Source organism: Rhea pennata, chromosome 5, assembly GCF_028389875.1.
Source record: "Rhea pennata isolate bPtePen1 chromosome 5, bPtePen1.pri, whole genome shotgun sequence".
Classification (NCBI taxonomy): Eukaryota; Metazoa; Chordata; class Aves; order Rheiformes; family Rheidae; genus Rhea; species Rhea pennata.
The window spans coordinates 41,810,326-41,882,414 of record NC_084667.1 but is presented as its reverse complement, the minus strand read 5'-3'; the positions used below and the strand labels follow the sequence as shown (position 1 = coordinate 41,882,414).

The 72,089-nt window shown below is 40.2% G+C and overlaps 1 protein-coding gene across 7 annotated transcripts; it reads left to right on the top strand.

Moving 5' to 3' along the window:
• Positions 1-40,162: 40,162 nt before the first annotated feature.
• KMT5B (lysine methyltransferase 5B) lies at positions 40,163-70,063 on the top strand. Of its 7 annotated transcripts, none has more exons than XM_062577198.1 (10): positions 40,163-40,882; positions 48,419-48,661; positions 49,474-49,621; positions 59,798-59,837; positions 61,264-61,373; positions 62,854-63,020; positions 63,715-63,734; positions 63,905-64,041; positions 66,687-66,883; positions 67,393-70,063. In XM_062577198.1, exons 2-10 carry the CDS (start codon positions 48,502-48,504, stop codon positions 68,859-68,861), a joined length of 2,448 nt encoding a protein of 815 aa, XP_062433182.1. In that variant the 5' UTR covers positions 40,163-40,882; positions 48,419-48,501; the 3' UTR covers positions 68,862-70,063. The 7 variants fall into 7 exon arrangements, with proteins under 7 accessions (XP_062433182.1, XP_062433180.1, XP_062433181.1 ...); XM_062577196.1 differs by having other exon boundaries at positions 59,798-59,963; XM_062577197.1 differs by having other exon boundaries at positions 48,416-48,661; positions 59,798-59,963.
• The last annotated feature ends 2,026 nt before the right edge of the window (positions 70,064-72,089 follow it).

Here is a 72,089-nt window from a genome sequence, read left to right as displayed (position 1 = left end):
TGTGTGCCCAGGAGTCTGCCCCACCCAGCTGCCACACAGCGGAGATTTGCCATCACGGAGGCCTCCCGTGAGATGTGGCCACTCTCTTGCAAAGTCGGAGAGGGAGAGGTGGGCTACACCGTTGATGGCACTGTTGGCCAACAAGTTTCATCTGCTCGGTTTTGTGAATCGGCACCTCTAACACTGGTAGTGCGTTTACAAAATCTAGTACCTATCTCGTTCCAGACGTGTTTGAAAGCCAGATCACATGATAAAGTGATTTCCAATGTTTCTGAAATTATGTCATAAAATTATTGTAGTTTTCAGAGTTAAAAAAAAGGAGCTTTCAGAGGAGCTTCTGCTCCTTGGCAGATTTGCATTTACCTGTGTGTGACTATATTTCAGCTGCTAGTTTCTTCCTGTTCCAGAAACTGCGTGGAAGATTTGCCTCCACAAAGCCTAATGCCAATAGTATTTTCATTCTCCATTAAAATAATCCTCAAGCTATTGCTATCAGCCTGTAGCAATGGGTGGCGCATTTCTCCTCCAGAATGACACCTCTTCAGTGCCACAAAGAGTCAGGACAGCACTTTCTTCAAATACCAGTTTGTTCAGCACTGACTAAAATGAGACATAAAAACAGAAGACACGATTTGGGCTCACAGTTCTCACAGTTCTCACAGTTCTCACAGTTCTCACAGGCAAAGCCATCATACCCTTTTTGTACAGTCACATGTTTCATTTAGATTAGTGAGAGAGAAATGCTGTGCTCAAAAAGGTTGCTTCTGTAGCTCATAAAATGTACATTGCTTGTGATATGGCTGAGCAAATGTGATATGGAGATTGCACGAAAGCTCATCCTGTCTCCTCCTCTCCCCTTTGTTTTATGCCACAGCAGTTTAGTAAGGCCAGAAATGGCTCTGCACCTCAGCAAGCTCAAGGAAGGCCTGTGGGACTTGCATATAAATGGAGAGTCTGGCACAATACAAGAAGAGAAAAACTAGATTTAAAAAGTTTCTTGATTCAAGAAATCATTACAAATGTCAGCCTGGGATGTGATATTGTAGAACTATAAGTAAGTGAATGTAAACTGCTTCAATGCATGTATCTGCTGGAAATGTTTTGGGGCATGTGCTCTCTGTCCTCAGGGGAGGACAAGTAATGTTTTTATTGTATGCCTTGGAAAGAAACAGCTAGGGCATTTATTCAAAAACCCATTGCCCAGCAGCTGAGGCATCCCTGGAACAGCTAGAAGCCTCCTAATTTTTGCTCAAATTTATATACTTCTATATACTCCCAATTAATCTTGTTAGTTTTTATGCCAATATCATCTGTTAGTTTAACTTTCTCTTCTGCCTGTCTGTGTTTACACACCTGCTGTATTTAAAGACAGAAATCATCTCTCCTCCTCCATTCCAGACTACCTGGCAAAACAAGCACAGCCCTTCTGATTTCTTCAGTTAACATAGGATCTTCATTTCTTGGTCATCTTAGTAACCTTTTCTTGCATGTAGTCATTCCTGACTGAACTGATTTTTCTTGGAAGTGAGGAGCCTGGACAATACATAGTACTGCTGATGCAACTTCAGCAGTGTTTCTATAGCAGTATTAACTCTGCCTTCACTTGTCTTGCAGGACAGATGCCCTCAAAACCATAACACCTGGGTGTGTCACAGTCACATCCCATAATCAATCACTTGTCCTTCCCCTCTTCGGTGGCTTCTGACAGGCCTCTGAGCTTTTTAGGTATGAACAGATTTCACTGACATACCCAGAGATGTCCTGAAGGGCATACTAATATTAGCCCAGCCCTTGCTGCTGTTAAACTGGAAATTTTCTCTGAGGGCACCACAAGCAATACTCTCCAGTGAGAGTATGTCCTGACCCATCCATTTTTGTCTGCTGTTCACTGTGTGCTACCAAATTTGCAAGTGCAAGCTCAGATCATTGGTTTGGAGCACAGTTACCCAACTTGTAGTCAGAGATCAATGTCCGTGCAATCTTGCAAGAAGAGTTGAGAATAATTATTGGTAACACTTATGCCATACACACACATACACATGGCAACAAGTGCGTTGGGGGAGTGGAGTGATGGCTGCCTGCCATAGTTCTGGCAAATACAGAGAGCTGTGTATAGCTCTTTGCTGCCTGCATCATTAGAACGTCCTGGAATCACTAATCCCTCCTCTCACCTTACTCTAGGGGCTGAGGTGTTCCCATCTAAAAGGAAAATGAGTCACAGCACTTCCTTCAGATGCAATTTCTTTATCCTCTCTTAGTCCTCCAAAAGGCGAATGCCAGGGACAATTACTAGGCACAGATGAGCTGTCATAATCATTTGGGTGACAGAGAATGGCAAAGGTGTAGGAGAACCTGGCTGGATGAGAAGACAGACAGACAGTTCCTTTATTATTTCTGTCTCAGAACTGCAATGATTCATTCAGAGCGAAAAATGGAGTTGCCTGATTTAAGCAGGAACCTGTCTGACTGCAGCAGAGAGAGAAATGGGTTTGAAATGAAGCTATAAGTTGTAGGGTTTTCTTTCTCCTCCCTCTTCCCCCTCTCCCTCGTACTCTTGACCTATGAAGTCACACAGTGCAAGCTCATTTATTGCTTGATCTCATTTGCTGTCAAGTCTGCTTGGCTTTTAGGTGGTGCACAAGATAGATAATGGCACAGCAATTTCTAGAGCATCTGTATTAAAACTGGAGTAGAGGGGTTGTCAACTCAAGGGCATAAGCATGTAGCAGCTACCTTACCCCTGACCTGGCAGGCTTCAGTCTGGCTACCCATAGAGGCCACTCCAGCTGCTCCAGAGGAAGGTGCAAGGAACCCTGACGACAGACACGCACAAGGTAATTTTGTTCCCTGACACAGCACCCAATAACTGCATCTGTCCTGGCAGATGCAAACTGCATGCTCCAGTTTGCTACATCTGCACAAAGGAGCCCTCAAACACCTAGCAAAGCCAAGCATGGGGGTCTCCTTTTCGGGGAAACTCCCCCCAGGCGCAACCCTGCAGAGGAACTCTCTGCTCCAGTGACAGCCCCCATGTCCCCATGCTGCCTGGCAGAAGGGAAAGAAGGAAGGGTGTGTTGGGGATGTAACCAGATGCTGTTTTCCAACCCAGGAAAAACTTGCAGCCCCACCCATCCATCCCTCAGGCCAGTTTTATTCTGTAACAAAACACTGAACAAAATGCCCCATGCATCCATTACAGTTGCCTGCTCCCCAAATCTTTCTTGACCTCTTCTTATAGCTTCTTCCTGTCCTTACACAGACAACTGAGCCCCCACTGGAGCTGCTAACAGAACAGAAGTGGACCATTTTGTCACAGAGGCATATATGGATTTACAGTGCAGACAGAGGAAAACACTGTAAATTTTTTTTTCCTGAACTCTGCAACAGTGCAAAACACTTACTACTCTGCCATTGCTTCTGCAATTCTTTTTATGCAAAGATCTCATAAAGTTTTACCAATATTAATGAATTGAATCGAGCCTCACAACCTGTCTCCTCTGAGAACTAGAAAGCATGCTAATCTCATTCTGCAGTTATTTTACCTTGCTAACCAGATATAGCCAAAAATCACTAGACAACTCAGAGTCTCTATTTACAGGACCCTTGATTCAGCTCCTTCTAATGGACAACTAACATCCTCTTTCTAGAGTGAAATCAACTGTGCCACTGGTCTTTATGTAACTATTTTCTCTGCCATGGCCACAGTGAACAAGTATATGAAGAATACAAGCTTTGTTATCTTTACAGTAATAATTCCCACCAAAAGGTAAATTCCCAGACAGGAAATTTGACTTCATACAAATGCTCAGCTTACCAGGCAGAGAACAAAACAGCGCAGACAGCTTCAATACAGGGAGCCTTCTAAAGGCCAAATGAATCCTGCCAATCTCACTATAAGCCATTAGTGATGGATTTTCGTAGCACACAGACCACATCATTATGATGTTGAATGTGTGATGTTGAAATGTGGCAAACAGTATCTGCTTGACAAGCAAGATTGGTATCCAGAAGAACCTTTTAACTAAAAATGGAAACTATGTGCAAAATAAACTAACAAAACTTCCTCCTATTCAGTAGCTAAAACCTGGAACCTTGATGTCTCCAATCTTCCCCTGCTAGCAAGTAGGTTTACTAGTGCCCAAATCCCACACTGCCCTGTCAGTACGTAAAACTTCTGCTTTTGAATCAGATTCCCACCACCTCTTACACGCATGAAACAATACTTGAGGTACATGGGACAAGCACTTGCCAATTTTTCATATGTGTCATTGTTTTTTATCATTGTGTCAGGTCATATCAAAACAAAGTCATTTTAAGAGCAGTGGGTGTAATTGTTACAAAAATAGTCGAATGGGCTTTTAGAGGCGTAATACCTTCCTTTGAAATAAACATGCCCTTGAGATATATTGTAGGATGCTACTAAATTTTAGGTAATTTCCACTAGTTGAATGTGTGGAAATATATGCGCGTGGGTTTTAAAAAATTAAATTTAAATTGCTTTGCAGCCCACCTCTTGATGTCTCATAGACCACAGATTAAGAAATGCTGTTCTACATCAAACCATACCACTTTTCAGAAACCATTTCAAGTTTCCTATCTTATATAAAATCCTGTTAAGATAGCAAATCTTAACAGACAAAATAACATAAGTCTTCAGGTTGCATGAAAACAATGGTACATATGTCATAGTCAAGCTCCCAGGGATTTTTAGCCAGTCTTACCGGTCTGATGTGTTTCACAACATCCTTCTGGAAGTCCATACTAGCCACAGGTTGTTCAGCCTCAGAACTGATAACATAATGATTTTGTGAAATTTTTCCAACTCCTGAATCTGTTCTCATTTTTCTCAGCCTGGTTGGGCACTCATGTATCTGGGGTAGATACTTTTGATGATTCTGCATTTTTTTGCCTTCTTCTATGATCTTTGACCATGAGCAAGAGATAAGGTGCGATGCCAGCCAGTTGATATCCATTTAAGTCTGCCAATGGCTTCTATCATTTTCAAAGTGGGATGTGTCTGACAGGAACTGGCCAGGCACAGAGACATATGGCAATTCAAGATTGCTTAGGTATGCAGGTTATCTCAAATCTCCTTTATTTGGCCAGTACTCATTTAGGCTCATCCTTGCACGTCCAATTTTTGAGCAAATTGTTTACAGTATGAATTCCGTACTCATCGAAAATCAGTTTTGATGGTTTCTGACAGTAGATGGCTCATCATGAATATATTTTCAGCACAGTTGAGGACTTCCTTATTCTTGAACTGTAGTCCTTTTTTGACTGCAGTAGTTCTTGGAATCCTACCAGCAAACACTTACTTGGGCACTTAGTAACATTTGCAGCTCTTGTACTCGGGAGCGTGGCTACTTCTGAGAAACTTGCAGTACATTCCATTATAACCAGATGATCCCATCACCCCACATTGAACATTGTAACAAATGGAAAAAGGCTAAAGGAGAGCATGCAAGATGATACCAGCTGGGCCCCTGCCCCAAATCAGGACCAGTTTTCTGTGGTTGCCAAACCCTGCAACCTGCAGATCAATCATCTTCATAGGACCGACAGTCACAAGATATAGTCCACGTATCTTGGATGGTATGTGCAAGAGGAGTTTTAGGAGATAACAGCATCTCCCCAGGAGTCTCACTCTCCACTAGAGGTTGGCCTGGCATGGGCTACATAGCTGGATTCCTGGCTGACCTGAAGACGATAGCCTCAGCAGGTCCTGCTGCCTCATTTCCTCTGGCAGTCAAGTATTCAGATAACCCAGTATCATCCACCTCAGCCCATTCTCATGGCCTCTCACAGGATATAACTGCAAGTTGGTCACACAGAATCATAGAATCAGTAACATCCTCACAAAACACTTCAGTTCTGACCATGAAACTGAAAATTGCTCAGAGAGCTTTCTTAGCCCTTTCCCCTAACAATCACTGTTCTTCTGCCCTGGTCCACGCTTGCTTGCTTTTCTTGCATATATATTGTGCCTTTATTGATCTACTCTTCCTTTAGGATTCAGTCATTGCTTTTCTCCTGTTCAGTTTAATATTTTCCCTTTATGCAATCAAAGGAACCAGGGCTGTCACAAGAGATTTTGGCTGCCAATTTAGTGTTGTACTCTAACCCAACAATTAGCCACGGACCAATCTGTTAAAATCAATGGGGAATGCATGGTCGTGCCTCCTTGCCCCAGATGGGTTGCAGCCTTGGTGACAATGAAGTTTTCTGCACCAGTCAAAAGCATTTCTGCAAGAGCTCACTTTTACAGTGGAAAAATGGAGGATGATGTGAAGTTTTGTCTCCTTCCTTAACCTATGGCCTGCTTACAGCCTTGTTTTTTCTACCGGTTCACGCTTTAGCCCCATATGCTTGGAGATACAGAGATACAGATGGTGTTACCATGCATATGAAATGCCTGATCCAGACCATCAGACTGTGTATTGACAGATGGAGCTTATGCTGTCAAGTGTATTTATCATTACTAAGTAGAACCTGTGTTGCAACTCAGGGATCTCAAAATACTTGTTGATTTTGGATGAGCTGCTGTATCTTTGGGCATACTTCCCCAAGTCCTTTTTTGTGTCCTGTAGTCCATTGTTTTGTTTTGTTTCACTTTGTTTAATCTATCTCTGTTTTGAAAACAAGGTCATACAGAAAAGTTGTGAAGCCTTGTACCTCCATACATCAGACTTTGCATCTCTTTCGATTTGTTTGCTCATCTTGTCTGCAACTATTATAGTGTTCTGTGCATATGTGACTGACAAGCTGTTCCATGACACTATAATTGCACTTTTCTTTGTCGTCCTTTTGACAGTTGGACAGTCTCCATGGACAGTTTGATGTCGGTGGGTCAAAAAAAAAAATACAGCAGTGATGTTCTGATATGAACATCACTTGAAATCTTTCAGTTCCTTCATTTTCTGGCCTACCCACTGGGAGACCATGTGAGGGAGAAATCCTGTTGAACTGTATGATCATCATCAGTGTATGAACTTGCTGACATAACTGAACATGACTAACAGCTTTTGAATTTCTTTTCCCAGGTTGTGCTATGTTCAATATTGCTCGAGTCTATATATCCTCAAGCAAATTTCCCTTTGAGAACAGTCTCACCTTCATAAGCAAGTGATTTCCTTGCTTGAAATTGATGCTTAGCTTTGTTTGGTTTAAGATTATTAGCTCTCACAATTTCCAGTATTCCCCTTTATTGTTCTTGATGTTAGGATTTTCTGCTGCCAGTCAGTTATGCCATCAGCATAGACTTTCTTCTGTGATAGATGTAACACCTGGGCCTGTTTTTCGGCCTCAAGAAGTACTTCATTGAATACAGTCAAAAAGGCCATTTCAGAATGCAGTATGTGACAAATGGTGCTCTCAAAGTCTGGGTCTGAGTACTCTGTGTCCAAGAAGATCTGTTAAAATCCTGCCATTGCATTCAATTTACCTAAGAATTTGATGCTGGATTTTATTTCATGTAGAAAAGTGAAAACATGCCCTTTTGTTTGTTTTCATTTAGCTCCTTTGAGTTCACATGGAGTCCTCTGTGTGTTCTTTCCTTGATCCTTAAGGAGAAAATCCAATCTATTGCTTCTTTCTTGCTTCATCCTGTTGCACAACTATCCTTCTAGCCTCTTTCTTAAAACTTGAGGAAATTTTTCCGCAGCGTACCCCACAATCTCTGGATGTGCTCTCGTACGCTGCTGGGAACTTCCTGCTTTCTGTGAATCCAGGGAGCTTATTAACACCCACAGGTGTGGTTCTGTATTGTCCTTCTGAACAGCAGCATGTAGCCTCTTGATTGGGCTGAAGGACATACGTATTAACTCCAAACCAGATGACCTACACCTCTAACATTCCAGTACTTTCCCTGTCTATTTGCATGTCTGTGTGCACTTCCCCAGCTCTGGCACTATTCTTCCAAACAGCAGGTCTTTGCAAATGCTTCTGACTATTCTGTTTTGACACGCACCTAATATTTCTCCTTTGGTTTCTGTTATTTCATCAGCCAGTGTCGCACTGTCTCTGCTGTTGTAGATGGGCTGTTTGCCACAATTAATTGGAAAATCCTTTGGAGTTTGCTGCTTTGTGTTACTGTGCTTAAGAACATCTCCTCCTCATCACATGAGGCATCCCTTTCCTCACTCAGTGTGCACATTTTCCTGCATTCTGTGAATGTTTTAACAGAATGGGCTGGATTTATTACAGTTTCTGCATATTTCTTCCAACATTTGTGCCGATTGCCACATCACTGGCATTGTTCTCTGCTTTCCATTTTCCTACCACTGACCAATTTTCTGTTAACCTTTTCCTAACTGATACAACTATGAGCACCGAGTAGTCCCTTCAGCTCTCCTCTCTTGGGCTTGTATTTGCATTTGATCTTTTGAATCAGTGTATTCATATTGGACTTTTTTAGTGTTAGAATCACCAGAGTAGCTGTTTATGAAGTTTTTTATTGCTGTGTTTTGTGACCACCTGCTTGGTAATCATTTTAATGTCCCTTATTGATAGAAATGACTTCTTAGCCTCTGAGAAATCTCTGTGCTGCTTTTCCTTTGCTCCATGCTGTCACCTGAAGCCCTTTCTGGGTACATAACATTTTTTCCAAGGATACATGGTCCTCTAGCACCTTTACTCCTTGTGCAAAATGCCTGGCCTTACCCCCTGCCATCTTCCCAGAGTATAGTGACCTTATCTTGCTCTTTTGGGTCTGCACTGTTGAGCAATCTTCTTTCCTCCTCCAGTTAATTGTCCCAGTGGCTTTTAATTGCTCTTTGACACTTTTCCAGATGGCTTTAGTGTGACCCCTGTTTCTCAAGGCTGCACAGGCTCAGTATTAGCTTTTAATACTACCTTTCTTTCCAGGTCTTTCACATTCTGTACTGCTGTTTTCTTGATGAGCAAGACAGGTTTCAAGATAAATCCTTCATTACACATGAAAACTATGCATGAAATAAGATTTTTAAAAATCCTGCTCTTCCCTAAATGTAGGCTGTCACCATTCACTGTCCCTGTGCTCTTTTGTTTGACATTTACCAGCCTGGAGTGCTGAAGAGAGACACTGCAAGGAACTCTTCTGCAAGCCTGCCCATATGCTACAATTGGATCTCTGCAGAGCATTTATATCAAACATCTGCATTTCATTAAGTTTCAGGTTTCACTGCAAACCCTGAGCTTTGCTGCTTTTTCAGGAACATGCCAACTTTCAGACGCTCTCGGATGAGGCTTGACCAGGGTAACTTCAGGTGGAAATCATGACAAATTTGGAAGTTTTGCTTGTATTTACCCACAATTTGACCCCCAAAACTCAATTGTAAGCTGAGACTGAAAGACTTAAAAAAGATTTCTTTTTTACTCAGTCCTGAATGAATTATTTAAAATGCAGTAATCCAAATTAATGTGACATTCAGGATTTCCAGTAATGCAATAATGTTTGAAAGTTCATAATATATATGTCACCTTAATTCTGCTCTCTTCATGTGGATTCAGATTGCTATACAACCAAATATAACCTTATGCATTTTTCAGCAATATTTGATAACTCCAAGTTCTAAGCTGACATATTCACAGTGTAAAACACTCACTATTAAACGACTGCGATATTACATTTTACACTATGTAGGCTGGCCTTTGCAATATAAATATTGTGCTTGACCAGTTCATCTTCTTGAAACAAACCTGTATTTACTCAGTAACACATTCACGTATTAGGGACATCTTATATACATGCAAGAGGGAGGAAGAAATGCATTCAGCTTTGGGTCTTTTCTCTACTTTTTTTTTTTTTTTTTTTTTTTTTTTTTTGTATAAATTACGCATAGGGGAGAGGATCTCATGAATAAAACCTTCATCCAGTGCCATCCTGTCTTCTGCTTCAAGTCTATATCCACATGCACAGATAAGGGCTTCTGGAAGGATTGCTGCCATTCTGAACACAGTTCACAACATTAAAAGGTTTCCACATGGCTGAAAATTTTCACTGCTCCAGGAACATAATTGTAACACAAGTGTGGATCTGTCAGAGCAGCTCCTCCTCTCCTTCAGCTTACTAGCATCCAGACTCCAATCATGGAAAAATACAAGCCAGTGTCAACAAAACTCAGACCTGAAGAACTAGCCTTTCTTCCTTCATTCCTGACCCACAGCCGTGCTACCACTGGCTGTGATCTTCTCAGACATCCTGTAACCTCAGGAAGGTCAGATGTGAGCTAGGCTGTATGAAACTCATCTGCCAAGGGGCCAGAGGGGATTTGTGGCAACTGGTTATTTTTTGGTCTCAGAGCATGTTTCCATTCCCTGTGAACTTCATGGTATGGTTTCAACCCTAATACCACAAAGCTAAACAATCCTGAAGGGCAATCTTTTAGCTGAGCTGAGCTGGACCATGTTGGATTACTAGAGATCCCACATCGCTCTTCCTAGTAGAGGAGGTTAGCTCTGGGACTGTGATTGGTTCCACTCCAGATCACCACTTCTCCTTCCTGCTGTCTCAACTACTCTGACAGTTTCTGTTCTCCATTTACAGACCATCATATAACACTCACATTCAAAAGAATGCTGGTGCACAAGCATGTGTAAAAATGCATTTAGGAGAAAGGGGTGGGGGGGCGCTTACAGTTTGCAACAAGCTTCTAGATTAGTCTGCGGCAAATAAGATGTAAATGTAACCCTTGCATCTGTACATACACATATATGTGAGTACATATACAAATGCAAAGTCGGTGAGCCCTGCCCTTGCATTTACATAGTAATTTTCATCTTCAGACTAACTCATAATAATAAGAACTTCTTTCTGAGGTAAGATAAAGGAGCATCTTTCCTTTCTAACATGCAGCAGAAAATAGAAACATGAGCTGTATCTACAAAACAGAGTATCACCTAACTAATTGGTAGGAATTCACTGAAACTGATTTAGCTAAACCACTGCAGCACTCTAAGAGACAAGTTTTATGGGCTAGATGGAAAAATTTCACAGATTCTTCCTGGGGCAGCGTAAGACACCCCTGTGCCTAAGTTTCTGCTAATCCCTCTGTGGCACCGATACTTCTTGCAGCACACTTGGCAGAACGGGAGGAGCTATGGGTGCTCCAGTTCACATACTAATACCTTAGTTCACCCCTCTCTTCACTGGCAATGGAAGCTGAAACACTGCCTATGAACGAAGTGCAGAGGTATGTTCCTTTTTGTGTACTTTGGGCTGTGGGCAGTCCCGTCCAACAGAAAGATGAACAGACAGTCAGGGCTAGTGACATCTTAAAACTTCGCAGGCAAAAATGAGTCAGAACCTCACATGGGACATCCATAATGGCCCAAGTCAGACATTGGAGCTGCTCTGATATCAGGGTGTATTTGGATACTAGATCTCACTGCACTCCATAAGCACCCCCAAACAGATCTCCTTCACTACTTTGGTATCAGAATAGCATCACCCTGGGGAACTAGACAGCTTGGCTTTTGCACTGACCCATGGTGTGGCTTAAGACAAGTTGCTATGCAACCCCTCTACCTCAGTTTCCTTACTTCTAACCTGGGAGTATGTTGTCAGGCATACAGGTGCATGCCACTTTTCATTTATAGCTCAAAGCAAAGAATTAACCATGCTGTGGTGATCATGTCCAAGTGAAGACACAACAAAAGCGACACAGCAGCTCCTCTGCTTTCATTCTCTGCTTTCCCCCATGTTCCTATGCTCAGCAGTAAACTTTACAGTTTTAATATTAGGAACTGCCCCAAATGCTTTTGCCTTAGATACCATGTGCAAATTGAATTAGGTCTTAGTTTAAGAATGTTGTTAAGAAATTTAACAGCTCTGCCGTAACATGTGCAAAACACCCAGTCCCCAACGTCCTTTCCCCAGCCAGCCAGACAATCATAAAAGTGCAATGAGGCTGTTATAGAATTAAATATGCTGTAATCCTTCTAGAATGAATTTAATTTTGAAGACAAAATGTAAAGGCTTCATTAACCAAGGAAGACTCCACCACCACCAAAACTTCAGAAGGAAGGAGGGGGGACAACACGCACCTATGTAATTACAAGCTTTGTGTTATTGGTGGAGATTATTTTTGTGAAGGGAATCCAAAGCATATCCTAGGTTGTTCTTGTTAGTGCTACACTCCCCTCCGTTGAGAGCAAAAAGAGGTCCAGCCATGCTGACTTCCTTTTTCACTTTGGCTTCCCACTTGCCTCGTGGAAATGCAGATTCTGTGGCCAAGAAATGTTACGATTTAGGTTGTCCCTGTTCCCTGAAAGATTGTTTTGGCAGCCTTCTGGGCTAGGGGAAATGAATTTGTGACTCCTCTCTTTCTGTTACTGCTCGGAAAGGGCAGAGCCAACCCACAGCTGCAAGTCCAAATTTTTGTTCAGGCTAAGGGAAGGGCTTGAGCAGAAACCCAAGCCTGCCTGAGACTGCCAGGCAAACCAACTACTTGTCAGCTCAGCAAGGATCACTGCTGCTGCGATACTGTAATCCGTTTAGCAATCACACAGGAAGACCTGTTCAGTGGGAAAGTTCATGCTGCCTCCCCTGAACCTGAGCCAAAGTCTCACTTGTATCTCAAAGGCTGGCACAACCCAATATAAACCTCCTGAGCCCAGCTGGCCAGCAGCCGCCCAGCCCTGGCAGGAGCCATTATTCAGTTTGGGAAGGTTTGTGGTCCCCTCCATTCTCCAGCAGCGAGAGCAGTAATAAGCACCTGTTATGACATGGATACAGCCTGGCAATTGATAGCTCACTTTCCAGAGGCTACTCAGTCCTCTAAGATTTCTTGCCGCTGTGGAGATGAGCTGCATTTCGATGAGCACTGAAGAAAGCACATGCTTCTCAGCTCAACCCAAAACTCACTGAAGTCAATGGAAGTCTTATCATTAATTTCAATGAGCTTTGGTACAAACCCTAGCATTCCCATGAGTCATCAGGTTTCTAAGAGGAGTTTACATTATCAACTTTTCCCTCTCTTTCTAATAAGGAACACCTCTTCTCAAAGGGCCCCATAACATAAGCTGAATATTTTGTTTCTGATGGCCCTAAGAAAGGGACTGAGTCACACATCCCTTTCCATCATGCTTTGCAAGATGATGTGATATGACATGGAGCAGTAACAAAGAAATACTGTTCTTCTCCCTTTTAAAGGAAAATATTTATTTTATTTTTCCTCCATGGAGGAGGCTAAAGCTTTGGGTCATGCTGTGTTGAACTCCTTATGAAGAACAAGGGGCCAGCATGGCTGGTTTTCACAAGGGAAAACTAAACACAATATTAATTGAAGGAGTTTATTGCTAGCCATAAAAATGTAAATGACGTTATTTAAAGCTTTGATTTTGCCAATGAGGAGGCTATTTGCCTACAAAATTTTCCAATTAGATTGATTCAGTGATTGAAAATGAAATAGCACAGACAAAAAGTTTTCTACAAGGTTCCAGTAACATCACTACCCCCTGTGTTAGCCAACAGCTCTTTGGCGCATGGTTTAGTTAGAACTGGGATCCTCTAGGCAGAGCTTGTGTTTTCTAGGAGTCTTCTAGGAACATGACTATGTGATTATATTTTTGATACTATGGGAAGCAGAGGCTGGTTTATATCTCTGGGTCAAATTTGGTTAATAGGGCATATATCCCTAAATCCAAGTGAAACTGCACATGCTTGTACTTTTGTGCAAAGAATAAATTCTTCCCAAGATAATTTAGAAGCAGATCAGCTACAGATCCTTAAACTCAGATGCAGGTCAGAACTACTCTACTTCAGGCCACCTGTACACATTGTGAAAGCCAGTGGACCAGGAGGGAAACAAGGCACACAAAAGGCCAGGAGGAGGATCTGGCAGAGAAAAAGGAGCCTAAGCAACCATCCCAAGGGCTACTTCTGCTCACGCTCCAAGGCTGCCATCCACAAATGCTATGCACTTTTCTGTTTTGTCCTTCTCCTCTGTTACAGCACAGGCTTTAGCAGTCCCAGGCAGGCCTACCACGGCCACTCACACATCTCAGGTTCTGCACTGGGTGATTCTCTAGGGCTTCTCTTAATTCCTGAAACTCTAATCCTCTAGTAGAGTACAACTCTAACAAAACTACATATGTCAGAGAAGTCTGCAGTTGATTGCAGAATGCAGTCAGGATTGCAGATGTCTGCAGAAAGAGGGAGACAATCTAGAAATCACCTTTTCCTCTGTAAGTGCTTGCCCCATGTCAGGAAACAACAAGAGAAATTAAGAGTTTAGAGACTGGAATTCAGAGAATGCTTCTGATTAGCTTGTTTCTTTAGGCATTGCGATCCAATCCGTCTGTGTGGCCACTTCTAGGCAGCCACATTCCTCATGTGTCCCGTCCTACAAAGCAACACGAGATATGAGGAAATACAATTTGAAATCAAAGAAATTGGTGGGGAAATGGTTCCTAGATAGACTGTGAGGTCTGAGATGCTTTTTTTCCCCCTTTCCTAATTCGGGGCTATGTATCTTTTAATACCTTAAAATAATGGAGTGTAAGCCAAGCACAAGATTTTGTTGACAACTTCTGTACATCTCTATAGCTTAGGAGATTTTTGTTTTGTTCCTGTATATGCTGTTCTTTGTATCAGGAAAAAGAAGCAAGCTTTGGTCTTAGGAAGTGGAGAAGTTTAGTGATGGTACTTAGTCCTTGCTGCAGTTCATGTTGGCTCCTGAGTAAGTTCTCACTCTGATTTTGGGAGAGCTCCACCTTTCTTAAAGAGTCCCAGGAGCTGAGAAATTACACACCTATAGTCACACACAGGTACTGATGACAACAGTCAGAGTTTAATTTTTCCATGGAAGAAACCCACCAAAGAAGATGCAAACAGTGGATCTCCATTAAGATCCAATTCATTTTACAAAATCTTGTGACCCAATCACCTGCACGATGCTGACACCTGCTCTACCTCCTCCAGAACAGCTCCACTAGAAACCCCAGGAAACTCCCCTGGACACACAGGGAGGCAAAGGGACAAAAAGCGTCTTTTGCTTTCCTCACCTAAGAAAAGGCTGCCTGTACATGATGGTGGTTGGGGGTCCAGGGGTTGAAGCGATCTCTGAGAGAGCCTGAGCGCTGCAGGAGAAACTCTATAGAAGTTCCTGCAGTCTAATACACAGCCTCCCACTGCCCTCCCCATCACCAGACACTGCATGTGACCATCAAGTGACAACACATGCCAGATCTCCCTAACATCACCCTGGGCTGGGGGTCTTGTGCACTGAAGGAGAATAAGGTGAGGTAGTCAAAGCACAGGGAGGAAACGCAGGCCCTCTTCTAGAAATACTCATGTCACAGCTCCAAAACCAAATTAGTGCTGTTCAAAGCTGAATGGCCATATCTCTGGTCTGTAGAAGGACGTAGATGGTTCAGTGGTGTGTGGGAGTATAATACAGCGAGGGAAGAGTATTCACAGAGAGACAGAGCAAGGCTGCTAACAAGTTCTACTGCACATGCAGGAATAGTAACTTTCTGATTGAGCAGGGTTTTTGTGAGGATGGCAAAAAACACCTCTTTCACTCCAAGAATGTTTCCTTGCCAAACCTCAGAATCCCGTGTCAAACCCCTAAGGTTTGACATTCCTTTTCTTTTTCTTTTTTCCATTTTTTTTCATAAATATTAACATTGGCATAACTATCTACATTTTCCCAGCTGAAACAGATCTCCAAATTAGTTGCGTTGTCTGAAAGTGTAAAAAGAAGTCAGCCTGAACCTAAACATGCCTTCTCTCAAGAAGTTTGAAGCTTGAGACATTCCTTAGCAATTGGGAAGGAAGAGGCTCTCCTGGGAAGATGTTAGGCATCCCAAACATAACTCCTATCCCACTCCTCTGCAAAATGACATCTCAGAAGATGCTGTGGCAGATATATAAAAGACTCTAATTTTCAAAACTTTTTGTATAGAAAATTTCATGCAAGGAGCAGGCCTTTTCCAACTCCAGAGTTGCATCTCTTTGACATCATTTATGTCAGCAATGGGACAGGGATGTCCACTGACTCCCTTATTCCTCCTTGGATACTATGACATTAGCTGCACTTCCCCACATAATGCCCCCACTGGCATTATTAAAACTTCTGTCCTATCTTTGTTTTTGTTCTCCTTATGACTTTCTCTCTCTCACTCTCTCTCTCTCTCTCTCTATCGAAAAAAGGAGGATGAGGGGCAGAACAAGCAGGGGTCTGATCGTAATGTTTTCAGAAATAGACTGCTTAGGAGTTCCCTCCTCCTGCGAAAGTCAAACAAAAAGAACTGTGGTCACTAACTAGATGCACTTTTGCAGGCTCCTTAGCATCCATGTTAAATAAGCTCTTTTATGAAAGAAGGCAGTGGGGAGGAGGGAAGAAAAGGTGAATCATCTGGGTTTTGGAGAAACCAGTGTTTATGACCAGGCAGCATGCAGCAAGGAAGTTACTCCATCAGCAGCTCAGACCAAGCACTACAGCGAAGTAACAACATGGGAGTCAGAGAGAAAATAGTGGGGAGGAGGCACAATCTGAATTCACAGAGATTAACTCTTTCCAGCCATTTCAAAGCTCTCTGCAAAATTCTGCTAAACGACTACAAGAGAAGAAGAAAAAAGTTCATTAACATCACTTCCCCTCCTGTATCTGGCCAGGAGCACTGCGACTGAGCCAGGATCTATCTGGTCCATTTTCACCTCTCACCCTGCCCTGGCCTCTTGTGATAGAGTGTATTTCCAGCAGTGAAGGCAACCACACTGCCCAGAAATAGCAGCCGGGTTTTCCTTTTAACTCTCATCAAATGCTGCTTGGTTCCTTTAATTCTTTGGGTTTGCTCCAATTTTCACTATCTCTGCCTTTGTCTTGCTGATGTTGGCTGTATCTCACACTTGCTAGTCAGTGCTGCTGAATATAGGCTGTGCTGAACACTCAGCTGTGAGTTTGTGGCCATCCTCAGCTACCATGGTTTTAAACTTGTTTCCTTCGGAGGGGACAGGAAATCCTTCCTTATTGTAGGATGACCTTGGGAGATGAAAAGAGAATCAGGAGATTCTGGTGTTTAACTCTTTCCTGATTGGTCAAAGACTGAAAAAAACATGTTTGGAAATATCTATGTAAATTCCAAACCACTGTTCTGCGCATCATGTCTGCCTGTTACGTGCTCTTTCTAAGCACTTGTTCCAAAGGTTTTTGTTTAGCCAGGATGTTCAGGGAATGGCTGCTTTTCATATCAATAGCCACATACTGATGCAAACAAGGCATTAACAAAAGAACTGTCTCTTCATCATTCAGAAAGACTTTCTGAATCAAAAACAGCAACAGCCATCCAAGACATCAAGAACAGGAACAGAACACCAGTTGGTAGGCAACTAATTTCCACACTTCATCTTGTTAATTCACAAACAAACCATAGGCTGCAAGTGAGTCAGCAAGCTTTTTTGGCCAGGAAGGAGGTGGGGTGGGGTGGATAAGAAAAGGTCCATCTCCTCTTTCTGTTGGAGTTCTGGAGGTATTTGGGAGGGGACATGGGGAGCTTCCCTCTGCTGCTGAATTACATCAGCAGGACCAAACACGGCCCTTATGCGTCTCCCACACCGTAACCGGCAACTGATTCAACTCCACAAGCCCAGACAGACCTGCTGTCTTTTGCAGGACGACCACATGCAATTTGCTGGCAGCAAATTTCCCGACCAATGAGGTAAGCACAGGCCTGGGACTAGGAGCTGGACGCTGGCTGTGCTGACAGCAGTCTGAGCCACAGAGGCAAGTGGCTTCTCGGTTTTACTTTCCACTGTCATTCTGTGTGTTGTGCCTTGCAAGAGCAAGCTCTTCAGAGCTAAGCAATGCAGGCGAGCAGTTAATATGTACATCCAGTGCCCCAACCCAGAGTTTTTTTTTTGGACTGTATTGTAACACCAACAACGTACAGAGATTATCCAAACCACAATACTAAAACCAGCTTGAACATACCGAAACAACTTCTAAGAGACTAAAGCAAAGAGAAAGTAAAAATAATGTATTTTGCTTAACAAACAACAGCAGCAATATCAAACCAATCAGCAAGTAGACAATTTAATACCCAGGGTGGTGTCTCATTCTATGAGCAGTATGAGTATGTAAGATATAAATGGCAAACTCAGAAGAGACCTCCTTGAGTTGTGGCAGGAGGGGTGCAAAGGAGGGGAAAACTAGCACCTGAGATTTCTCCTGTTAATTCAGTTTATTTAAATGTAGCAGTTCCTCACTCCTTGTAGATTTAGATTCCAGTGAGACCCAGGGTTTATGTCAGGCCTGCAAACCATGCATTCCTGATGCTGTTTTGACAGGATTGACACTGCTACTTCACAGCCCCCACAGAACACTTCGGCCTGCTATTTCAGGCATCGTATCATTGTATATAATCTGACTGCACAAGGCACAATTAAAGCAGGGTACAAGTCTTGAGTACTGTGACATCCTGCTTGGGTGGTGTACACATATGTATGCTGATTCCTCTAGTAAGCAAAAAGTGAGAAAGTGCAAATATTTAACCTCCATCTTCCTCCCAGCCCTGCCTCTCTGTGTATATGAAGAGGTTTCAGTGTAAAAGAAGAGAAGGCTAGGGGGAAAAAAAAGTAAAATAAGCAAGTAGGTATTGTGAGACAGCAAGACCTTTTCATCTTGCCTCTCTAATCTAGCTGGAGCATTTGCTATCCTAGTTGACATCAGCAGACCAGCTGAAAAGAAATGCCTCCTGGCCCTTACAGCTTCTGATGTGTTGCATCAAATGCTGTCAGCTCAAATTAAGCAATGCTGTTTTCACACTGCATCCTGCCTGCTGCCTGACTTGTTGCACTTCTGCGTGCTGCTGCATCATACTGTGGCACAGGCTGGTACTGCCCTGCTCCCTAGATAGTCTGAGGAGGCAGCATGGCTTTATCAGTGAAACACTAGAATATGGACTGGCTTTTCCTAGCTTTGCAGCTCTCTGGAGCTAGTCTCTTCACTCCCTGTTTCTCTCCGACCTTTTGTTTATATGGAAAGGTTGTTTGCCGTTCAGAGCAGGAGCCTGATGCTTGTGCAGCCCACAGCAAACACATTTCCAAGCTCAGCCAAGTACTTGGTCTCAAATGAATAGCACCAGAACTGAAAACAGAGTGCCCAACTTCAGTTACACTGTATGTCTGATAGCGCTTGACGTCCAGATGCTTCCATTTTCTCAGCAGACCATTTCTCTACTCATTTGAGATGAGTGAGGGAGGAGAAACATTTGAAAGGTACAAATAGATATGCCATTTCTTTATGCAATCTAGCAAGGATTTCTTTTTGACTAAAAGATCATAAACTAACAAGATTTAAAGCTGATCATGTCCTTTTGAAAACAAGAATGGACAAAACCCATACACAGCATCTCTGGCCCCTGAGGTTTGCCCTCCTAATTCTTTTAGTTAATATCTTCTTGGCTGTAAGTACCAAACACTATTCATTTCCTCCCAACTGTTAAATGAAATCACTGGGCTGTTGAGCACAAGAGATTAGATTACAGCAAATACAAATTTCCCTCACAACATCACACTGAAGACCATCCTTTTCAGCATGACAGACTTTTGTAAGGCTACCAAATTCATGCTCTATTCTTTCTCCTCAAAGTAGCAGGCACTGATTTTCCAGGGCTTTTGGAGCCTACACACAAAAAGATTCAGACTAGCTAGCTTAGGAAGACAAAGAAGATGGGACATAAAGAGCTCACAGACTGGTGAATGGCCTACAGAGGTAAAACAGAAGCTTCTGTTCTCCCTGCCACATAATACTGCATTCAGCAATATGGAAAGATGGCAGAGATAAAAAGCATCACGCTTCCTCAAACTGTGGGTTTAGAATGAGATTTTCATAAGCAACGACTGGGAGCGTAGAGAAAAAATACCTTAGCTCTGCCTGCCTGCTCCTGCACTGTCACCCCAAAGTCTCTTGTTCCCATGAATCTTGGAGAGCAGCACCAAGAATCATTTGCTTGTTTTCTGCTTCAGCATGGGTCAGAACAAAATTTTCTCTCTCCTAATTTTTGAGACTGTCACTTCATGCTCACTTTCCAGATATTCCACAGGCATTTTAGGGCTTCACCTGTTGGAAGAAATGAGGTTCTACTTTGCATTGCTCAAGCTTTCTTCAGAGAGATTTCTTTGGTGGCTTGGAAGACATTGCTCATTCACATGTCCCGCCTAATATTGTCATTGACTTCAGCTGCAATTATGCCCCCAGGTCCAGGTGGCAAAGGAAATTGCCTCACAACACACGCATCTTTTATGGGCCACTACACCCATCTCGTAGGAGGAATCCTCTGCCAGAGCATGTTTTACTTCTTCTTTGTCAAGGCACACACTTCACTGCAGTACACTCACCATTGCGGGGTGGCAGAACAGCCTACCTTCTCCAGCATGTATAAAAAGAGTATCTCAGCAGGAGAATTCTCTTCACACAATTTATTCATGAAGCATGTGGTACAGATGATCTAAAGGAAAATGAAAAGATGGATAAGGTACAGGTTTACACCCCCTAAAGTGTCCTGGGGTTTACGTACACTATCCATTTTGGATAGACTCTAGTGCTACACAATGGGAAATATCTCTGGAGTCCATGACAATGAGCCCATTGGACATCCTAAAAAGTTTCCAGCCTAAATGTTGAATTGTAGTCTCTTGACTACTTAGCTGGATTTATTGTTCCCTGTCGCCCCTTGCATTGCTTCTCTGCTTCTCAGTGCATTAATTTATCTTGTCTACAAACCTGAAATAGCTCTAAACCACTCTCTCCACTGCCTTAATCTGAAGACTTCCAGCTATTGCCCAATTGAATAAAGAAATGCAACTTGCAGTCGCTGGGACTTGCATGTATAACCACACCCTTTCAAACGACTTGGAGGGAGTGATCTCAGAGCAGGTTTTCCCAATGAGAGATCTTCCACCTGTTGATCTCTAGCAAGGAAATTAAGAAGGAACCTGTCTCAGTAAACCATGCAAGTGTTGTGAGAAACTTTGTTTCTGTTGCTGCTGAGAAAAACCTCTCCTCATCATTCTCTTCTTCAACTGTCCTTTCCCAACTGAAGAAACACTTCTCACTTGGCATGTCCATTCTTTTACAGCCTGCTGCTTGAGAAAGGCATGCAGTGAAAGACTTTTGCTGTCTCTTTGTAGAACTTGATAATGAGTAGTGCTAAAATCAGTATCACACATTCTTCATGGAACATGGAAAAGCTGGGAAAACCCTAGTTCACATTGGCCACACCAAAGGAAAACCCTCACAGGAAAATGGAGACTGAAGACTTCTGGGCTGTACATGTCATGATATGATGGAGTATTAAACTAACCAAATCATATCCTGAAAGCCTTCTAACCCCAGCAACATAAGGATTCATGCAGGCTAATTTACACCTTCTAGTTTACATTAGTTCAGGTATCTGTAGAATCTTCAGTGAAAACAACAGCCCTAAGAGGAGCAAGACAAAAAAAAAAAAAAAAAAAAAATAAAAGACTTCACAGACTTATTAGTGTTTACTTCCAGCCAAGAACATGTTGTGAGTATTATTCCAATACAAATTGATTGAAAAGAGCAGACAAAGACATGTTTGTTAAATTATAGGAGCTTTGGATTTTAAGCTTCTCTCTGATTTTTTTCCATTGTTTTCACACTTCATTTAACATTTTTGAGTTCTAGTTCCTAGCTTCTCTCCCTCTGAACAAGGAGCAAGACATGACAGTAAGCCTATGTCAGTAATGCTAGCAAAACACTTGTGATCCTAAGAGAGAAGATGGAGAAGTGCTGCTGAGTTGCATTGTATGCTTATGTGTTCCTCCATTGCTCTTCTCTCCTAGTCTCCACCACAGAAATTAAAGACTGCTGAATCCACTTAGTCCTTCCCCATTTGGGGCCAATATCAGATTGCTTCTTTAATATTTTCTAGTGCTTTATCAGCCCAGTCTTATATGACTCATAACAATGCTTTCATCACTTAATTTGTGAGATAATTCAGTGGTCTCCTAGACAACACGATAGCAGTCCATAGGTCCTAAAATAAAGCAAGAGAAGCTGTATTCCAAATCTACTGTAAAGACAATCTGTGAATGAACCTCACTCTGTAACTTTTCTCTTTTTATTTTTCAGTTACCATACAGTTTATCAAGCCTCTATTGTATAGACAAATTCTTCTTCATCTAGCTCTTCTTTCTTATTGTCTTGTTTGAATGTAAATGTGACTCAGAGTTAGAATCAGATACAGAAAGTTCACAGGCCTGTCAGTAGATAATTCTGGGTCTTGTTCCACAGCTACTGAAGCAAACAAGCACTTCAACTTAATCTAGGTGCTCATTTTTTTGTTGAAAGTTGCTAATATGGATTTGAGATATCTTTCTCACTACTCCAAGTTACTAGCATGTAGTCTCTCAATTATCTGCCCAGGTCTTTGTCACTCCATAGTGTCCTTCCTCTAGCAGTGATGCTTGTTGGATCAGACATCAATTATTTTCACAATGATGGACACTCGTTCTTATTAGATCAGGATTCCAACAAATCCAGGTAGAGTGAAAATCTGTTTAATGAACAGTTCCTTTTTAGGACAAGATTCAGAGGCTCCCACATAGCTGAAATTCCAGCTTTGTTTAGTTTACCAGGAACTATGCTTTCTCTGGAAAACTTCAGTAATATATACACCTAGGCCCAAATCCTAAGAGGTACTTAAGCAACTAATTACTCATGGATTTGTGATTAATAATATACTCAAAGTGATGGCAAGGATATGTATTTAGCACCTCAGAAATTCAGCCATGCTCAGGAACACCAGGCCAAAAACTATTATAAAAAGCAGTCAGTCATGAAGAATACATCTGCCTTGAAGGTCTCTCAGACAACCATCCAATGAAAAGTAGAACCATCTTTGTCAAGATTTGTACTGCAACTCTAAGTTGTATGTGAAGTTTAGAATTATGTGATAGTCATTTACGTAGATAAGCAGTAGTGTGTATGAGAAGTTAATGTTTTCTAATATGGGGACGTGAATCAGTATAACAGAAGGAAGGTAACAACTGGAAAGAAAAATCAGCAGAGAATTTTGATGGGAAAGTATCTTTCTCTCATATTTTGCTCATTACTGGAAAGAAATTGTCCCAAACAAATAAATATGAATACAGACTTGGGTTATGCCTGACCTAGAGAAATTTAGATTAAACACTGTCATACGAATCTATAGCACAAAATGCTCATTAGGTAGAACGTACTTAAACTGCCTCACTAAATAGGGAAGAGGATTTCTAAGGCACTCTAATTTGAACTACTTCCATTGCCTTAAAAAAAAAAAAGAAAAGAAAAGAAAGAAAGAAAACTTTGTCTCCTATTCCCTCTACTCTTGAAATATTACTATTCTTCTTTAAATGGGGCCATCACTGAGACTTGCACAGAGATGCTGAAAAAATGCCCAAAGCAAAAAATGGTGTAATGCAAGTACACATTTGGCCCTCCCTTTAAAACATACTATCTATTAAAGATAGAAAACATATCTATCCTTTTTTCCTAAACCTCTTGTTTGAGCTGCAGATTGTTAGGATTTTGCCCAGTTCATTCAGAGATTCAGGAATTAGTTCATCGACCAGATGGGAGGACAAAATACTGCAGATGAAAAAAAGGGGGGAGGGGAGCATTAGATATGAAACATAATATCCCTCAGGCTGTTTTGTTACCCAATTGTGTTTTCATTAACATTCAATATTTCTTCTTTTAACTTGCAACTTGTATGCCCTGTATTTTAAGGCATCAAATTATACTGCCATGTTGAGGATTATTTAAACAATTCCAGTAAGTAGGTCAGCCAGTAATTTACTCTTGGTTTATTAGAGGGTGCTAAAAGAAAAGAGCAACACCGTTATTTGTTAAATGAACAGTCGGACTCAAATTGTTGGAGAAGAAAAAGCCATTAGCTGGAAAAGCATTTTGTTAAGGTATCTATCATAAAGTACAGCAAAGTCTTTGTTTGCCACACAAATTTGTGTAGCAAGCAAACACAATTAGAGCAGCCTCTCTTCCATAGCAGGTTAGATTAAGCATCAGCAGGAACAGTGTAGTGAAAGCTATGTAAGACCCAGGGGACCAAGATAGAGGATGCATTTGGTTTTGTGTAGCCTGATTAAGCTAGGATTTTCCTCAGCACTGATAACAGTCTAGAAGTTGGCATTTGAAGAGAAAAAAGGTACCAGTCAGGTATCTTTGAATCACAAGGAGGACTATTCTCATTCAGTTACAATTTTGACATACATAAAAGCAAAAATGATTAAGTTGTTCTTGTTAAATTAGAATAGCCTCCTGGGGCAAGACATCAGATATTTACTTGTGAACTAATCTCCCATTTCCCAGTGTTCCCGCTGGAGATTCTCTCCAGTACTGTAACACATCAAAAAAAATTTAAAGAGAAGGTATTGATTTTGATGTGTGGCTATAGGTAAACATGTAAAACTAGGATGAAGCTTTTAAAAGACACTAACTTAAAGGCACAGAAGGGATGAAAAGGGCAAAGATCTGATCTCAAAGGCATGAGATCAAAGCCCTAACACTTATCCTTCCCTCTGAAAACAACTTCAACAGGTCCTCCATACGAATACTCCATGGTTAGAGATTTTCAGGGTTTTAGATAATGATTAGGATAATGTCATGCCTGTCAGAATTATCCCCAGAAAATGATCACAGAGATCTACAACTTGCAAATATATATGTTCATAGTAAGTATTCTTAAAGAAAGTAAACCGTAATGTTCTTCACCTGATTTACTTATTTTACAACAAAAGCTCTGTCTGAGCTGTAGTGGTGAACTGAAAGCTTTGCTGATGTTGGCCTCAAGAGCTTACTTGAATGGTACCTCTCAGTTACAGTTCACCTTTCCCTTCCAACCTTGCCAATTCTGATTCTATATGTCCAGTTCTGGGCTCCCCAGCACAAGAGAGACATGGAGCTACTGGAGAGAGTCCAGCGTAGGGCTACAAAGATGATCAGAGGGCTGGAGCACCTGCCCTACGAGGAACGACTGCGAGAGCTGGGCCTGTTGAGCCTGGGGAAGAGAAGACTGAGAGGGGATCTTATCAATGTCTACAAGTACCTGAAGGGAGGGTGTCAAGGGGACAGGGACAAACTCTTTTCAGTTGTCCTGTGTGACAGGACAAGAGGCAATGGGCAGAAATTGAACCACAGGAAGTTCCGCCTGAACATGAGGGGGAATTTCTTCACTGTGAGAGTGACGGAGCACTGGAACAGGTTGCCCAGAGAAGTTGTGGAGTCTCCTTCTCTGGAGATCTTCAAGGCCTGCCTGGATGCAACCCTGTCTAACATGCTCTAAGTGACCCTGCTGAGCAGGGGGGGTTGGACTAGATGATCTCCGGAGGTCCCTTCCAACCTTACTGATTCTATGATTCTACAATTTACTTAGAAACTTTGCTCCTTTCAAACATATTTCATTCATGAAGCTAGCTCTAGCTGGCCTTCAGCAATGCAGGAGACTCATTTCTAAAGTTTAACTGCTGTTCCCCTTCTCTCTCACAAAAGAAAAAAATCTTAATAATCTCTGAAGCAAAACCGTCATTAAATTTCTTTCCAAATCACTGCCAGAGGGTTTCATGGAAGGCTTAACTTTCCATAGGGGCCTACAAGAAGTCAGAAAGAGGGTTTTATTAAGAGTTTACTAAAATTATCCTGATAAGATTCTGTATTCATAAAAATGCAAAAGGAAAAGGAGATAGTCACGTCCCTCAATTATGGAAAAGATAAAAATGGGGGAAGTAAGCAGGAAAAACCGCGTATTGAGGAAGCTGAATATTGGCATTCTGTGAAGCCTTTGATCTCTATTTAGTTCTCAGATTTCTGAGATTACAGCTTATGGTGGATAAGCTGTAAGTTCCTACTAAATATTGGCAAAGATTAAGCAGTTATGGAATACATTATTGAACACATCACAAGCTTTCTTCAGATTGCTGCATGCCTCCAATCACCACTGTTTAGAACGTCAGGAAACTTCAGGCACACACATGCACACAAGCATCTCCATTTTTTAAGGGTTTGGGAAAACAAGTATAGTCTCAAAATATTTTTTTTTCAGAAAAAATTAAAGTCAGTAAGTCTGGATTGTGCCCAACTGATGGTTAGAAACAAATTTCATCAGATATTCAGTTCCAAGTAACATCCAAGATTCTTCTCCGGCAGCCCCTGGCAGTCTTGCCACTGAAGACTATCAGCCTGGATACCTCAGACAGCATTGCATGCAGTGCAATCTCTTTCCTTCAAATAACCAGGAATCAAACCATTTAGGGCTTCATGCATCAGATTCTATCTGACCATGAACTAGAAGTCAGTGAAGACTGCAGAGCACAGATACCATATGAAGAACTCATAGTTAACATGTTACCTTTCAGTTGGCAGGGGCACAGATTGCTGTGAAAAGAGGTACATCTCATCTTTCTCCATTGCTTTCTCCAAATTCCTAACCTAATTTCATTGTTGACAGCTGAGCTGTGGCCACCTCATATGCATCCAAGCCTTGTCCCCAGGAGGATACTGAACAAGTGACCAAATGAACCAAAACAGGAGAGTCTGATGGCTGTCAGCTTGTCGGATATTCCACTATCTGCATGGTCTTACTATTTCCTTGAAATGTCTCCAACACTGAGAAAGGACTGACAAAAAAACTTACAATTCTGAATTCACTTTAAGATGGTAGAGGAAGATGGGTGAGTCAAAACAGGTAAGCAAAGCATACTAGTGTCTTTTGTCAAAAAGAAATGAGTAAGGCCATCAAAGAACATGTCTGTCCCTGCCACAATGCCTAAGCATGTCAGTACTTCCATGGTCAAAAGAAGCAGAGAGATTATCTAAAAGGATCAGTGTTGACAACAGACAGGCACAAAATCAATGCAGTCATCCTACTTTGCAGAGGGTACACAAACCATCCAGCCTACAGAGAGTCAGGTAGTCTCAGGTACTTGTGAGGGATGAATCACTTTTCTTCATGAGCTTCTCCTAAAATAGGAGGATTAGAATTGGAATAATAAATAAGACTGTAAATGACAAGAGTGTAAATGATGGTCTAGTAATTTCTTGTTAGCAAACAAGCTTGACTCTGTGCTGACCTCCCTTCCCCCTTGAAAAAAACACTGTCAGTCTGTCCTGTGTACCTACTGTCTCACCACAAGACTTTTCAAGACACATGCCTTCCATTAATAGATCACTGGTCAAAATTCCCTCAACAAAATTCCTCTTCAGAGAAGCTTTTGCTTTTGAAGAAGTTGGAAGCTCAGATAAAAATTGAATCATCTTACCCACAAAATACGACAAAACCTTTCAAACCAAGAAACAGATCTACAATTAGACAAAGACAGACAAGATTTTGCAAAATGTCTGCTATATAGAATCCATCAGATATTATGAATCACCAAATGACTGGTTTCAGGCCTGTGCCCTTACCATTGCCTGACATAACATGGCAGAATATAGCCTGGAATATGGTCTGACAAAACAGCTCAGTAGTATAGCATTTGGACCCTAGCTACAAAACACTGCTGAAAAATATACCAGAAGTAGGGTTGCTTCTATGCTAGTCCTACAAATACCACTTGCACTTTAGCCAAACACATTTTTTCTGCCTTCAGTGAACAAACCTGAGGAAAAGGAAGTGCAGCTATGAGAACTTTGCTCTTCCTTTTTTTGCATCTAGCTTAAGTAACAAACGGATTGCTGTGTGGCCAATGACTTCCCAGTCAGGAGGGACCATTTGACTTTTAAGAGCTTGCAGAGATTTTTCACTAGACCCCCGTGGACTGCTTGTCAAAAAATATTTGTCCTCTAAAGTTTCATCCCCAACACAAAGCAACTGGAGAATGAGCAACAAAAGTATCTGCGTTTTTATGAGAATGCAGAAAGTATCACCTGAAATCCTCACACACATCTTTAGTTCAAAGACAGATTTGTACAGTCCACAATAGCTTTACCAGCAATGCTCAGCCTGAGGAGCATGAAATGGCTAAAAACAGCTCTGGCAAAATAATAACTGGAAAGAGAGAGTATCAGTATGAAATGGCCTCTTTTGGGCAAGCATGTGTGAGACTGGCCAACCCTGTCCTACTGGCCCTGCCTGCTACACCTGATGGATGTTGGACAAGGAGGAGAAAAGCCCCAAGAACAGGTTAGCTGGGGTGTAACAGGTCTAGCAGACCAGAAATCATCTACAAGACCATAGCCTGACAAAGTAGCTGATGCAAACTATGAACTTGTGAGCTAGAATTTTGGTGTTTATCATTAAGCTCCTTTTGCAGCACAAGTATCTTTTTCTCTTTTTTTTTTTTTTTTTTAATAAAGCACTTATACTTACTTGTTTTAAGTTAAACCATTGACCTGTTATATGTGTATATCACTCTCTGGACCCCCCCCCCCCCCAAAAAAAAAAAAAAAAAAAAAAGTGTTACCCACATAAGAAATTAAGTGTTACTGTGGGGAAAAAAAAAGCAAAGCAAATTTGCGGTGATCAGAAGGGGATGCCCCCACAATGGAAAGAAAGCTCAGACTTAGCAGGGAACTACAACGAAGAATAAGTTCTTGCTTCTGTCATGCAGTATTTTCAAGGGGTTATTGTTACATAGCAGAACCTCTTCGTTCTTGTGGAGAACATTACCAAGAACAAGGTTGGACTGAAAAAAGAATGATTATTTTTCCATACTTCCCAATTTCAGCACAGAAGTGAAGCACAAACCTCCTCTATTTCTTGAGGAAGCTGATGAAAACCTTAATAGATTGTTGTCAAGGTACACTAATCCCTCTGCATTCAGCACAACACTGCAGATAAAATAACTCCTTTGGATTGGGGCTTTTACACAGTTCCATCTACACGCACAAACACAAGGAAATCCTTAATGCCAGATCTTTAGTCTGGAATTCGTTTGTGAAGACATGAATCCCAGTAGAGTATATCAGTCTAATTAGGCATTTGACAAGCCACATGTGACAAGCCGCTGCTGTTACCCTCAGGGTCCTTGGTGAAATCAGGGCCTTCCCACTGTCTTTGACTTTCCCTCAAGTTCATAATCCCTTAGAGGCTGTGTATGTCCTGCAATTACCTAGCAGCCCTTTCCTTAAGCTCTTTCCTCTGTCAACCCATTTGTCATGTCACCTCTTCTTAGACTTTTGAACCTAGCAGCCTTTTCCTGGGACTAAGCATTTATTAGCTGCCTGGCAGCCAGCACAGAGGTATTTTTCCAGGGTGGTGGGGAGAAGCTGTTTTGGAAAAGGCTATGTCAATAAACTGGCCTCTGACTCCCTTGGAGAAAACAGTCACCCTGTGCTCATGGCATGTCAGGCCATTATGGTCTTTCATGTTGATCAGACAGCCGTCAGAGTGAGCAGCTTTTTAACAAGACAGTACAACGCACTTCTCAACCCAGAAGAATTATGAAGTTCCTCTTTATGTAATAAACCACAGATGAGAAAAGTTAGAATTTCCTTAAAAGAAGAAGGGGCTTCCCATCAATATTGAGGAGTTTCAAGGAAAGATTCCCCTATTGTCATAGGTTCTTTTGCTTTTATATACAGGAATAAGGAAGGACAGCAAAGTACAGAAAGGAGAAGCAAGGTTCATTTGCTTGCTGCATATAGGCCTGCGCATGAATGGCTACTCTGATCACTCCACCCATGTTCTCGCTAACCCAAAATGTGGAAACTCCTTATATATCCTGATGTTTCACCAAAGAAGTTTCTTTCTTCTCAACCTGCCCTCAAAGGCATCTTGCAGTTCTTCAAAGTAGTAAATAGGTTTGGTATTGAAGTGGCTGGCCTAGAGCTACAGGCTCAGAGCCTTGAATCATGTGAGACAGATTTGCACTCAGCCATTCAGCAAAGGCTGCTGCTTTGTCAATATTTCATCAAAGCTGTATCTGCACACTGAGGCCTCTTTTCTCCTGCTGGTAAAACTACACCTTCCTGAAAATCTGATCCAGGCCTTCAAAGCCTGTAGAAATTCAACAAAGATGAAATTCCCAAATCAGCTTCCTTCTCAGGCAGTGATAGGTCTCCCGGGAATTATCACCATTACTACTACCACCATAGTTACTTGCTGTCAGAAGACTGAGAAGCAGTGTCAGAAAGTCACAATGAATGGGTACGACCTGCGTTTGTGATTTGCAAGCAATAATCTCTAAACTATAGCTTTTGCACGTTTGCGTCTCGATACTCTGAAAAAGAGTGCCAATATTTGTTTTTTAATGCTACTAAAGAACATTTTTTTAGCTCCTCTAGGAAATAGATGAAAGTTTGTTCTTCCTCTGAGTACAGGGAGAGGGCAAGAATGTGAACAGGTTAAATTTCAAGAGGACCTTTCACTTCACTGCAATGCACTTCTTAAACACTCTTAAGTCACACAGCAAACCTATGTGGTAGATTTCATTAACCCATCGATAGGAATAAAAAAGAGGATCAAAAAGACAATGAACTAACAAAGGGAGCCAAAAGATTAGTGAAATGTTTCATAGGCAAAACTAGAAACTGCATTGAGGAATCAACCCTTCCAGTTCTTTCCCTAACCTCTATAGGCATCATTTTCAGCAAAGAGATTTTGGGCTTTCACAGTACTTGCTCTGTATATTGCTAGCAAATTGTTACAACTAAGCAGAAAAGCAGACAAGCATCTTTTGAGACTGACCAAGAGGAAGGTGTCTTCCACAGAAACATAAAGTCAGAAGAATAGGCAGGCATACCTAGAACACATTTTATCTGTTCCTAATTTTTCAGCCTCTGATTCCATCCTTCTATTATTAACAGCATTAGCTGTGCTCTCTGAGTTCAGAGTTTGCAGCCACTCCTCTTACATTTGCCATTTTGCAGTTTCAAACAAAGGCCACAGTCATCAGCATGGAGTCCATAAAACAGCAGAAAAACTCTTCCAATCAAAAAAAAAAAATGATTACCAAAGCAAAGCCTAAATTGGAGGTACTGGTAATTTCTCACTTGCCTGTATGAAAAAAAGCATATGGCCAGAACTCTGTGAAACAAATTCCATCTCTTGTGTTCCATTTAGCCTTACGAATAACGCAAATTATTTTCAAAATCTGAGACAAAGAGACCTTAGCAACCTTTATACACATCAGTGAGAGCAGCCAGATATTTTTTTTTTTCCAAATCTAAGTTCTAGATAGAGCAAAAAGAAGAATGAAAAGGCCATTTCAAGTGACATTTGCATTAAAACACTTCCTAAATAGATTTGGTTTTGTGTTGTGCTAGACCTGCAAAAACTCCTCAGAGAGTAAACAGGAAGACAGAAAGTATTTTGATGTGTTTTACAGTTACAAAGAAGCAGGTCAATTATGACAGCTCTTGAAATAATAAAAATAAAGGCAGATTTATTGCATTGTTCTTTGGAAACCAATGAGACTTCTATAGTATTTAAGCATGGGATGTAATGAAAGCTATAATTCCATTCCACTGAGATACACATTCTTACTACAGGCACACTAAGTGACTAAAAAGCCTTAAAACTAAATGTAGGCAAAGGATCTATTTTTCTTTCCACTCAGAGCAACCAAAGCCTGAAGTTATCTGTCTCAGAGAGTCTAACAGAACCCACCATTACATAAACAAAACAGCCAACTGGACGTTATTAACGAAATTTTCAAAAGCAGAGACAGGGAGTGCCCATTTTGTGACGTTCTACAGGGATTTCTAATTGCAGAAAGAGCAGAACAACCACCTCTCTCAGTCATCCTGAGCTTAGCACCTTAAATCGCTAGTGACTTTGGGAAACTGAAGAGAAAGTCACAGAAAATTCCATCCCTACAGCATGTATACACACCTCGGACCTTCATGAACCTCACCTGAAGCTGAGAACGTGCTCTAAAACAAGGACCATATTTTCCAAAAAATGGTGTGACACTCCAATCTGCTGAATTGTAAGGGTGATACAGCAAAGAAGCTATTTTGCACCTGTGGAGTTACAACACCAGAGGGTTACCAAGATTACTGTATTTCTTATGACTTCAAATAAAACCAGAGTGGTTTTGACTACACATCTGAAAGTTGGTACTGTATCCAAATATTGAACAAAAGTTGGCTGGCTTTTAAAGGGAGACTATTTTCTGGCTTTTTTCCACTGCTCTCAATACTAACTCAGTACAATACTAGCCTCCATCTCAACAGAGATGTAGGAAAAAAAGAGGTTCAATAGCTACATCCTAAGACATTTTCCTTAGTTGCAGGTGTTGGTACATTATCTAGCCCAAACTTGCTTCAGCTTCTACTTTTTATTCTAAACTTCGCAACAACAATGAATGAAAAGCCAAGGAGAGAATTTGTTTAATTCTTTATCTTTTTCCTAATCCGCTCCTCTACCCCTACCAAAAAAAATAACCTCTTGCATTCTTCCAAAACATGTAATTAGGTAGTGGAAGACAACCTTTCTTAGCAATTCGTGAACACAGCAAACTGTTTTGCCTGACGGGAATACTGCAGAGATGCACTCAGCATTTTTTTTTTTTTTTTTTTTTGACACTTGACAGAAATATTCCATTATTCTAATTTCTTTTTTTTTTTTTTTTTTTGCAAAGAGAAGAATAATTTATACACCAGCTCTGTAATATGAATTACACACATACACACAAGTTATTCTCCTCACTGCACCATTCCTGGGTAAAGCAGCTTCTCTGGCAACAATAGCTGGAGCTGAAACCTTGAAGTATCCATAGGGAAAGCAGAATATCATGCTTGATTTAATGTCCTTCTCATGGGATTTACTCTTGGCAAAGTGCCTGTGTGGTTTACGTCAGAAGGGATACGCAATTCATATGTGAATCCAACGCTCATTATGAGGGAACTGTTTAGTACTAATGGTGACTAACAGGAGCGAGCATCTCATGAATTAAAAGTGCACCTGGGAACCATCCTCCATCAGTAAAAAGCCAACCTGATAAGGCCCACCTGATTTTGGTAGCAGAGGGAGAAAGAACAATAAATACCCACATCTCTCTCCAATGTAACCAAAAGCAGTGACCAGAAGAAATTACCATTAGATTCTATAATCAGATAATGAACAGAACAGTCTCAGTGTATGAAACTCTTCAAAGAAAAATGTGAAATAAACAGCCTGACATTTGCCCTTTGGACCCTTTTAGAAACACACACAATTTTTCCAGGTGTGAAATAGTTAATACACATAATACATATGGACAAATAATGCTTTGATCAGCCTGCTCTATTGGAATTTGATCTGTGCCTGTCAGAAAATTTCCAGAATCCCACACATTTTTAAAAAACATTATAGTAACAAAGCTTGCAAGGTCAAAAAATGTTTCTTGTAATTCTACTGCTTGAAACTAAGCATCACACTGTTACACTGCTACTCACCACAGATCTGTAAATAATAAATAGAACCTTGTTTCTTTTGGTAGCCATTCAGGATTAGACCAGATGTAAAGACTACCTGCATTTTGCAGTGTAGAGGAAGTGGAGGACAGAGCACTAGGCTGCTTGCTGTTGTTTATGAAACAAGTTGTCTCATATCTTTCAGAAATAATACAGGAATGGGGAGAAATAATGGGCATAACTTCTTGAGACTGCACAATTTTGCACTGATTTCCCAATCTGTAAGGGGTGGAAAAGTCAGCCAAGGAAAGGAGACGAGAAAGGTGTTGAAGCATAGAACCAATACAGAACTGGTATCCTTCCTTGCTAGTATAACAAAAGAAAATGGAAAATCCCTGCCAATATAATGAATTTTTGAATAGCAATGGAGTTTTGGGAAGACAATAACAACCTGTCCCCCATAAAGCATAAAAAAGACAGAGAGCAGTACAATGTAAGAATGATCTCAACAGACTCTTTTTTTACAGCATCTTTTATATAAACTGTGCCCAAAGTTAACAAGTAGATACGTAGAAACAAACAAACAAAAAAACTCCACCCATCTTAATTCAGTTTAAAAAGGAAAAAGGAAGAAATGTATTCAGATTCAATCTGAGAGGAAATTAAGGAGCCTGTTTCAGAACTGAGTTGTAAGCTGCAAATCATGGAAAGACTGTGGTTCAATTTTACGTATGGCTCCTGAAGAGTGAAAAGGCAAGCCAGCAGAGTCAAACTTGTGGATATATGCTAGTATGAGTCCATAAGCTGTCTTAAAAACAGCCAAAAGACAAGATTTCATTCCAGGAAAAAAAAAAAAAAAAGGCTAATTTTTTCCTATGGAGATACCTTTCTGTACATCTGTGTAACACCTAATATAGCGAGGTTCAGATGTGACTGGGCTTTCTCCATGACACTGTAATAGCAGTAACAGGCTTGCTGAAATTAGTAAACTTGTAATGACTTCAAAGGGCTTTGCCTCAAGGCAGTGAACAATTTCGGGAGCCTGTTTTTCTTCAAATTCTACCTTTTGTTTTCTATACAAATATCCCCTTCCTTCTATTTGTACCTCTTTGATAAACATAGATCACTCCCACAAACGTTGGTGAAGAAAAGCAGAGGTAAAGCAGCATTTCTTGCTCAGGACAGGAACTGCAGCCCTCTCTCAAAGACCAGTAAAATCTAACTACCAACAAACAAAACTAAATTCAGAGAAGAGAGAAAGCTGGAAAGGTTTTTCACAGGAATCTAGCTAAAATTCAAACACCCAGTGAAATTCTGCAGAGAAGTTCTACATTTTTAATACAAGCAATGCACAAAGTTATTTGCAAATGAATTCGGACTGTTCCTTCCTGTCATGTAACTCCCGATCAGCCATTCTCATTTCCCTTTTCCACTCCCTCTGCAACTTACAGTACTTGTTTGAAATGTATTCCTTGTTTGAGAAACACAATTTGGTAACACTCTAATCACCTCCTATTTTGAGGGAGGGCAAAAAAGGAATGGAACTGAATATTATTTGATTTGCTTGCATGTGCTCACATTTTAAAAGAGCAAGTTAAATCTGATTGGGAAGTATAAATCATTTCAGTGAGAACTTCAAGGGATCCCCTAAGAACAAGCTTCAGATGTTAAGTCAGCTAACATGTAGGATAAACATCTTTTGAGGCCTGCCAAAGAAGAGATTCTCCTTTTCACCATTCAGGAATTTTACAGAGAAAGAGAAGGATTTTCTCCCTGACCAGGGAGGGTGATAGGACATGGAACCACCTCTTCCCCTTACGCAAAGGATTTTGGTTTCCAGGCTCTTATTCTAGCTTTCTTGAGTGGTAGCCTTTTCCCCAAACATTCAGGTATCACTTTTTAGGACTCATGCCTGTGCAATCTTTTTGTGTGGACACAGCTCAGTCTGCACAGAGGCAGTGACTACAATGTTGAGTGCCTCAGTGTGAAGAGGTTTCCGGAGCAGGAGCTACTGACATTGTTTGTATGTGATGGTTGCAAAGGAGTTAAAAAGAAGGCCAGGACTTCGGTAAATGTTTGCTGATATTGATTAGCTTATTTTAAAAATAAAGGGTTGGTATTGATACACATTAGCAGAGAAAGTCTCAATGCTACTGCCTTTACTGCAGACTCAGAGCTCAGCTTTCATACCAGTCATTTCTGCACCTTGCCCCAGTAACATAAAAGACCCTGTAATAAGGAAGAAACAAAAACCCACATATTTTGTAAGTAACAATCTGCAGACCCTAAGTAAATACAAGGATCTAATTCACTCTAGGATTTCTGCAGCTGTTAATAAATCACTCAAGCTACACTCTGGCAGCTTATGACATCAGCAGAACCCCTCAAGTGAATTACAGCCATTAATTTACACAGAGGAGGCCATCTATCATCTATTATTGACCATCTGTTACTTAAAATATGTACATTTTTGATAAATTAGTAAGATTTCTGATAGCCAATGACTTTTATTTTATTCATTTTTACATTCATTTGTGGTGTTTAACTTTGGGTATATAATTGTCAGTGAGAACTGACTTGAGACATCAGTCAGAGGCGATTACACATTGACTGCAATAGAATACCTTCCAGCACGCTCAGTGAGGCACAAGTATTAGTGCTTAAGGCCACACTCCTGCACTCGTGCAAGCAGAAGGGATTGATTTTCTCAAAGATGTCACAGGAAGATATCTACTTGCTCAGCGTACAAGGAAACAAATTCTCAGGGTGCCCATGCCAACGTAAATGCTCTGCTAGTTTGCTGTGTAACTCACTATTTTAAACTTGTTATCCCTTTGCATAACATCATTTCTTGCAAACAGTAAAAATAATGGCTATAGAACATCTGCTTGCTGTAAACAGAAGATAAAACATTACCGTAACTGCAAGATCAAGTTCATTTCACCTGCTGATTTACTTCAGCTCCTTCCTTGTATTTCTTTCTTTTCTCTCATGTTTCTACTTCACTTGGTGATATCACTGCTCTGTTAAAAGTAGCATAATTGACTATATGGATTTGGGTTATGGCACTTCCCATTTAAAATTCCAGCAAGAGTTATAGCACTAATAAACATATGATGTTCTTTTTAAAAGAGAAGGTCATCATCAATGCTTTGACAATGACATTTTAGTGTATGGCACATAAGGCAGATAATACTGGAGTGCTTCGGGACAGGCAAACTGAGCACTTCGGTGTAATGGAGAAGTTTAGGTCTAACTACTGACGAGAGATGGATTGGGGCACAGCTGACTAATAGAGAGTTCAGCGCTGGCTCAGAGCACTATCACTGGGAATTACTTAGTATTCAGTGAGCTCTGTTCCCAGATTCTTCGTGTGGTGCTTTTTAATTTTCCCTGCATGAAGGGGCCTTATAGCCTGGCAAGTGCCACAACATATATGACAACTCAGATTTGTTATTGGCACATAAACACTCTCAGATGTCCATTTCAAAAAATGCTTAGACTGGGGTTATGTAAAAGTGCTGCAAAACAAAAGTAAGCAAAAAAAAAGGTCTACGTGGCCAAGTTGTTTAAACTGTCAAGTGGGCAATGGACTTTTAAATTATGATTATATGCTTGTAACCTTCAAGATTACCCATTACTACAGTATTTAAAGTCAGATCTGCAAATTAAACAAAAGGCATCTCTGGCACACAGGAACGCAACTCCATTTGCTAACCTAGAGTTGTATCTTTTTCAGCTGAAACTGAATTTGGCTCTATACCCCTGGAAAGGTTTAGTTGCAGTAGTTGTTTTGAATAGGGAGACTAAGGACTGAAGGCCTGATTCTGAAGCTGCAAGCAGAATTTTGTACCTCTACAATGCCCCAGTAATTGCAACACCGCAGCTTCTATACATAACTCGTCTAAAGTTGAAGTTTTGTTTCTTTAAATATACGGTTTACAAAACCACTCATCACATAAGTATTTCAGAAACTACAATTTTTCACTGAAAATTGGGTAACCAAATATGTTTGCAATATTAGGACTACAGTGCAGTAACATACATGAGATGCTGAAAACGTAAAAGCTATTGCCAACCTGGGAAGCATTTAAAAAGACAACAGCTAGCAAAAGCAGTTACTTTCAAATTTTATCACTAACGATTTAGGAATAATATTGAGAGAATGAAAGATATAAGTTCTATCAATTCCTCACAGTGTGCACTGAAATAAACTTATCCATTGCATGACATATACATATAATCTTTTAGTCTCATAGTCTCTTAAAAAATTCTCCAGTAGAAGTCACAAAATCTCCACAGGTGTAATAATATGTGACAGAATTAAATTTTTACTCCTTTTGAAAATAATGCCACCCTCACCATCCTGTGATAACTAATTAAAAATAGGAAAAGTTTCAGATTTTAGAATTCCTGTCCTGCTGAGAATTAAATCTATTATATTAATTTAAGAAAGCAAAACCAATGCTGAAACTATTTGTAGATTTTGCACAATACGAAATATAATTAAATTTCTGAAATTATATTTAGCTGGAGCTAATCTCCATGTATCTGTTGGTTTTCAGAAATGGACATATAAACAGGTACTGGCTGCTATAAAGAGAATAGATAAAACAGATCTAGTCAAACACGAGCAGTTAAAAATAGTGTAACACAGCACGATATCATGGTTTCATCACCCAACTTTCTTACTGTCAGAGACAGTATTTTGTATTACTAAACAGGAAAATATTATAAAGTAGGAATAACAAAAACAATTGCAATCAACAGGGTTTTTCTTTAACTTACAATTGTTACCACAATAGCAGGGAAAATAACTTTTACATGAGCACATTTTCAAAAACCAGCATCCTTTCAGATTTAAAATGGGCTTTGCTGACAGGTCACCTGCTGGATCCAGAGCAGGGCTGTAAATGATTTCTAGCATGTACACTGTTTCAACCACATTAAGGACTCACCATCCACTGCTGAAATTAGTGAAAATTCTTGCTTGGCCAGTAAGGCCAAAGTTGGCATCTTCAGTATAGCAATATCTACATTTCTGAGACGACTGCAGGGATTTCCCATAAATATAGTGAGCAACCTGGTGCATCTAAAAGACAATGTATAAATGTCATTTTTAATATTATCATAGTGTCACTGCTTGCAATGCTATTAACAACCAGCTCTAGTTTAGAGCATCTCTGAACTGCAAAAGTCTGTGGTAAACTAGTCTAACAACTAGGCACACAAAATCGCAGCTTTAAAAGTAATTTCTTGCTACCAAATTGTAGTAAAATCAATTCAAAGAGAAATTTTGTTTGTTGGGACACAATCATTTCCATATATTGTTTTGCTTGTATAATTGAAACAAAATTATAGCAAATTCTCAATGAAATTGTTTTATTAAAACCTCTTAGTTTTCCACTATTAATAACACCAGTGGAAAACAGGATTTGGTAGTCCTGGAAGGAGCTATAGAGAATAATGTTAGGCAGCAGACCCTTTCCAGAAAGGCTAATGCTACCTTAGAATGAACTCAAAGTATCTGCAAGCTTCTAGTAAACCTGTAAGAGCAGCACTCGTATTTGATGAGTCGCACTATGATGTTCAGCATACGAACATCATACAAGAAAAAACAAAAGGCAACTTAAAATATTGAGTAGGTAATAAAACTTCTGAGCAGAAAATGTTTGCCTTTGAACTTCCCAACTTCTGGGAACTTAAGAAGGTTGGCAACTACTGCATTAACAAGCTTTTCCACGAATGTATTTAATTAAACACCAAACGGTAACACAATTTCTGCTCACAAGAGATACAGTTTTCAGAATTTTCCACGTTGTCCGTTTTTTTTTTTTTTTTTTTTTTTTCTTTTTTCCTGAAACACCCCAGGCAGCTGCTTGTTTTAAGGGGCGCCTGAGGGCCGGTGTAAGACACGACACGGGCATCTACGGGCGAAGCTGCCGCCCAGCAGACGCCGCTTCCTCTGAGGAGACCGCGGCGGCGACACCCCGCTCCTCGGGGAAACGGGGGGCGATTCGCGGCTGCGGGCGCCTCGAGAGCCGCGTCTCCGGGGAAAGCTCCCGGGAGGCGCCCGAGGGCGGGCAACGGCGAATTACGAGGCTGCCCCTACAAGGGACGGGCTTCTCTTTATTTTTTTTTTTTTTCCTTTCCTCCTCTCTTCCCTTCAGACACCTACTTGAGAGCAGTAGGAAGCAGGCGAAGCCGCTGCCCAGCCTCCGGGAGAGGAACGGCAGGGAAAAAACTTCAAAAAGCAAACGAACAAAATTAAAGCGGAGAGAAGGGGCGAGGGAAGGGGCAGCAGGGCCTCCCCGCCTCAGCCCGGGGCGGGCGGGCGCGCCCCGCGCCTCTCCCCGAGGGAAGGCGGCGCCTTCGCCGCCGCCACCCAGCAGGGGCCATTTTTAAATAGCTCTGGCAGGAAGCACCAGGAGGAAGCAGGTGCCCGAGCCCGGGGCGCTCTCTGAAGCGATAGCTCCCTCCCCCCTCAAGGAGAGCGGGGCGAGGCACTCTGACCCCGCACAGCGCCCGGCACGCCGTGGGGCAAGGAGGGCGGTCAAAGCCCCCCGGGACCGGGGCCGCCGCCGCCCCCAGCCCACCCGGCCGGCGCGGCCGCTCGCCTTCCCCGCCGCGGGGAGTCCCTCGCATTTAAAGGGCAGCCCGCGGCGGAGTGATCCCGCCGCTGCGCGAGCTGGCCGGGACTTCTTCCGCGCGTGCCGCCGAGCCGTGGGGTGGCCCGGGCCTCGTTTTCTGGCGGCGGAATCCCTCCGCCGCGGCGGCGGCCGTCATGGGGGCCGCTGGCCCTGCGCGACCCTTCCACCGCGGGCGAGGCGCGGGCGGCGGCGGGGAGCCTCGCTGAGCCGCGGCCCGCCGCTGCGCCGCCCGGCGTGAGGCGGCGGGGGGCGGGCGCAGGTCACGGTGTTGGTGGGAGGGAAGGCTGCGTTTTGTTTGGGGAGGCGTATCCTTCCGCCGCAGCGGCGGCGGTCACACCAGGCTCGGCGCGGCCCGCCGTGTCCCTCCGCCACCGCGGAGCGCGCAGGCAGGAGGTGCCTCTCTTCGGACGGCCGCGGGTTTCGTAGGAGCGAGGAGAAGAAACTTCGGAGTGCGGTGGCTGTAGGGGCCGCTTGCCTGCCCGGCCAGGAGAAGGCTCCCTGCAGAGAAACAGGAGGAAGAGGAGAAGGCGGCAGGGGCGGCGACGACCGGTGCTCGCCGCCGCCGGGCAGGGTCTCCGCGAGGGAGCCCGGCGGACTCTTTCTCGCGGGTCCCGGCGGAGGGATCTCTAGGCGGCTCCTCCGCCGCCTCCCCCCTGCATCGCTCGCTCCGCGGCGCCGCCATCTTGGATTTTAATCCGCCATTTTTTTCCTCCCCCCACTTGGAATTATTTTTTTATCATTACTGCCGCTTTTTTTTTTCCCCCTCCGTGTTTTTCCTTCCTTCCCCTCCTTGCCTTCCTGGCTTAAGCTTCTCTTCTTCCCCTCTCTACCGTCCTTTCTTCCCCTCCCCCTTCTCTCCTTTTTCTTTGATGATTCATTTTCCCCCTGGTGGAGACCGGGGCAGCACCGGCGGCGGCAGGGGACCCAGCGCGGCGGCACGGCCGGAAGGTGAGTGTCCGCCGCCCGGCGGCAGCGGCGGCGGGGGGGTGCCGCGGGCGGGACCCCCCGGGACGAGGGACACGCGTGAGCGGGGGGCGCCGCTGCGCGTGGGAGGAGGCGGCGGGGGGTCCCGGGGGGGTTGCGGGCCGCCCCCCCCCCCCCGGTTGCGGAGACGTGGCGGGTGGGGGCGGCTGTGCGGCGGGCGGCGCTCGGTGCCCGGCCGCGGGCAGCGCCGGGGCCGCGGCGGTGCTGCGGGCCGCTGCGAGCCCGGCGCCGGGCCGCGGTCCCAGAGCGGGCGCGGACGGCGGCGCGGGCGGCCGGGCCCCGCCGCCTTCAGGCGCCCCCGCCGCGGGCCGGGGCCGGGGCCCGGGCCGGCGCCGGCGGGAGGCGACCCTAGGGGGCAGCATGGGGCCGGGAGGCGGCGGCGCCGGCAGCTCCCGCTCCCCTTCCGCCCTTGCTCGCGGCAGCGTTTCCCACTTGCTTCTCCGCTGTGGGATTTTTTTTGTCTGCCCTCCCCCCCGCTCCGGTGGAGGATACTTTGGCTTTGGGGAGACGCGCCGGGAAGTTTACGAGGCCGCTCGTGGCGGTCCCGGTGCCAGGAGGTGATGACTGGAGTTCAGCTCCAGGTGGAGCCCGGCTTTCCTCTGCCTCAGCGACAGCAGGAGTTGTGATTTTGTCCGCACCGTTTGGTTTCTAAAAGGGCCTGTTTTGAAAGGCTGCTGTGAGCTTGCTCCAATCAGATCGAAATGCCAGAAGCTTGCCTTTTTAACAAAGAATATACGCTTTTAAGGAAGGAGTAAATCGTCTGTTTACTCAGACTCTGTATCTAAAAGTTTGTAGTCTTCAACATGTCACTCTGCAAGAGTAAAAGCAGGGAGGGATGCGTTGCTATTCTGCTGAATTGTGTCCCGGTAAATGAAAGAGTGTTAGGGATATAACGTGGAGTAGTTGTGTGCTGGACTGAGTTCTGCACACGGTGGCAAGTATGAGATGGTAATCTGATTAAAGTGTTCAGTTGTGTAACTGTAAAAATAGTCTTTAGTGCATGTGGATCAAATTATTATAGCATAAAAACTCAGATGTAGTTAAGTCCTTTTTTCATATTTTAATCAAAAATGATTTTTTTCCTTGAACTTTTTAAGGGTTCTCTGTTTTTGTATGAAGATTCATTTAGAACTTAATTGTTTGAAAAGTGTGGGGGGGGGTTGTTTATCTCTGTGCTGCTCTCTTATTACTAGAGCCAGACAAACATAGGAACCTCTCTGCTTTGTACCAGTTTGAGTTGACAAACTGGAAGATAAGACTTGTTTAAATGAATTCTTCAGTATATTAAATTGGTATGTGGGTGGATGTAAGGGGAAATACATCCTTGTATATTCAGTGGGAGTGCTGAACAGGATTTGTGCATACTGCTTTTGCTCTGTTAACAGCGTCCTATTGTAGGACTACAGTTCCCAGTATTCTTTTCGTTTCATATAGCACTGTACTTTAATACCACAGATAGCTGTATTAACATAGTAAGTGTAAGGTCTGGTATTTCTGTACTTAACTATGAGTCTGAGGCTGTGGCTTGACAATTCAAAATATTTGGGAGCAATACAAGCACCAGTGTCCCTGACCACTTCCCCAGCCCCTCTTCTTGTTACCCCCATATCATCCTGTTGTACCATCCTTCCAACAACACTTCAAGCTGGTGGCAGGCACAGTTGAAATTAACTCTTTTCTGGTTACCTCTTCGATTTTGGTCACCACTCAGTGCTGTGTTTCCATGTGCCCGCAGAGGGGGGAAGGGCAGCATGGACATGGGCACAAGCGCCTGAGGAGGCTGCAAGGCTTCTCCTGGCCTGCTGCTGAAGTGTCCCTCGAGCTGCAGTGCTGGCTGTGCCTGTCTGCTCGCAAGCGAGGCCTGCCAGATCGAGGACCTTCAGGGTGAACTCATGCAAGTTATAGTGATGAACTGTGGCAGCAGATTTCCCCTCCCTTTTGGTGGTCCTGCTGCTGCTCCACTACTGTACCCGCCCTTGCTCCAGTGCCTGCTGGATCCTTTGCTAAGTTTGTTCAGCTCATTAAACCAGCAGAAAATTATCTGCCTTTTTTCTTGTTGGGTTAATGAGTTAAATTGGCTCACGGAGGGGTTTAGCAAGCACCAGAACTGGAGAAGTATTTGTGTGAATTGGCAGGAGTGGCAGGAGGTTCTCTCTCTCTCTCTCAGAAGCAGTATGCCATTAGATTGTCTCTGCAAAAGGTTTCTAACACTGGAGTTGTGGTGGTGGTATGAAAATTGCACAGCCTTTTCGGGATGCTTTGCTTTTAGCTTGGTTCTGCCATTCATTTCGCTTCACCCCGAGCAGGCACTACAGTGGAGGAAGTGGGGGCAGGGGCAGAAGGGGCAGGAGCTGCTTCAGCACTTCTGTATGTTCTTTCCCTCTCTGCCGCTCATTTATCCTGGTACACTATTGCTTTGGTGCCTGCATTGTAATTGGATCAGTTTCCAAATTGATATGCAAAAGAACAGGCACAAGAGACAAGGCTGGGATGTGCAGGCTGAGCTGTTACGACGGGATTGGAGCTGTGGTGGCCACCCCGGTTTGGGATACCGTCACAAAACTGCATCCCAGGGCTGCGGTTCTGCAACAGTTTGAACTAACCTGAGGTAGTTTTGCCACAGTCTTGCACCTTCCCAGGTGCCTTTGTTAATCCCCATCTGATTCTGTGCTGGGGTGATTCAGGGAACTAACTAACTAAAAAGTAACACTGTAGAAAAAGTAAATGTTTCCTGTGGTTTAATTTACTGAAACGGTCATGCTAGGGTCAGACAAAACCAAGAGGCTACAGTTAGCATCTGCAGGGGTGGGACTGCAGTAGCCCTTATCTAGGTGGCTTTTGTATGGCTGTGGAGATGCAGCCTGAACTCCAGAGTCCTTAACTGCTTTGGGACCAGCTGAGCTTTCTTTAGGATGCACCTTTGACTCCATACTCCCAGATCTTTTGCTTTTTGTGTGTGTAAGAACTTTTGTGCTATTGTTAGTTCTGCTTTGTTTTATTGTCACTAATGATAATTCATAGTGTAAAGTAAATCATTGCATTCCTGTTTGGAGTGACACTATGCCTTGGCTTCGCACCCTGTGTGAGCCAGAAGCATTCTGTGCCTCGTCTGGTTTAATGTAGTTGTCTGAGCGGTCAAAAATAGCAACTGAAATAGGGTTTGAGGTAGTTCTGAGAAACTCCTTAGAGCTGTGCAAGTTTTCATTCTACTTTGATTTCATTGGAGTCTTTTTCTTGTATTCTCTGAAACCTACAATTTTTTATTAGTGATTTTTTTTTCATTTTTTGTCTGGATGCAGTGGTTGTGAAATCCTCTACAGCCTGCTGATCCTGTAGAAAAACTGTTTGCATGCTCTTAATCTGTTTCTGAGATTCAGAGGTCAGTTGTTCTTTTACAGTTGCCAATAATGAAACATTTATCTTTTTTCTTGGTACCATTGATTTGTCCAGAAAGCAGAGGATGTGATCAACCAGTCATTTGTAAAATGTTTTGGTAGTACCCTACATCTGATTTAAGCTACTATTTTGTTGAGGCAGACTTTCTGCAGCTGTAGCTCAAGAACATAATTCAAGAATCGCTGCTTTAGATGACTTAAGTTTAAAAAATTAAGACAGCGCAGTTTGGAAGGGTGTCCCCTGACAGTCTGTGTATTGGAGACCATGTGAAGGGGGAGGATGACCGTGTCTGTTAGGAAACCTTGTGATCCTAGTGCCCTTCTCCATTTTTTTGGAGAGTGATGAGCAAAATGCACTGCTTCTGTTTAGATGCTGATCTCTGGCCTTTAATAAATATATAATAAAGTTGTGTTATGGTGGACTGAAGTAAATGATGCTTGGATTTCTTGTGGTCACTGGTATTTGTGAGTTTGTACATTTCAGGGTTTTATTTATTTTACTTTGTGCAACTTCTTTTCTCTCATAACAAGACTTCACTAAGTTGATATCACAGATGAGAGCACATAACTCAAGAAGCTCAGACAGCTTTTGAGATTTGTTTTCATGGCCACAGAGTCTCTTTCCTCAAATTCATATAGCTCCATATGTACTCCCATTTTCCAGTGCAAAAGGATGCAGGCTTTTCATATGTGTTATAAATATGAATTGTAGTCTTTACTCAGTCCAGGAAGCATTTTTGAATATACGTGGCTTCATGAATATCTGTTATGAGCGGTTTATTGATTTCTGTTTTAGTTCTTGATTGATCCTACTTAATGTTACTGAAATAAAAATAGTGCTCAGAAAGCATGTTAATAGGTTTAATAGATTTAGAAACTGATAAATGTAATTGAGTTTTCATCTTAAGAGTACTGTTGCAGTGAAACACTAAATTACTAGATGAGAAGAGCAGAATGTGATCGATCTGTTTTTTGAAACTTGAGGAAATGGGCCTGTAAAGCTTGCAGTGGTATAATAAAGGGTTAAAACCGAAGTGCAGACACTTGCATTGAAAGAAAAAAGGTCCCTTGGAAGTTTTAACTGTGCTGGTAAATTTAACAGGATAGCTAAACCTCTAGTCATACGTGTCCCATGCATTGAGTAGTGTGTTGTAGTGGAAAAGCCCTTTAGTGGGAATTAGAGATATGAGTATGTTTCAAGTAGAACTCTTTTTTACTCTTTAATAGGAAGATGATGATTTTCACCTCTTACTCCTGCTCTCTCCATTCTTGAAGGACTTGTCTTTGCAATTTGAAGTAGAAAGTAGTTGGTATTGAGGGATGGGTAGCAAGCTTGCATCTGAAGATGTGATAAAGATCGACTGATGGTGATGATGATGGCAGGAGGAGAGGAGATACTAACTATAAAAAGAATCCTGGCTCTTGGTACCATCTCTCAAAGGCAGGCTTTGTGCGTTGGGAGAGCAGGAAGAGCAGCTGCTGGAAACACACATGTAGTCTGGAAGTTCTCCGGGCACATTTTACTCTTTGGCCAGTGTTAGAAAATAAAAGCTAACAGTAGAGGGAGACAAAAGTTTTCTTCCTTCTGCAGATGTGCTCAGTGTTTATATCTCAGGCTGCTCAAGTCAGAAGAATAATGAATTTTTCACCAGATTTTTTTTTCTAGACTTCACCAAGTGAGTTACTTTTTGGTTTTACTGTGGAGGAGTGCTTCTGTAGTCACTTATGTCAATACATTTTGCTGCAAAAGCAAAATGTTGCGTTTTTCTAAAACTGAGTGTGGTCTGAGTATTCTTACGTGGCCTTTCTGTGTTCATTCTTAGCTTTTTTGTCATAAATGCTTTCCTTGTCATTACAATATTGTCATGCAGGAATGTCTTAGTATAAATACTGCTCACCCTCCTGAGATTTGGGCTTAGGTGTGACAGGTCCATTGCTGTCCTCATGCAGAGCGCACCTTTCTGCAGCTGAAGTATGCAGCTGTCATGCATGTTAGTTGCCTGAAAGGCTGCTATGTGAGCATCTTTCCTGCAAATAATTGCAGGCTGGTGTTCATCTCCTACAGTGGGACATCATGATAGATTTTATTTTCTGCACTGCTCTTTAATGGTGATAGAACAACAGAGAGCTGTTATATGAACAACAGCACAGGACTACATTACAACAGGGTGTTATGGATAGTTCAGTCCTGATTTATAAGAGACCAAGATTGAATTTGGCTGAAATCTTTAATGTAGGTTTATGTTTTGAATGCTATGTTTTATTATTATTGCACAAATGTGCAAACAGGATTTAATTACAGTATACAGAACTGTAAAATAAATTGACTGAGAAGCAGGAAGAGTCAAGCTTAACAGAGTGAGTTTGTCATCAAGTATCTGTGCAACGGTCAGTACAGATTTTCATGGAGTAGTTGTCTTCTGAGAGAAGTTTCGGTGGAAAACTTTCTTTTTTTCCTGAAGAAAAAAGTAAAAGTCTGTCTTTATTGTTTAGTACAGATCAGGCCACAAGATTTTCAACAGTTTTTTTGGAGAGACTCTGTAAAATTGCCTGTTTCTAGATATAGCTAAATGCAGTGAGTATTTTTTTTTCCTAGCAAATATTAAGGTGACTTGGTTTTGTTTTCTGAATGTTGTAACTGGTAACTTTCTATTTTACCAGCAGGCAGAACAAATTCTGCATTCTGGTTGTCAACAAATTGTTCAGTTTCAGTGCTGTTTTGTACTGTAACAAAGCCCACAGGGCCAGTAAAATAGGCACTTAAACCTGTTTTTTGTTGAGGTGTTTAAATCTTGGTCAAAACCAATTCTTTCAGTTGCTGGCAGCAAGAGAATTCCTTGTCCACTGAAATCCTCTCAGTTCTTTTTTTCCCTATATTGAGGCCACTTTTTCTCGAGATGTTTCTGTTACGTTCTGTGAACACTCTTGCTTTAAGTAGCTTGATGACATAGGTATTTAACAGAATTTGAGCATTATGCTAGTCTTAACTGATTAAAAACAGAATATCTACAGAAGTTATGAAATATATATCCTACACTGATGTTTTTTCAAAATATCTAGTAGTTTGAATCTCTTCTGTCTGACTGAAATGTTTGTTACCTGATAACACTGTATGCTGAACATAGAAAGCTTGCTGTGGACAAAGCATTAACACCTCAGAGGAGAAAAAAAATGTAGTTTATTTCTTTGAGAGAGCTGTAGAGAGGAGGATGGATTAAAAGCAAGTAAATGAATTATTAATGCATAAATGTAGTTGTAAAATAATTGTATAAATCAGTTGGGTTCTTTTTCTGCAAGTTACCCAGAGTGAGATGCTGCTGTGTTCAAAAAGATTGCTAGCTTGCTTAGATAGTAATTATTTATGCAAAAGACATTTGGACTGCAGGCAAAAACAAGATGATGCTGGCCACTTTCATACTGTAAATTTTCTGCTCTATTTGTGACCTCACTTAGTACTGGCCCATTGAGCCAGATGCAACGTTTTTTTAAACACTGCAAAAAAGTAGCTGCCAAAGAAGCCTGGGGCCTCTAGATCATGATTGAAGTTTTCTGAACCCTGAATACTAACCTAACTGATTTAATGTCTTCAGTGAGTTCTTTAATATTTCATTGTGGTTACTGTTACTTTTTAGAAGATGTTTGCGTAATGTCTGTTTGCTGTAGATTCAAAACAGGTTATAGATTTTATTTATTTGTAAATATAATCTTACTTGAAAATAATCTGGTTTTGACATCACACATAGAGCTCTGTGTGTGTATATGTGTATATAAACATGGATGTGCTCACACATGCGTGTGAGTATGCACAGACACACACATGCATGCACATACCTGTGCAGTTCTTAAGTCCGAGCTTTTCTTGCGTGAACAATGTATCAGCATTAGAATTCTGTCTTTGCTTCTAGATCTGGTAGTAAGTTATAGAACAATAGTTTTGCTGGGTATTTGTGTCTGCAGTGGTTCCCTGTGCTAGTGCTAATGAACAACTTTCTGTTATTTCTAATGGGAATGACAATCACATTCTTATCTTTTCCTTAGAAGCTATGTTTTGAAAATAAATTTCCCAGTTAGTGCTAATTATTTTTAAATGTTTTACTTCCAGCAGGAATTGGAACTGAACATATTCATCCACTTCTCCAAGCCTTTTGAAAAGTGACTAAATGCAACTGGGTCAGGTTTTTTGTGGGAATGAAGTGGCTGGGAGAATCCAAGAACATGGTGGTGAATGGCAGGAGAAGTGGAAGCAAATCGTCTAATGACCACCCACAGAATCAGACCAAATTGCAGCACACAGGAAAGGAGAATCCGAAGACTGGCAAAAATGGAGTTGAGAGAAGATCAAGCAGATGTATGCACTTATTTATGTGACTTAATGTTGTATGTGATTCATCTTACCAGTGTTTAAAGGGGGAATTTTTAAATCGGAAAGTCAGACTTTTATCTTAATTCTTGAAGGAAGTTATGTTATCAGCATGTAGTTATCAGATAGATTAACTATGTTTATATTAGTTGTAATAACTCACTTAGGCATATGGATCTCTTTAGTTCAAAAGTGAAGCAAATCATTGGATGTAAATTTATTTTGAACAGATCACATGCAAAATACATCACTTGCACTAGCTGAAAACTAGTGTGATTGAAACAGATTACAGTTAAGATTTGAATTACCAGCCCAGTTGAATGTTTTTATAGACATAAACCTCATATTGAATTAAGTCACCTGTATTAATAGCCACTAGGAAGCAGCTTTTAAGGAATATGGATTTTTATTTTCATTAGTGATTGGGGATGAAGGACTAAAGACAAATTCAGAGTGTATCTTTTATTCAGATTTTGGAAAATTGAGTTGGCTTTATCGTGTTTATAGGTGTGAAATTTCAGGGGCAAGCATAACTGAACTGTGTACAGTGGGAATATTTATTTGTATGTTGGGAGAACATGCTTCAAGGCACCCATAAAATAGTTTTAAAGTACTTTCTGCATTGGCTATCCAATTAACCAACAAATACATAAGTGAAAAATTAACTGTGCCCATACTTCTTTATACAATTCGTTTTCCTCCTTAAGTGTTTCATTCCCTGCCCTCCATGGCAAGAAATACAGCTTGATGTTAACAGTATGCCCCGAGTGATATCTGATTTTATGCTCTTCTATTTGCAGGTAGCGGTGCTTCAGGATTTGAGGGCCAGAGTCGTTATGTGCCTTCCTCAGGAATGTCTGCCAAGGAGCTGTGTGAAAACGACGACCTAGCAACTAGTTTGGTTCTTGATCCCTATTTAGGTTTTCAGACACACAAAATGAATACTAGGTAACTTATCTTTATTCTTCTAGAAAAGAATTGATCATATTAATGTAATCAGAGGACAACTATGAAATTGCCTACATGTTTACAAAAGTCTGAAAAAATGGCAGTTTGTGAGTAGCTTCAGCCTTTAGAATGATGTTGAATTTGAGACTGGAGCTCTGAGCCCTGTAACAGCATGCATCTGTAACCCTATCATAGGTATTTCTATTAGCCTTCATGTCAAATCCTGCTGTAGAATAGAATGTTTATAATAGACACTCTTGTCTCCTAACTTAAACGGTTAACTATTAGTAAGATTTAAACCATTAGCCATTTGAAATAATACTTCAAAGACAGAAGTTAAGGGTTTGGTGTTTGGGGGAGTTTTCTGTTTATTTAATGTGCCTGATTTTTTTTTTCTTTTTTCTTTCTTTTTTTTTCTTTTTAATTTTATCACATCACAAGAAGGGCTTAACCTCCTGAGCAATTCAGTCTTGGTGCCACTTGATCTCAAATTCATGTGGACCTATGCTGAAGGAATGCTACTTGGACATGTCTGTGTGTATAGATTGATTAATGTGCACACTGGGAAACTGCTTGCCAAAATTGTACATACTTTTGCACTGCTATATACCTGTCTGAATACTTCTGTCCCAAATTCAGTGTGGACTTGTGGTTTAGTTGTTGCATGCTTCTTCTTCTTTTACAGACATGCCACCAATCATAAGTATATTCTGTAGGTGCCTGTTAAGCTCTTTTTTGTGAACAAGATCTATATTGTTATGCTTAATGGAGAAGCTATATATAAATGGTAAGCTTCTAAGGACAGGAGCTGTGTGCTAATTACTCTACAAATAAATGAGAGACCTTGATCTGAGCTAGAGTTTCCATGCAGCAAATCATGGGAAAAAGATTACTTACCCATTAAACCTGTTGCCATAGCTATTTGTAAAGAAGAAAAGTTTACCTGTGCAGCACAGTCACATTACCAGTGACAGTTAAGTAGATTTTGTATGTATGTAACAAGCTGATTGCTTTAAAAATGATTGCTAAATTAATTGGTGTTGTCATGTAACATAAATGGTTGCTAGTATAATCTGACAGCTTGAGGTGCACATGGAACTGCAGCAGTGTGGTCTTTATAATTGTAAAGACTTCATAAAGAGATTTTTTTCCCCCCTAGAGTGCAGCATCCATCTTTGAGGAATGCTTGCAATCTTCCTGTTCTCTCAGTGTTATTGGTTACAACAGCACATTCCAAAACAGTGTCTAGATAAGTACTCTTACAGTTCAGTTATCACAGTGACTTTGTGTTTCCAGTAGTTAATTGAGCTAATTATAGATGCTCAATGTTTTTTTAGTTTTTAGTTTTTTTGTGTGAATGGTAGTCTACAGAAGTGCCTATGTAGCTAATTTTTTTTGCTGAGAAAATTATGTATTCAGTATTTAATAGTTGGAGAAGCTGCTTTCATAAATGTTATGTTTTCTGCTAATACGTTTTTGACAGTAGAATACTTTTTTTGATTGCTGATTTGAAACAAAAGAATCCACAAAGGCTATCATGTATTTCTTCCTTTCTCAGACTTGGAGAACAGTTACAGGCAGTCTTCAAGGACAATAGTTATTAATCTTGGAACACTATGGGAAATACTTAGGTGAGGCTTAAAAATTCTATCAGAAACACATCTTGATTCTTTTTTAATGTCCTTTCGAGAGAACTTCTGTTGTTGCAATGGATTAAAATAAACAAGAATTATGCCGACTCCTTTATCTTTTTGGTATAGCGGTAACATCTACTTATTATCTTAGCTGTGTAGCTTGGATCATCTTCCTTACATCTAGTGAGATGCAATCTTTTTAGAAGCCCTGAGATTTATTGCTGCCATATGACACTGAAGGAAGGGGGAGGGTGGAGCAAATATGAAAAGACTAGACTAGCTCAAAAGCATTAGATGCTTGTACCCGAACTTAATCCTGGAGCAGTGATTAAGATTTACAGCTTGTTTATGGGCACCTCTTTCTTTAGTGTAGTAAAGGCGTATAAATATAGTTTGTCTAATAAGATGAACTTAAAACATCGTTTATGGTGTCAAGCAGAAAATATTTCTTGTTCCCTTTTTCTGATTGTTTGAAGACATACTGTGGCAATTACTGCGTGCCAGGTATTCTGTTCAGCTATTGGAAATGCATATGAGGTTTGTATTCTTGCAACTAGTTGATAATCAGCATAAGATGATAATGAGTTACGGAAGTTAAACTTTTCCTTACCTTGGGAAGCTAAGTCTATATTTTTGCATGTTTGTTTTCTGTGTGAACCCTTCTTGTACTGTCTCATTCATTAGTTGAAGAGCTTGTAAAGACCTCTTGTTTTGCCCAGAGTATCTCTCTTAAAATTCTAGCAAAATAGCTATATTATTGTTGGAGCTTCTTTCCTTTTTTTTCTTTCTCTTTCACTCTTTTCCATCTTTTGAACTGAATTTATGATCTCATGATAGAGTGGTGACAAGAAGCTGGTTGCATTTTCATTTTTTCACAGAAACCATACAGAGGACTTGAAGTGTGGGATGATTTTCTTTATCTGAGGAATTGGTGTATGAGTTCAGTAAACTTTCAAGTCAGTATTCTTTGAGAGAGCTGAAAGCTCGTTCTCAATAGATTCCAATCAGATCTCCCAGTGACTTTGTCCAGTGTTCCTCTGAAATCTCTTCTTGTCACCAGGGGTTTGGTGGACTGAATAAAATGTAGGTCTGGAAACTTCTGTGGTTTTACCCAAAAGTAACTTCTGCTTTTTTCATTTTGAGTTTCCAAGAGAAAGCAGATTGTTTTCAGAGCTTCTGACCCTCTTCACAAGCCATCTGGTCATTCTTCCCCCAGATCAGTAGCTCTTAGCAAAATAGTAAGATACCAGTTAGTCCAAAAAACCCATATGTTAGGAAGTGTTATGTTGACAAATACAGCTATTCTAAGAGGTTTTTGTCACTTGTTCAAATCCTGTTATATGAGACTTTTTTTTTTTTTTTGTAACAAAAGATATCTTCGTTGTAAGATTTACTTAGTCATGCATCTGTCCTGTTTGTAAAAACAAAATCCATTATTTTGCAAACTGTTTCCTGGATTGAAGCTCATGTAACGCTAGGGATTAAAATTTACGCTTGTAAACAGCCGAGGGCATTCTTGCACATCTTACAATCTCTTATTTTCAGGTGCATTTCTCTAGGCTGAAGAGAGTTTTGAAGTTGCATGCCATAATGGCTAGTGCATGTTTTATTGTATTACATTGAAAGGTGTTATAATTTATATTTTAAACCAGACTCTTGATTATAATACTACTGGACTGTTATCTGTCTTGCTGTTGTTTCCTAGTTCTGTAAAGCTCCCCTCAGTGCTGGGGAGCACTGAGAGCAGTTCCTGTGTTTTCTAGGTTTCCAGGTAGTTTACAAAGTGCCACAGGTTTTCTCTCCTTTTAGGAAAATCTAGATGTCTGTGCGTTTCCTAAGTCCGTATTGCTGCTTTCAGTGATGTTGCAAACCATCAGGTGGTGGGAGTGGTTCTGCCTGATAATGTGAGACTAAATGAACAGGCTTTCCAGAGCAAACGTGACAGAATTTGGGGATGTAGCATAAGTAGTTGGAAGCTGCTTTCTCTCAATGTGGTACCAAGCACAACTGCTGGTTTTAAAGGGTAAAACACCAGTCATTCCTGATCTTGACAAGATGCGTCACCCTGTGTCCCTTAGGGTGTCCGTGTTGCAGTAAAGACATGGGCAAAGCAGCGAATGCTGTGTTCTGAATCATTTGCATTCATGGGTCTGTGCTGATTTTCCAATCTGCTCTTCAGCTGGTTTCAGAATAGGAATAATTAAAGGGCTCAGTAGTCATCTTGAGTTAATGGAATTCGGAGGTAGAAAAAGTCATTTGGTTCCTGCTAAGTGAGGTTAGCTGGCCGTATAGATAACTTCCAGTGATCTGGTGCTGTGGAGGCACTGTGTGACAGGCACACAGCCGTTCTACTTAGCAACACACTGTTTCGTACTGAAGCTTTTATCTTCTTCAGACCTGAATGTCTGTGTTCTTATTGCCCAAAATCATTTTATTTGATCACTTTGGTTTAAAATCTGCATTCTCTAATCTTTTTTATTCTTGTTTTGATGCAGTAAGTTCATTCAGTAAAGTCCTCTAATTTTGCTTTTGCTTCTTCTCCTGTCTTCTCCTTCCCGAATACACAATGGCTATGTTGGAATTACTGTGCTGCTGCCGCTGAATATTTTGCGTACAAAAAATACTACTCTTGTACAGTTTCTGTAGTTTTACTGTTAGCTGAACTTAGTGTTTCATCTCCAAAAGATGGAGTGGCTTGTACACCATGGTCATGCTAACTGCTAAATTAAATTTACCATGTGGAGTGGCAGAGTAGGAGTAAGGGAAAGTATTTTTTTTCTCAGTATTTATTAAATCAAACAAACAGAAGAGATTTATTTGCTAATACTGTTAAGGAGAGTGAAATTGTGTGCCTGTTGAAATTTTCTTCTCTTCTAGACCATATTTGAGCTTTTACCACACTGGTGTGTGTAGTTTCTGTTCAAGAAATTTAAATAGAGATGGATTATTTTCTTCATTAAAAATGTAGTTTTAAATTTTGCCCTTCAAAAAATTAATTTTGTATAACTAGCTTTTGATAAAGGTACTCATACTACAAGCTGCAAAAAAGATATAAAGCCAAAATTTATGTTAACTAAAGAAATTGTTTCCGTGTAGATTATAAATGGTTGATTTCTCAACTCTTGTTAAATTGTGCTGCCTTGAATGCTTAATGGCTTTGCAGTGTTAGCTTTTGTGCTGAATCTCTGATGCTAGTAAAAAGTAACATGCTATATTTCCGCAGCCACTGAAATAAAATATCTTCTAAACAAAGTGACTGTTGTTCAGAGGCCACTGGGATGCTGTGTTTTGATGAATTCACTCTTTCTAATGTTCTCCAGTCAGAATTTAAGGAATAGATTTAGCAGTATAAGTCTTTATTGTACATTAGTGCTGTTTGTCAGATATATGCACTATGTGGAGTTCCATACTGGATCTCTTGCAGGGTCAGTTTATCCTTTTTGTTCAAACTCACTGCTGTCAGTGACTGAGCAAGGTACTGTGCTCCTGAACTTACCAGAACCTCTCCTTTAACTTCCTTTATAGGCAAGCATCTCACTGACCTTTGGCTTTATACCTTGGAGTTTCAAGATTAAGTATTCCCGAGGTAAGAGAAACCTGAGAGACAAAGAGAGAGAGATTTGCTTCCCCAAGCCATTCTCCCAAGTCTTACTTGAAATCACCTCAGTCTGGCCCTTAAGTGGGATAAGACCATCTTGTAGCTGATTATGAAATTACAATGGCCTTAACTTTTTTTGGATCTTGTTGACTAGGGAAAATAAATATTTTGCAGGGATATTTGACAAGTTTCTATTTTCAGCTTGTCAGGAAGAAGGGATATTAATCTTCTTTAAACATACTGTAGTCGCTGAGCTTTTCACTCTTAGCTTATTTTTGACAACACATTGTTTTGCAGCAGACACTATGTTCTGTGAGACTTGCCCCCCTAAGCTGTTTGTAGGATGGTTCAAGGGGTCTGTGCATACGAGCAGATTCAAATACTGGAGAATCTTGTTTGGTTTTCATGAAGGAATCTAATAAAGGCACTGTTTATGGGAGCAAACTAGAAGTTTGGGTAAACACAATTCTGATTTTATTGCTTCTCTGTTTAGAGACTGGGTTGGTTGGCTTGTTTTGCTTGTTGGTTTTCTTTTGCTCTTTCCTATCTCTCTGGGTTTTTTTTCTTTGAACTAGTCCCTTACTTTACTGGCGTTAAAAGCCACTTCTTTGACTCAGCTTTCATGTATGTTTAGCTGTAGTTTCTTTTCAAGTTCTTTTTATGGTGGTGTTTGAAAAACAGTTATGTAGCTCTTAGCAGATAATATATAGATTTCTAACTTCATATGCCAATAAGGAAATCCTGTAACATCAAAAGCATAGTACCTAAGGTTATTTCTGACAACTGATTGGCTTTCTGGTAGGTTGTACTGGGAAAGACTAATGAATAAACTGCTTTTCCTAATACTTCTGGAAGGAGTGAAGTGTCTAAACTAAAATACAACAGACCCTCAAATTCTTAAGGAAGACTCAACATCCAGGGTTTCTTGGCATACTGGCTTCTTTCCTGTCTCAAATCCTTTCAGAGCAAGCACCTTTTAGAGCCTGCATGGAAAGACACCTCTGAAAATATTGATGCTTTGAGGAGTCTGGGTCGTAGTAGTCTAGATTAGTCCGTGACCTTTATATACTCCCATATACATCAGTGGATGCATACATCATTGGAGCATACACTTGTATACTCCCATATACATCATTGGAATCCGGTGCGGTTTGTGCACTGTTGAGCTTTGAACAACTTGGGCTCACTGTGCGAAGTGCCCTTACATTTCATCAATTTGGGAACCCTTGAAGCTAGATGCTTGACATCATGTAGTTGGGCCCTGATATCCTTTGTGCATCTGTGGACACTTATGTTGTTTGACTTGACTCCTGTATGTCTTTTGGTCACCTCTGTCTTGTCACCATGTTTAAAAAAAGCTCAGTAAACCATTTTGGTAGAGATGCACTGGAGAGGTTACCTCAAATGCATGTTCCTTTAAAGACCTAGTTTGTGTGTTAAGTTTCAAGTGTTTGTATACTGCCTCACACCACTCATCTGATCATTTAATGTTTTAAAAGGTTTTTTTGGTTGTTTGGTTGGGGTTTTTTTTTAAGCTGTCTCTTCACCCCCTTCCTGTTTCCAGCCTTCTTTGTGATCTTTCCAAGACTTGGGCACATGCTGACTATTCGTACTTGTAAATTTATGAGTAGTGTTACATGAGCTGCTGCTAGACGTTTAAAGGAATTCTGCTGGCAGGGTGGGATGCATGAAATGAGAACATGTAGAAATATCTGCTGAAAGGGATCCATGGGGGTACATAGGTGGCTCTTTAAAGTGTAGGTTTCTAGTTCTGAGTTACCTAAGATAGAAATACTGTTCTTGAAGGCTGACTAGAAATGTATGTGGTGGAACACTTGAAATTTGAGAGGCACTTTTGAGCTATTAGATACGTTCCTAATTGCTAGATGATATAGGATGTTGATTCTTTTTTTCATAGATTCATCAAGAGCCACTGTTTAACCTTAATGTCTGCCTTGCTTTTTTTCCGAAGTTTGAGTTAAGATACTGGCTTCTTTTGCTGGCATTGACCAAGCTTCTTGTTGATGATGTTGATAAAGCAAGCACGATCGTGTCTTACTAGAACGTATACTGCCTGTCTCAGATGTTTGTTTTCCATACTGATCTTTGCTCTTGCAGATAACTTGACTTTTTTTTTTTTTTTTTTTAAAGACAATGCATTTACACACACAAACAAGGAGGAGAGAACTATCATTCATTTAGCCCAGCACAAACAGAAATAGCTGAAGACCAATTGCAATTAATAGGAGGAGAACCCACAGAATTTCCTGCCATAATGTTTACACTTAACAGGCCAACATTTTGTATACACATTTATGTTTTTGCATGTTGATATGCTTTGTAGTTCTGGCAATAGAAGTGCAATTGGTTCCTTGTAGGTAAAGTTGTTTCTGATTTAAACTGAAAATGAAAGCAAATCCTATCCTGAAACTAGTTGGCTTCAGTTCAGGCTATATCATTGTGAATACTCTTAATGTCTGGTGAAGCTCTGAGTTAGGACTATCAAATCTGGGAAAGGTCTCCTTTCCTGTTTTTAGGAGGGTAGGGAGGTTTCTCCTTCTATCTGACTGACAGTTGAGGGAGACTTCCCTATGTTACCAAACAGAAGTAGTAATGCTAGTGTCATCTGTAGTCTGAAGGGATCTTTTTTTTTCTATAATGAAGTTTCAGCAGCTTGTTAAAGACAGTTAACTCTTAGTGGAAATGGGATAGAAATGTCCTTTAGTGAAGAATTAATATGAAACTTCTTGGCCCGATGCTTCCTGCAGTTTTCACTGCGTATGTTTTAGAAGTACTTTCTTCCACCCCACCCCCTCCCAAGAAATAAAACCTGTCTTGTTGGTTGTTATCCCAGACAGCAGAAAGTTCATCTGATGCCTTCTTGGAACTACTCATGTTATCATCTGCTGTGAAAGCTGTAAGGGTTTAGCTGATATTTGTGGTATTCAAAAAAATCTAAAGAAAGACTTATTATAATACAAGGAAGTTTTTGCAAATGGCACCTGCCTAGAAGATAGTTCTGTGTAAAAGCAGTGCTACAGAATGCTGATGCCTGCGTTGCCAGTGGAAGTGGTGTGGCTCTTACGAGGTTGGTCTTTATTACATCAAGGGCACACAAACAGAATTTTTCTCCTAATGAAGGAAGCTGAATTTTCTTCATTGTTAGTTATTTCTGATTAAACTCTTCCTATTTTGAGGTAAAATAAATTTGGAATATACAGCACTTAGCATCTTTTGTTCCTTCAGACAAGTTGCGTATAAGAAGTGCATCTTTCTTGTCTTCTCAAAATGAGCTACTGGAAGTATTTGACACATTAAAATGAAGATAAGCCCAGTGATACAGTAAAAAAAAAAAAAAAAAAAAAAAAAGAATATCAGTGAAGGAGATGATAAAGCTTCCTTAGATTAACTTCAGGAATTTATTTCCCTTTGTTTACATCTGTTGTTAAATACAGATATCAAATACTTTAGGTGGTAAGTAGTGGGAAATAGTATCAGCCTCCAGCGAAGGTAATGAAGCTGGTACACACTTAAACAAGTAATGTGTCTTTTGGATTTGTTCAAGAGGTATTAACTTGCTTAACGCTTTTACTGTTATGCAGTGTTAAGCAAGTAAATGTGAGCTGTGTACTTAAAAAAAAAAAAAAAAAGTTTTTAATAACCATTGAAAATCTTTATCTTTGAAAAGAGTACCCTTGGGTGTATTATATGCTCAAAAAAGCAAATATCCTTTTCCCCCTCCCCAAGAAAATACACATAGATATGTGCTCAGACAGAGGCAAGATAAGTGTCAGACAGAGGCAATATATTGGGATCTGGCATAACGTCTAACCAAATCTTGCTTTTTCTTGATGACTTTGTATTTTAGAAATGGGTCTGTTAGACCTTGCAGTCATGTAGAGCACTGTTTTTTGTCACTAAGTGCTTCTGTTGAAGATGTGGAGGATACCTTTCTTAAATGTCAAGCTTTGGGGGAAGCTGGACTTCCCTGCTAACACAGAGGATTTTACTTTCAGATTTTTTGTCTATGTGCAAAGTTTAGGTAACTAGGTTTTCTTTAAGCGGATTTTTTGAAAGATTGTCATACTCGCACTGACATGTGGAGCATGACTTTTGCACAGATGTAATATCTGTGTTGTGTGCTTATGCTTATAGATACTTCCCATGTAGTCTTTTTTTTATATGTATGCAAATATTAAGTTTGAAGTCTACATATGAATACTTAAAGTGGATTTGTCAATATAATACAGTTTTGCTAAGGCAATAGTTGATTTGTAAAGAATTATCAAAGCAGTTGTTTTTTTTTTCCCCCCGTTTGAGGTTTTTCTTCTTATTGAAGAAAATTCTTCTTTTGAATTGCACTGCCTAACTGTTGTATGTTTTCTCTGTTTAAAAATTGTTAGTGTAGCATGTGAGGCTGTCGAGACTTAAATTTTAAAATAACCTCTTTCTCCCTGCTTACCACCTCCCAGAAGAAAACACAGAATTGTCTAGATCTTTTGCCAGGGTACAGGGAAGCTTATATCATTTAATTCATTTGCTGGATTTTTTTTTATTGCATCTGTAGTACTTTTACTGATAATAAATTGATTGAGAAAGTAAGGACAACAAAGGTTTTGTTGTATTCTTTAGCTGCCTCTTTCTAAATGATAGATGTGTTTTTTTAAAAAAAAGAATATTATTCTTCACTGGCTAATTTCATCAGAGACTTGTTTTGTAAAAAAAAAAAAAAATACCTGTCAAGAGAATTTTAAAGTTCCAAGTAGTATGCTTGGCTTTACCTTTGGAGCCCTGGAAATGAGGGTCTGTGATTTGACTATGTAATGATCAGTTTCTTTATGCTGAGATTAAAACATTTATATGGTTAGCAAAAGAACTCTGTACTGTGAGGAAGATTTGAGAATGAATAAAAGTGGACTGGAATAGCTTTATTCTTTATTTCAGATTTCGACCTATAAAAGGAAGGCAAGAAGAACTAAAAGAGGTGATTGAACGTTTTAAGAAGGATGAGCACTTAGAAAAAGCCTTCAAGTCCTTGACGTCAGGTGACTGGGCCCGGCACTATTTTCTTAACAAGAACAAAATGCAGGAAAGGTTGTTCAAGGAACATGTAGGTGTATTTGTAATTAACGTGCTTTTTCAGATGGTTGAAAGGCTGAGAAAATGTATTAACAAATTTCTTAGGAATGCAGCAGTAGTAAAGGAAAGTAATCCACTGTTCTGTTATACTTGTTTGACTTTTTTTTTCTTTTTTTTTCTTTTTTTTTTTTTTCTTTTAAGACAGGAACTTTCTTTTGTTTTTTTCAAACCCAGATAGCTCAGAAAGGGGGAGGAAGAAAAAGACAACTTTCCATTGCCTTTGATACAATAGACATGTGCTCTCCTGTTGTTGGCATAAGTTGTAAGCAGAAGAGAGAAGCTCTACTTCTGGAAGCCAAAACTCTTGAGGACTTATTTGACAGATTTTTCTTTTTCATCTACAACTATTGTAAATCAAATTAGAAGCCAGAGAAAGACAAAGTGAGAAACCTCACCACCTTAAAATACAGAGGTTGTTAGTGGTACAGGGGCTTTGTGTACAAATACTGTTTCCTTTTCCTCCACCTACCACGCTCTCAAACCCATTTTGTATATAGTACAGGATGTTGACACTCAAAAGTTGCAAGGAAATCTTAGCATTTTTTTTTTACTTCAAAACAAGAATTCTCTTCAGAAATGAGTATAAATTTCTTAGTTGTTTTTAGATAAAACCAAAACGAATTTGGCCTTTTCCTGCTCAAAAAAATAACAGAACTAGTGATCTAGAAGAAACTAGATGGCAAATTTTGCTTTCTCAAAGTGTTTTACTAGTATAGGCTCACTTTGACTAAAGCTGCCAGAAGGAACAACTTGGAGAACTGACCAAACAATCCCTGAATTCAGTAACTGGATTTCTCATGGACAGTAGTACCTCACTGAGAACTGGAAAGAATAAAATTGTACAAAATTGTTATGAAGTATAGGTCACTGGTTCTTGAAGACTGGAGCAAAGTTCTTGAACACAAATATTCAGTGACTCTAACAAGAAATTACTCGTTCTCATTGGTCTGCTGTGCTGTTCAAGGCATCTTTTTTTTTTTTTTTTTGCTGCTGTTTGGTTGGTTTTTTAATCTTTAGATATTCAGATGATCCATGCAAACCTTCTTGATAGTCACTTTAAAGAAATAACTTTAAATAATGTGTATAATTAAAACGTACAATGAAAGTGTCACAGGAAATTTGGGATGTGCGTTTCAGCAAATGTTTCTTTACAATATCCATTTCCTGCGTTTTTTTTTTTTTCCAAATTAATTAGCTTTCATTATCTCTATATAGTAGCATTCCTGACTGTTTTACTTTTAACAGAACAGTGCTGTTTTCTTTCATTGCAGGTATTTATTTATTTACGAATGTTTGCAACTGACAGTGGGTTTGAGATACTGCCTTGTAACCGGTATTCTTCTGAGCAAAATGGAGCCAAAATTGTTGCAACAAAAGAATGGTAAGTGGCATATTTTACTATTGGTATTTCTGCCAATTATTTTGAAAGATGTGCGCTAAAAAAAGGTATATTAAGGTGTAACATAAAATTAAAACTTCAACTAGTAAATGCAAAGCTACGTTTCGTATTTCAACCTTTAGAGCAAGTGGGTTTTTCTTGTTTTGTTTGGTGGCTTCTTCCCCCCCACCATACATTTTATCTATAAGATGACAAATTGTATATTTGGACTTAGCCGTACACTTTTTTGTATACGATTTTGAGTCATCTTTTTTTCTGTCAGATAATTAATTTCCTCAAATCAATTAGTTACAAGACTTCTCCGAGAAATACATCCTTGTCAAGATTCCAGTCATACTGGATTTGTTATATAACAAATGAGCATGGTGAAAATGAGTCTTTCACCATTGTGAAATTGAAGGATGTTACATTTGTTTTGATTGTGCAAGATAGGTCTCTCCTGGAGACACAGGATCAGAACTCCATGTGTTTCCCCATCTCATTTTTTCAGGTCTGAGTTTCATGATGTGCATGTCAGAGGCAGTGCCAGCAGATCCTTGAATTAATTCTTTTTTTTTAAAAAAAAAAAAAAAATCCCTCTTCTTCCCTTCTCCCCAACAGTATTTCTGTTACTTGTTTTACTGTATGGCCATACACAGTCACAACAGTACTTCTCAGAAGATAATATGCTTTTGGGGATAGACTGGGAGTGAGTGGCTAGGCATTAGGCTGTCAGCATTTGAAATGAGCTGTGCTGTTTCTGCGGGGCTCTGGCCTCAGTGCGTTGGAGAGGAAGCTTTAAGAAGGTTGAGGCCAGTGTTTAGCTCCTCACGAGTGGTGCTGGAAGCTTGACAATCACAGAACATAATATAATCAATATTGCCTTTGGGTTTTGTTTGTTTGTTTGCTTCAATCCTCCACTTTGCTGACTTTCTGAGAAGGAAGCTTTGTATTAGGTGTGTTGAAAAATTTCTTTAATCTTCAAACATTAATCCTCATTAATCCTCAAACTTTGAGTGACCTTCTGAGAAGCAGCAGGAAACCTGCCTCAAAGCCCTGTAAATATCCAAAAAATTGTCAGACACAAAACTAGTAGGATGCTCAGCATACTCTGAGAAGCTTTGCACTGAAAAGACTTGGCTTCAGTTTTGTGTCCTTTAAATATATTCAGAATCTCCGTGCTCATCTTCGTGAGCGTACTCTGACCAGGATTTGAGAACAGCCTCCCTAAAAGCAACTTGCCAGCAGAAACAGTGCCCGTACAAGGATGCGGAAGTTGTCCATATGTGTCTAGGCAGAGCATTCAGGGCCAGTGATCTGACACATGACTGTGAATTAAAATCTGTTTCTTTCAGGGGTGTAGAAATGCATTAGGAAATGCTTCCTGTTACTGACAACTTCTCTTTTGTGAAGATATTCCATGGTATACCTTTGAATTTTTGACATACATTTTCTTTCTTTTACTACTCATGTTACCCTAAAGGAAACGGAATGATAAAATAGAATTACTTGTGGGCTGTATTGCTGAACTATCAGAAATGGAAGAAAACATGCTGCTGAGACATGGGGAGAATGACTTCAGTGTCATGTATTCCACTCGGAAAAACTGTGCTCAGCTGTGGCTTGGTCCTGCTGCATTTATCAATCATGGTGAGTAGCAAGTATACAGAGGGTGTTAAATGACACAAGCAGTTTTCTTCAGAAGGATATTATTATATGGAAGATAAACCACACAGTAGTGAAGAGAGCATGTCTGAATTTTGTCTGCTGAATGTAACTGATGTAATTTAGCATACTGAATTAGTGTAGGACATAATCCTGTTGGGAGTTTCCCAAATCAGAACTAATGGGCTATGTACTGGGAAGCTCACAAGAGGCTCTGGGAAGTGACACCTTCTTCACAGAGGCTTTGGAACTGGCAGCTGAATTAGTGGAGCATACCCTGAATTCCTGCTGTAGCTAATTAGTGGACTTAGTCTACAGTATTGTATTTCTTAGATGAGCTCCTCGTACCATCTTTCACCTTTTACACAGAAACTTCCTGGATACTGTTGTGTTTTTAAGCTCAAGGAAAAACAGGTAGGATTTAAGGTAAATTATCTTTACCTTAAAGAAAAGGGAAATCAAATGTTTGTAATAGCAAAGAAGAGCTCAGAAACCAAGCTATATCAAAACAGGCATCTTCTGATACACAGCTTTATACAATCCTAACAAAACTCCCAATATTTAGTTGAGATTCTAGATTAATGAAGTCTGAGTGAATCCTTACTTTAGATATCTACAACTATTCATGTTTCAGGTCTTATCAACAGTTAATTGACTTTATCTTTTGGACCTTTTTCAGATTGCCGACCTAACTGTAAGGTAAGCAGAAAACTAAAAATAATAAATAAAGCAACCCGCCTAATTTTTTCCCCTATCCCTGCACCTTTTCCTCCCCAACTATTTCATTTTGTTTTCTAATTCAAATGCTGTTCTACCTTAATGATTAGCCTTTCTTTTTCTCTCCCCCTTTCTGTCTTCTCCTTTCCCAGTTCGTATCAACTGGCAGAGATACGGCATGTGTGAAAGCTCTAAGAGATATTGAACCCGGAGAAGAAATCTCTTGTTATTACGGAGATGGCTTTTTTGGAGAGAATAATGAATACTGCGAATGTTACACCTGTGAAAGGTAAATGTTAATATAAATAAGTTTCAGGTGGAATTGGGCGTATTTGTGATATTTAGTGAAGCTGAAGGTACTTGATTATGCACAGTCAAACTTTCTGAAATACTATAATTACTTTCTGTAACAACTTTTTAAGTTGTTACTGAATGGACACGCACTTTTTTTTTCCTCTTTTCTGTCCTGTAAGCAACTCAAAGTGAGAGCAACTAAGACTCTTGCACATATTTGTATTACATAAAGGGATAAAGTGGAACTGGAACGAAAAGACTAGACAGCAGTTATGGAAGTTATCAGACAGCTGACAATGAACTCCCAGCTACTGCTCTTATTTCCATCAGTAAAAGCAAATTTCATTGATGTTTTTCTGTGTTCTGATGGGAACAGGGAAAATAGTTTTTTGCCATATGTGATTAGAACTTCAGAGTTTATGTATTTGTGAAGATATACTGGTTTGGACAGAATCTGCTTATATCCGTCCATTTCACAATAATAGGAAACTTGTTTCTTTGTTTTTCACCTATGTCATCCCAACCTAGCTTCTTCCTAATATCATTTGGAAGAATTTCCTAATCTTTTTCTGACCTGTTGAAACTTCTGTTACTGTAAGCATAAACAGAGGTTCAGCATCATTTGTGAATCGCCTAACCCTCAGCAGAAGGAGTTGCAGAGAACCTCTGTCAACTCTGAACTATCTATAGAGGGAAGAAAGATAAAAAGGACAAAATGCTAATCATATTTAGAAGTAGCTTAATGCACCCACATATAAGTAAATTAGTAATCCTATCTTCATTTTTATTAGCTAGATTGGTCAATAAACAATCCCATCAATTCAAGGTACAGACCTTCAAGCTCATATGTCTTGGTAGGTCAAAGTGAAAAATAGAGTCTCAGACTTTATCTAGACAGCTACTGGTAAAAATGTACTTCGGTTCTGGGAGCTGTTAAGTGCTGAAGAAACGTTTGGGCAAACGTAGTCATTTGTTTCTTGCTATTTATTAGCAGTAATGTCCGGACTGATGGGGATTTTCTTGCTGAAGTTTTTCACTGTGGCTTTAAATGTAATGACAACATACTTCCTCTTTCAGGATAGACCGGTTTCATGTGTCAGAATGTTTGGCATATTTTCATATACTTCTGTCATTGTCAAACTGTAAAACTTAACACTTGTGTAATTCCAACTTTAAGAATCTTAAGGCTGTGCTACAAGAGTCAAATAGGAGAGGTTTGAATGTAAGGGGGTTGAACAAGGGTAGATGTGTCCTTAGCAGAACTCATGAGCCACCTTAATAGATGCCCGTAGTGTGAAAAATGAAATACGTAGACAAGCCACCTGACTCTTCATATACCACCAAAATGAATTTTAAGTGACACAGTTATGGCTATGATGTAAAAAGGGTTAATTTGTAATGTTAAAATCTTAGATTTCTGAGAGTCCTTTGGATATGTTTGTGGAGAGGTGGACAGAAGGGTATCTCTATACATACCTTCCTTCTTCCTTCCCCTCCTGCCCTCAGCCCAAACCTCTAAAAATCCTAACCTATTAATTGTGCATATCTTTGCATATTTGCATGTACACTGCTAGGTGAGCGTGTTTTGCTCATGTTGACTGAGATAACTGGGCACCAAACAAGACAGATGTATCAGAAGATGATTCTGGCCATCTATGGCACTGTTCTTGTCTGGTCTGAAGTGGCTGTTTGTGCTAAGTTCAGTCTAGTATCTTATTTTAGCTACCTGTAATTTGCAGAACTCGAAATAATACTGAAAGAATGCTCCGTATCAAACATCAGTTAATTTGAGGAAAAATACTGTGCCTGCATAATAGTGTTTAATCCTGTGGAGCTTGAGATTCTCTCTGGTCTCTTTCTAATGCACTCATGGTTAAGTTTTGGAGGTTTCCTTCCAGTGCAACAAACTAGAATCCAAATGCAAGTTTTAATTTTAATTCTATAAAGTGCAAACTCACTGAAATAGTAGGTTTACAGGTTACTGAATCTACTGAATGAGTAGGTACTAAGGGATCCTTGCAGTGGTGCCTGAAGTGCAAGAATTCTGCAAGAATTGTAATCTCTATCCTTTTTGATCATTACTTTTGGAGTGTGAGAGGAGTTGCAAGTTTGTTCAGCCACTTAAGTTTCATGATAAATGCATGAATGGAGCATTTCAGTTCCAAAGGAAGACAGACCTAGGTGATAATTTTATTCTATTTTATGTAATTTTTAACTCTTGCTGAGGCAGTAACAAGCATTAAAACTGAAGCTGGCACTTTTTTCTTACTAAGAGGATGTGGTGGGAGAAAAATAATCCTTTTAAGTTGTTACTCAAGTTAATATCAGATAGTATTTTGAACTACTATATTTAATTTTCACCTATGTAATTTGGTTATGAAATGATCCTAAAATAGACAAAAAGCAAGAGGGGAAAAAAAACACTTTTGCATTTCTCTGGAAATAAATGGGAGGTTTTTCTGCACATCTTACTTAAATGACATACCTATGTAGATATCTAATTGAAACAGCGGACAATATGCTAATAAATTCAGTAATTATTGGTGTTATTTTTCTAAATATACCTGGAATTGTTTATGAAACTAAGTTCTAAATTTATATTAGTGGTTATTAATATATGATGTCTTTTTTTTTTTTTAGACGTGGAACTGGTGCTTTTAAATCAAGAGTGGGATTGCCAGCACCTACTCCTGTGATTAATAGTAAATATGGACTGAGAGAAACAGATAAACGATTGAACAGACTTAAAAAGTTGGGTGACAGCAGCAAAAATTCAGACAGCCAATCTGTCAGCTCTAACACTGATGCAGATACCACTCAGGAAAAAGCTAATGCAAGTAAGCAAGTAGAAAACTTGGAGTGCAGCATTAAAGATGTCATAAAAACTTGAAAAACTTCCACTGTGATGGACTTGCTCTCTTTGTGTTGAGATACTTCGCAAATTCTTCTGGTTTTTTTAGATCAGTAGTGTGTTCTGGAATTTGAAGGTAATTTATATAGCAAATGACCAGTTTTCCTGAAGTATTTCAAGAACACAAGGTGATACTTTATTTTTTGTGCGTTTATATCAAGAACTAATCATAGTGTCATGTTTCTAAACATGCTAGTGGTAAGATATCCATTTATAATTGGCAGGGGGGAAGTATACCTGGAATTTAGATATATTTTGGCAATTCCAAATTAGGTCTGAGCAGCAAGTTGAGTAATCTTTCTACTTCTGAATACTATCTTGCATGTCTCGACATTTCAATCGAGAACATTAAAATAACTGCTGTATTTGGAGGGGGGGGAACCTCAGGTTAAATCAGTGTCATAACACAATTTTTTTTTCCTTTTCTTTACACAGCTAACAGAAAATCTTCAATTGGCGTAAAAAAGAACGGCAAGAGTAGAACATTAACGAGACAGTCTATATCAAGAATTCCAGCATCATCAAATTCTACCTCATCTAAACTAACTCATATAAATAATTCCAGGGTACCAAAGAGACTGAAAAAGCCTGCAAAGCCTTTACTTTCAAAGATAAAGTTGAGAAATCAGTGCAAAAGGCCAGAGCAAAAGAATGCTTCTAGAAAGCTCGAAATGGGAAATTTAGTTCTCAAAGAGCCTAAAGTAGTTCTGTATAAAAATTTGCCCATTAAAAAGGATAAAGAATTGGAGGGACCAGTCAAAGTTGCAGTCTCTAGTGGATGCTTAACAAGGCATGCAGCAAGAGAATATAAACTGAATTCTGTGAAAGGTGCTCATGAGCATGGTGATATACCACCCTGCACATATATAACAAGGAGGTCAATGAGAACAAGGATGAATTTGAAGGAGACCTCTGACATAAAGCTTGAACCAAATATGTTGGATAACTATAAAAATAATTTGACCGGAACACGATCGGACATTTTAGAGCAGCAGTCTCATGCGATAAATGAAAATGACCTGGCTCATGGAACATCACATAAAGCAGAGGGGCGGTGCCAGAAAAATGATGCAGGCATGTCAAAAAAGAAATCTCGACAAGCAAAACTTGTGAAACCATCTGCAAAAATAGAAGAAACTGATCTTACGCACAATACACCTGCTAAAGATGAAGTACCAGATTTGATCAGCTCTCATTCAGAACATGGAGAAAGGAATAATGTAGTGGACTCACCTGTTGGCTATAAAGACTGTATCCCTGGATCTGGTGGCTGCTCTGTTGTAACATCTGACAATTTTAAAGCAAAAGACAGTTTTAGAACTGCAAAAAGTAAAAAGAAAAGACGAATCACAAGGTATGATGCACAATTGATTCTTGAAAATAGCTCTGGGATCCCTAAACTGACTCTTCGTAGACGCCATGATAGCAGTAGCAAGGCAAATGACCAAGAAAATGATGGAATGAATTCTTCAAAAATAAGCATCAAATTAAGTAAAGACCATGAAAAAGATAATAATTTATATGTAGCAAAGCTAAATAATGGGTTTAACTCAGGATCAGGCAATAGTTCAACAAAATTAAAGATACAGCTGAAACGAGAGGAAGAAAACAAAGGGACATACCCTGAGGACCTTCATGAAAATGGTGTGTGTTGTAGTGAAACTCTTTCCCTTTTGGAGTCAAGAATGGAAGTAGATGATTATGGTCACTATGAAGAGGAAACAGCAGATGAATCTTCATCAGAAGAGGATGATGAAGAGGAGGATGACTATGATGATGAATTTGATGACTTTATTCCTCTTCCTCCAGCAAAGAGATTAAGGCTCATTGTTGGCAAGGATTCAATAGATATTGATATTTCTTCCAGGAGGAGAGAAGATCAGTCTCTAAGGCTCAATGCATAAGCTTATAGGTCTTAAACTGACCAGGATGTCATTTTTTTAAAAAAAGCAAACAAACAAACAGAAATTCCATTTGATTATTCCTCAACTGAAGAACTTTCTGAAAAAACTTAGTGGCAGCACTTCTTTATTGTTTATTCACCTATCAACATAATATTGTAGAAAGTGTACAGCATACTGACTCTTCTTAAGTCTGATTTGTGCAGATTTTTATTGTACTTTTTAATAGCCTTCTTATGTGCAATTCTGAGTTAGAGTAAGAGGTAATGCTCTGTTGTAAAATAAAGGCTCAAGCAAAGTTATGAAATTGCATCAAGTCTTTCCATGCAGGACAATGAGAATACAGTGTGGCTACACAATTATTTTTGATCTGTAAGAGCATTAGTTTGCTCTTACAATATTTGACTAAACAATAAAATAAAAAAAAAATAGTAGCAGCATATAAAGGTTTTCTAGTATATGTTAATATCACCAGCAATGATCTACAGCTTTTTGATTTATTTGCTAGATGTTTTTCCCCCTTGGAGTTTGTCAGTTTTAACACTGTATGCTGTCCCAGACGTACTGTTTGTGGCCTTTGTTATAGTAGCAAACCGTTGGTTGGAAGTCAAATTGATTTCTTTAAAAAAAAGAAAAAAAAAGGTGTTGACAATTTGCTGACTTTTTAGTACATTATATGTACAAGGGTAGCAGTATGCAGAATAAAAGTTTGGATATGGTGTATTTATTGCTTGTTATGTAAATTAAACACCTTGTATTTAACACTTTTCAATACTTTTAGATAAAATTGTTCTTTGCAAGAATGATTGGTGCTTATTTTTTCAAGAATTTGCTGTGAAACAATGTGATTACAACGGGCAACATTTATCCAATGAACTGCAGCTATCCTAAATTGGTTCTTCATATTTTTCTGTTGCACTTGTAAAATGCTACAAGGAATTAAAAGAAAATCTATTCACTTTAACTTATGATAGTTTTATGAAATTAAAAAAAAAAACAACTAAGTCACAGCTTTTGTTCTGTGGTAACCTATAAAAATGTTTGTCTTTTAAGAACCAGTTGTAAAAGACTGAAAAAATATGTATATGTTGTAAATATTTGTGTGTTGTGAGAAATTTTGTCATAAGAAATTGAGATAACTTGCCAGAAGGGTTTTTAAGTTTAGAAATACATTCATGCCAATAAAATAGGAAATTGTAAACCTAGTTTTAAACTCTGCATCAGTTGGAGTTCTTTTGCTCTTACGTAGTTCACTTGATACTTCAGAGTCTACTTTATAATAACAGCTTCAGGGCAATCTTTGGCTCTTTTGTTTTTATAAAAGAATGTCAGGAAAACTTATTTCTTCTGGGGAGAAATAAACTTGTTCATATGTATAAATCATAACGGACTAATAGATAAACTGTTTCTCTGAAACAAGTCTAAACTGTCTTCAGCTAAAATGATTGTCATAATTGCATGGCACTTCGGTGTATGATATTTACTTGTTTAAGGTTTAGAGGTTTTTGTATTTAGAGGTGTGAAAACAAAAGTCATATCAGAAAACAAGTGCTGCTGGATCAGTTTAATCCCCTTGAAATCTTTAGCTGCACAGTAGTTTCATGTCAGATCCAATGCTCTCTGCCCAGCAGAGCAAGCACTTGGGTTGCATGATGACTGTCTTATCCAGATTTGAAAACAGTAATGGTTAAGCCATCTCTGCCCCTCAAAGAAATGAAGGATTTTTTTCAAATAATTCCTTCAAAATATGTTTCAGTAACTTGGTTGACTGCAAATCAAATGATAGAATCTTTTGCTTTCCTGTCATTTCCCTTCTCACAGTAGAGAATAAAATGTAGAATTAAACATAATACTTGTAACTTGGTTTTATAATGTCCATTCTTTGTTAGAGGACAGCTCTGAATCTCATGCACGGAGGAGTATAAAAAAAATCAGTGGGCCTGTGTGTATTGCACAGCCTCTTGTGACAGACTTGTGTTTTTAAGTTCATGGAAGACTGAGCACATACACTTTGGTAAGTATGCTGCTGTTTTTGAATACAGTGTCAGCTACAGTGGATTATCTTGCAGGATTTTTAGGTTTACTGTATCATATAAAAGTGGGTTATTAACAATCATGTTACAGCAAAAATAGCTGACTTATTAAGATTTCACTTTATGCTAGGAAGTTTACCAGCAAACAGTTATGACAAATAGCACCAGTACAACTTTCAGGAAGAACTCACTTGTGTTTTTAACTGGGTGGCTCTGATTCCTGTCTTTCATCCCATAATCAGTTCTTCATGCCCCTGTTTTGAGTCTCTGCAGTGTGACCTGCTTGCAAACTCATGCTGAACGGGGTTGTGGCAATCTTGGTTTCTAGTGCGGGGCAACTGTTTTGCAAATTCGTAGGTCATTTGGGCAACTGAGAAAAGGGAGTTGATGCAACAAGTAGACATTGCCAGCTGTTGTTGGTGTTTGTTGACCAAATACGCTCACTACGAGATTTAGAGCTTGCTAAGTAAGTGTCAGGCAAGGAAAGCAGATAATGAAACAACTGTGAGAAAGTCACAAGAGACCGCTTCCTTCAGCGGTGGAAACGTTTCTTGGAGTTGATGTTCCTACCAACACAGCCTTATACTTCAGCCAACCCCTAAATGAGCTGGGTTTTTTGTTTGGTTTGGGCTTTTTGCTGAAAGAAGTACAAATAGTTCTTCAGACATGAAGAGCTCTAGATTGCTCTTGTTCAATGAGCAAGTGCTTTGGAGAACTCAGAATAAACAGCCAGTCATCTCCTGGGTAGGCAGGTCCTGCTGCAGATTTTGGCATTACAAATCGCCTTGGGAATAGTAAGTTATTTGAATTCAAATACACGCCTCAAGTTGATCAGGTAGAGGGGTTTCCCAGTTCCCCAGCCACAGAATACATTTTTCCCCCCTTTCATTTGCTGATTGGCAGATCACAGTGTTTCCCTAACATCAGTACATGGGAAAGATGAACAGTGTTTGTGGCACGTATTTGGGAACTTGACAGGTTGCAAGCAGGGCTGTTTCTTGCTCTTATTCAAACGACAAAGCACTGTAATGCTATAGCAGTCTGACTCTCGGGGACCCTGTCTAGTCTTTGTGGTTCTATTTCCCAAGGTACTGGTAAGAAAAGATGCAACAACTGAGTAGGCTTAGAGTGATCGCACAGCACATCTTTAGCAAGTTGAAGAACTGAAGTTTGGTTGTAACAGGTTGGCTTTGTCACC

Excerpts from the sequence above, each read along its gene's own strand:
- KMT5B (XM_062577196.1), top strand. The coding sequence starts at position 48,502 with ATGAAGTGGCTGGGAGAATCCAAGAACATGGTGGTGAATGGCAGGAGA. Across the intron at positions 59,964-61,263 it reads AAAGGTTGTTCAAGGAACAT|GTATTTATTTATTTACGAAT; the intron begins GTAGGTGTATTT and ends CTTTCATTGCAG. Across the intron at positions 64,042-66,686 it reads GAATGTTACACCTGTGAAAG|ACGTGGAACTGGTGCTTTTA; the intron begins GTAAATGTTAAT and ends TTTTTTTTTTAG.